At 36.8% G+C, this 72089-nt stretch overlaps 2 protein-coding genes and 1 pseudogene across 2 annotated transcripts; all 3 read left to right on the plus strand.

The window, feature by feature from the left end:
• The first annotated feature begins 12687 nt into the window (after positions 1-12687).
• Positions 12688-13772, plus strand: LOC118854790 (G-protein coupled receptor 1-like). The gene is given in 2 exon segments (XM_036765036.1): positions 12688-13054; positions 13057-13772. Coding segments are annotated over 2 exon segments (1083 nt in total).
• Positions 13773-31954: 18182 nt separating this feature from the next.
• Positions 31955-32694, plus strand: LOC118853916 (enhancer of rudimentary homolog). The gene has a single exon (XM_036764155.1). The coding sequence runs from the start codon at positions 32000-32002 to the stop codon at positions 32312-32314; it is 315 nt and encodes a 104-aa protein (XP_036620050.1). The 5' UTR covers positions 31955-31999; the 3' UTR covers positions 32315-32694.
• Positions 32695-34046: 1352 nt separating this feature from the next.
• On the plus strand, positions 34047-35268 carry LOC118852615 (annotated as a pseudogene).
• Positions 35269-72089: the final 36821 nt, after the last annotated feature.

Here is a 72089-nt window from a genome sequence, read left to right on the forward strand (position 1 = left end):
AATTCCCAAATTCTCCTTCAAACAAGGTTAAAATAACACCTTAAAATGAATTTATAGTGGCAGACCTCCAACAAAAGGATAGCATGAAACAAATTTCCATTCTAAGACAACTTAGAAAGTTTACAGGGAATGTCTGTCACACTGAGAGTAAAGCACAGTCCAGAGTAGGTGGCCAGGGCAAACCAGTAATAGGCTGTGCCCCAGCAAGATGGAAGTTAAGCCCCATATTCATGTAAGCCAACAGTGAGGCCCTGAGCTGCCCACTCCCTATTGTAAGACAGCAGCAGGTCCTGGCCCAGCAAGCCTGTATAGGCCTTGGGGGCAACTCAATCAACAACAGAGACTCCCAGAGCTTTCATCCCACCAACAATATGGGGGTTGTGACTAGTGGGTCAGAAGGAGATTATAAGGGACACATTGTTGGCACTGGGTGCAGGGTTGCATTGCTCAAACAAAGATCAAGGTCACAGACCTGGGTTCACAGTCCCAGGATGAGGAGAGTACAGAGGGGATTGGGGATTGGGGACCAGAGTTCCAGGACAGAAAAGAGTGCTTGTGGCCACTCACAAAGCAGAGCACAGGCCAGGAGAACAGTGACCACACATCTCCTTAGAGCATACCACTTCAGAAGAACCCCCCAAAACATACATGTCCCCAGAATTATCTCTGAAACTAGCAGAATGAAAAACTTGAAGCTTAGAACAGTGTCCCCTCCACCCAAGGAGCAGAGCTCAACTTTGACATAAAATGAAATGTTAAAAAAAATAGGCTAGAAAAATAAGCAAAAGCAAAAACAAAAACCGAAAAAAGAACATAACCATAGGAAGTGACTATGATGACAGAGAAGATCAAAACACAAACTTAAAAGAGGAAAACAAAGTCATAATGGCTACATGTAAAGCCTCAAAAAAAAAACGTGAATTGGTAACAGGCCCAAAAATAGCCCTGGAAGAGATCATAAAAAATTTAAAAATCAAAGAGGTAGAAGAAAATGGGAGAAGAAATGAAAGTGATGTGAGAGAATAATGAAAAAAGAATAAAAATCTTGGTAAAGAAAGCATAAAAATAGAAAAAAAACAGATATACAAATATCACTGAAGTAAACAACTCCTTAAAAAGTTGGATTGAATTAGACAAATGGGAAAGGAGGTACAGAAGTTCACAGAAGAAAATAATTCCTTAAAAATTAGAATTGGGCAAGAGAAAGCTAATGACTAGGTGAGCCCATGCTGGGCTCTGCTCTGCTCCACTCCCTGCACAGTGTGATAGACCTTACCCAGCAACCACCCAGGCTGTCCTGGGCTGGAACCCTGCTTCCCTCTGCATTTTTGTCAGTTTGGCAGTTCCAGAATTTGTTCAGAACCATTTCTTATAGGTTTTTGGAGGGTCCTGGGGGAGAGCTTTAGGCTATTCCCTGCTTTCCAGCTGCCATCTTGGCTCTGTCCACTTATTTTTTTAAATAAAATATTTTATTGATGCATTTTGTTTTTTTCACCATAAACCTTCACAGATTACTCCCACTCTATGAAAGGTCTCTTGAAACTAAGGAAAACGATTATGTGAAATATAAAACTATGACCTCACCTGAAAGTACATAAAACATACCACATCTGTTCTACCAACCAAACCTCTATTTTAAACTTTTTTTTTAAATGAAGAGATAGCTATTTTATCTTACTACTGCTCTTTACCACATTGGGAAAAAATAAAGAAAAGAAGTAAAACAAATTTCTCATAACAAATATACATAGTCAAGCAAAACAAATTTTCTCATTAGCTATATGCAAAAATGTAGCTCTTTCTTTCCCCTAATCATTCACCTCTCTGTCAGTAAGTGAATAGTAAGTTTCATTATCCATCCTTTGCAATGGATATTCTAGTTCTTACAGTTTCAAAGTTGTCTTTTTTGTGTTATTATTATTGTATAAATTGTTCTATTTTTGCTCATTTCTCTTCATGTGTTTATAAAATTATTTATTTTTATAATATTGATATTATGATATAAATTATCTTTACTGCATCAGTTCATATCATCTCTTTTTGATATCATGTATTTCCCAATGTATTATACCACAAGAGTGTTCTAGCATTCATTTACCACAATTTAATTAACCATGTCTCAATTGATGGACATTTCTTTAGTTTCCATATTTTGACACCACAAAAATAGATGTTCTAAATATTTTTGTAGATATGAGATATTTTACTATTTTTTGATAACTTTTGAGTATCAACTTATTCATGATATGTCTATGTCAAAGGGAGTACATTGCTGAGTAACTTTTTCTTTATGTCAGAAGCAATAAGCATTTATCAAGTACTTACTATGTGCCAGGCATGGTTCTAAGTCATGGAAGTGTAAATCAAAAGGAACATAGGCTCTGTCACATAAGAGGGAAGGAAGAAACAAAAGAGAGAAGAAGGAAAAAGAAGATGAAGGTAGCCTAAACCTAGGCACTGCAGAGAAAGTTTGGGAAAATCAATAGTATAACCTGGAGAGAAATAAAGATATGGCTGGCCTGAGCTTTTTCCTTAAAGAGGAGGTTCTGGCAAGAACCAGACTGCCAGAGGAAGAACCACAAGGTCATAAAGTACTTCTAATGTGTGAAATCCAGAGATTAATTGAGCATCCAGGGTGGAGAAGTATCTAGGGCATTGTAGAGAAAGCCCCCAAAGGTGAGGAATGCATCCTGGAGAGGAAAAATGGAGGTCCTGGGAGGAACTAGCTAGTCAGAAGAGGCCACTTTCCAGAATAGTTATACCCATTCAAAGTGCATCAGTTTGCCTGTTTTCCTCTCCAACATTTATCATTTTCCTTTTGTTCTGTTTACCATTGTCAATCTGATGGGTGTGAGGCAGAATCTCAGAAATGCTTTAATTTTCCTTTGTCTAGCTTGCAGTGATTTGGAATCTTTTTTCATAATGTATCCATAGCTATTTAGAAAAGTGCTCCAAAGCATATCCTTTAGACTCAGTAAAATATTTTTAACTTCAAACCTACAGGCTTCTTGGTGATTTTGACACTCAAAAATATTCTTTCCTTAAAGGTTCTGGTTCATGTCTATACAATAGGAGTATATACAATTGAAATCAAGTTAAATTAAATCTAGCCATGCTTGATGGAAAGTAGCATTTTTGAAAAGTAAATATTTTTATACTTAAAAATGTTCTTAAGGTTTTGGGATAGGGGCAAATGGAAAGTTCCAAGGATCCTTAGATCCCAACAGTATATGACAGTGCTGAGAGTCTATTGAGTATAGGAGAAAGTCATATGCCTAAGAAATGGAGAACCATAGGATGCAGTGGCAGGACACATGGTGGGAAAGAGATGAAGGAATCCTGCAATTGGGCATCGCAAAGAAAGTTTGGCAAATCGGTAGTAAAGCCTGGAAAGGAATGAAGGTGTGGCTAGCCTGACCATTTTTCTTAAAGCAGAGATTCTTAGAGGAACCAGGCAGTCTGAAGAAGGGGCCAAGGGGTCAGAGAGTACTTCCAGTGTAGAAATTCCAGAGGTGAATTGAGCTTCCAGGGTGAAGAAATTTCTGGGGATATTTTAGAGAAAGCCCATGAAAGTCAGGAGTGATCTTCCATCTCCTGGAAGGATTAGAGTTACTGACTACATCTCATTTATGCCACGTGAGCAAACAGCCCCCAAAAGTACTAAGTAGCCCAAATGGGAGAAGAACAAAGAAAGAAGAAAAGAAGAAAGGACACCCCTGGTGATAGAATGTTTTGTCATTGCTTAGCCATCACAGATGGGTAGTAGAAAAATGAGGGCACAGCAGAAACAGACAAACAAATAAACAAATGATGAACTTGAGGCCAGAAGAACTAGGTGTGAATCTTGGCTAAACCATTCACCTGCTGTTGGGTCTTGGGTAAATTACTTTGTTTTGCTGTGCCTCAGTTTTTTTTTCATTTGCAAAATGGGTATAATGATATCTGCATTACCTATCTAAGAAAATATTTTGTAAGTAGTAAAGCACTAAAGAAATGTAGAAAAATATCATGAGACAAAGCAAGGAGGGAGGAGAATTTTGGAAGTCTGTGTAATGGGAAATAGTCCAGTTTGACCTAGAGGTATTAGGAGATTGTGAAAGGATAAGACAAAGCCACATTTTGTTAGGTCTTAAATGAGATGGTAAGGGGGTTGGACTTGATTTTTTGGACAATAAGGAGCCATCTACGATTTTTAATCTTTGCAGTAATGATACGATTTGTTCATTAGGCAAGTGCTCTTGGCAGCAGTGGGTAAAGGAGTTTGGAGGGCAGAGGAGTCAAGTCAAACTCTCTTCCACATGACAGGATGCCCAATGATAACTGAGAGAAGAGCAATGGCCCAGTTAAGTTGTAATGGTGGTGTTAAATCATGATAAGGATAAATTACTTTTCATTTATTTATTTTTTTTAGGAGTGAGGGTTTGCCAGAGGAATTTGGTTTGAATGTTGCCACTGAGTTTTACTTGACACCGATTTTCAAAAACTCATGATACTTCACTAGGTAATTATAATGCCTTAATGTCTGATAACACAAAAAATGTAAGATTGTATTTTGTCTTTTAACTAAGTAAAATATGGCAAGAAGAACACCTGTAATACTCTTCACAAACACTTCAGCTTGGAAGTATTCTTAGTAGTAATTAAGAAATTTAACTTATTTCAATAGGATTATAAATAATAAGTGCCGCTAAACACACTCCAACCCAGTCAATTTTTTACAAACCTAATACAATAACTAGAGTTATTTTGGAAATATGTATTGTTTACACTTAAATATCCTTGTCACCTAAGTAGTACTCAATGTACTCAAAATTACAGCTATTGCTGTAGAAATTACAGTTAAATATAGGGGGATAGATAAACTATGTTTATCACTGGCATACTACTAAGCACTGTGCATCAGCATATCAAAGTCAGCAAATGTCTTGAAAAAAATGGTCCTGGTGACTCATCAGTTCCCATTAAGTTCTTTCCTCATCTAGAATAAAAGCTACAGATTCAATGCCTTAGTCATTCTTAGCCTGTTGCATTTCTCTAATAATATAGCAGTCATGTAGCTAGCATGTACACAGTGCTTTGCAAACTACTTTACAAATATCTCATTTTGTCCTCAAAATAATCCTAGGAGGTAAGTACTGTTATTACTCCCTTTTTACAGACAAAGAAACTGAGACAGTAGTCAGGTGACTTGCCATGAATCCCAGTGCTAGTATGTATCTGAGGCCAGATTTCAACTCAGGTATTTCCTGACACCAGGTCCGGTGCAGTAATCACTATTTTACCTTGCTGTCTAATAGTTATTTAGCTTCCCAAGCACTGCCTTGCTGTGCGTGACCATTGTACTTGAGCATGCTAATTACCCTTTACTGTTCAGTCATTTTGGTCATGTCTGACTCTTTTTGACCCTATTTGGTGTTTTCTTGGCAAAGATACTAAAGCGGTTTGCCATTTCCTTCTCTAGTTCATTTTACAGATGCGGAAACTGAGGAAAACAAGGCTATGTGGTTTCCCCAGAGTCACACAGCTAAGAGCCTGAGGCTGGATTTGAATTCAGGTGTTTTTGATTGCAGGCCTGTTGTTCTATCCACTGTGCCACCTAGCTGCTCATTAATTAGCCCGCCAATCTACTATACAAAAGAGTTGTGCTGGGAGATATGAAAACGCTTTGCAACCAAAGCTGCTGGTCTTGAGGGAAGATGATTAATGTATGCATATCTCTTCTCTGGGTGGTGGTAGGGAAACTCTAGGGGCCTGAATGGTGCATACAGTGCTAAATGTGGCTGGTTTTCTTTATTTTCTTTGTTACAAGGAATTGGTCTGTCAGGAAGGGGAATAAATATTAGGAAAAATTGTGGAGTAAAAACAAAAACCATTGGTATAACTTGTAAAAATATCATCCCACTCCTTAATAATATTTCTTTACTTACACTTGGTTTCAATGGATTCCTGATAATGTGTCAAAGGTCACATTTGACTTGATTCACAATATTCTGTCTTGATTATGTACAATGAGAGGAAAAGGGAAACATAGAAAACTGAAATCTATAAGTAATCACTAAATCTTTTAAAAATCATGATTCATAATTTTTTTTCCTGTCAAATCTCTCACCCGAACTATTGTCAAACAGCAAATTTGACACTGTGGAGCAGTGGAAAGAGTATGGTTTTGGGAATCAGAAAACCCAGGTTTGGGTTCCAGTTACATAATTCCATCAACCATGTGGCTTTACTGTGTGCAAGTTGGTAAATATTTTAAGTCTCAGTTTCTTTATTTATTAAAAAAACTCATGATAATAAACCAGCAGCATGTGTACATATATATGTACATATGTATATTATATGTTTGCATATAATATATTTATATTTATGTGTATATATACAAACTGTGTACAAATATGCACATATAAATGTATATATGGTAGTTGATTGCTGTCCTTCATTCTTGAAGAAGACCAAAATGACATCACTATGCTTGAATCAAAATTCAATGCATCCAACTGTGACTGGTCAGGCCAATATGAGCTTGGAATGCTCTACCGCAGTTTGGGCACAAATAGGCCACATGAACATTTGGAGTGGATGCTCCAAACTTGTGCACCGTGCATTTCTTTTGAGGTGTTTCAATTCTGCTTTGCTCATAGAGCACAATACCTTCTCTGATGTGGGAATGCCATGCTGAGCAGTCCTGTGCAAATATTTCCCATGTCATACAATCAATTCCAATGTTCTTGTGAGAGACCTTGAGAGTGTCCTTTTATCGGTTCTTCTAACTACCATGTGAGCACTTGCCCTGTGTGAGTTCTCCACAAAATAGTCTTTTTTGGCAAGTGCATGTTTTGCATTCAAAAAGCACGGCCAGCCCATTGGAGTTGTGCTCTCTGAAGCAGAGTTTGAGTGCTTGGCATTTTAGTTTGAGTAAGGATCTCAGCATCTGGTACCTCATCCTGCCAGGTGATCTTCAGAATCTTGCTAAGACAATTGAGATGGAAGTGATTCAGTTTCTTCGTATGGTGCTGGTAGACTGTCCAGGTTTCACAGGCATACAGCAATGAGGTCAGCACCACAGCTCTGTAGACCTTCAGTTTTGTAATCAGTCTAATACATTTTCTCTCCCATACTTTCCTTCGGAGCCTCTCAAACACTGAGCTAGCTCCGGCAATGTGTGCATCAACCTCATTATCAATGTGTACATCCCTAGAAAGTACACTATCAAGGTAAGTGAACTCATCCACAGCATTCAAAACTTCTCCATTTGCTGTAATTGATGGTTCCACATATGGATGGTGTGGTGGTGACACACACACATGTGTGTATGTCTATGTCTACATATATACACATATATACATTACTTCTTTATTTCAAGTTGCAATATCATGATGTGGAGTGATCCTGGGTTCTTAAAGGTTGAGTGTAACTCTGAAAGGCTTGTAATATAAATCTAATGACAAACTGTGTATCTGCTTTCAGAGAACCAAGCAACTACATTTAGAAAGGCTCACCACCAGACTGCTGACAACCAGACAATATTGTCTACTGAGTCATGAAGGGTTTATATCTACACTACGAGAGGCACTGACAAAGTCACAGATCTGTGTAAGCATGGAGGGATGACTATTAGTGTCAAATATGAAAGAACCATCAACTGATATCCTATACAAGGTTATTTAACCATTTTCAATGCATAATAGATCATATTTTTCCTTTTTGACAATCAAACTGCTCAAATAACAACTGGAAATTGTGAGCTTTCTATACATTGACTTTATTAAAGCTTTAATAAAATAATTTAAAAAATATTCATTTATTTATTATATTTTATTAATGTTTCTTCTTCTTTTAGTCATTAAATTGTTCATGAGTGAATTGGCAGCTAATTGGTACACTAGATAGAGCACTGGACCTGGAATCAAGAAGGTGGGATTTCACATCTGGCCTCAGACACTTAAGTTTGTGACCCAAGGCAAATCATTCAATCTCCATCTGCCACAGAGTTCTCATCTATAAAATGGGGGTAATGATAGCACCTATCTCCTGGATTGTTGTGAGGACAAAATGAAACAATATTTGTAATATGTTTTGCAAATTTGGAATAAATAATAAATACTAGCATTTATTATTGTTAGCTATGCAAGGTACATTTCTTCACATTCTTCTTAATTTGATTTATTTCTGCTTCTTTATGCAAAAGTTTCTTTTTTTTTTTTACCATTTTCAGCATCTTAGAAGCTCACATTTTAGTGAGCCAGTACTATATATTACTAATAATATGTGATGCTTCTGTTTCTCATGTCCAGGAATTTAAAATGAAGCCTTCAACTTATTGATGAATGCTTATTATTGAAACCATTGCTCCAATATATTACTAGATTTAAATCCTGTTTTAGATTTAAATCAAGGTGTACTGATCTTTATTTTCATAATTCTTAATATCTGCCTTTGGCAAAGCTTAAAATTTGAAGTAGTCAGATTGCTGCTGCCTACAGGAGTAAAAGTGTCCTTCATGTCAATTCAGCTTAGCCATACTAGTTATCTGGGTACAAATTTACATTAACATCAGAGGAAAGGGGAGAAACCTGTTGAACATGGCACAGGAAGAGTGGCAATATAAAAGGCATTTGTAGGACATGGGTTCATATAAAATTGAGCTAGTAGATTTTAGGAAAATATCTGAGCATGGTATTTGTGACAATTGTTATGATCTCCAAAGCTGAATTAAGGAGGTCACTTAATTGTTTCAGCATGGGAACTTCCGGCTTGCTATGACATAGTAGGTAGAGAGATCTGGCCTCTGAGTCAGGAAAACCTAGGTTTAAGGTGTGCCTTTGGCACATCCTGACTGTATTACTGGGCCTGAGTAAATCAAAACCTTTCAGCTCTTCTAAGCACTATAATTCTCATTGTCTTCTTATTCTGCATTAAAGTAGTTCTCTCAACAGTAGTTCCTTCTGCCAGTGATATCATGGATCAAAGTAAATAATGTTTAGAGGAGTCTGTAGGAAGCTATTTAACCTAAATGGTCTGAGGAGACATTTTCTAAGGGTATATTTAAAAAAGAATTCAATTCCATCTTCTATTTCTTCTGATGAGACGCATGAGCATGATATATTCACTAGGTGTACAAATATCGTGAAAGGTTTCTCAATGTCACCCAAGAAAATTATACTCTCAAGTTATATACCTTTAAGTCTTTAGTATGTTTGTTTCTCCTAGAACTAAACACTTTTCAAAAAATAGATCATTCAAATTCCATATAACCTGGAAAATAGATGTTCTTTTACTGCTTCTTTCTACATGATGTAAGGTTTTATAGATTGACAATGCTGAAATGAACATTTTTGAAATAACCAATAACTGAGAAAAGCTATTAATGAAGTTATATTGGCAGGTGATATGTAGAAGTATGAAGGAAAATTTAAAGCAGTATGGAGAATATGTAAGTATAGAAGGCAACAGACAACCCAATATAGAACTTTCAATTTGCCAACATTTAGTTAGTACTTTTACCAATGCACATTTGTATGTATGTTCATATATGGATATACAGGAGTACATACATGTATGCATATGTGTTACTGTATCTCTCACATTTCCATCATTCAAAATTGATTTTGCTTAAGAAACTAGCTCAGATGTCTTGAGTTAATAATCACAAAACAAAAATTCATTTACTTGAGGAAACAGTAAAGTTTTTGGCACTGATAATAATATTACTTTAAGAACGTTAATTTGAGATTTTCAATATGTTTTGTGTTGACATGTTCAATCCTAATCATGAATTAATATTTAGTTGGCAGTATTGAATTTGAATTGTAACCTTATGTGTATAAGAATGGGTACCAATATATCAGGATGATGTTTAGCTTTCAGCTAATAGAAAAAAAAACTTAAAATGTTACAAAATATAATAACTTCATGGATATTCGCCTTTGATGCTATTATTCACATCATAAGAATTGATCCTGAACCAAACTGGGAAAGATTGTTCTGGGACTCAGAAGATATGCCTTAGAGGATTATCTTTAATTATGACTTTAAAGGAAGATAATGACCATGGCCTCTGTGCTGTGGCATAGCTTTCATGGAACATGAAAAATCAGAGAATTGGCACCAAAACACCAGGGGAAAGTTTCTTTGTCTAAGAGTTAGAATTGGAACTTTCACTAGAAGTCCTATCTGCATCTGATGCTCTGTCAGAAAAGTTCATGTAATTTTATGTTTCATTCATAGAGAAAGAATGGGCTTAGGAAAGGTGAAAATAATTTTACTGTTTTTTTTTGCACTGATTAGAGCACACATAGAGCAGAGCAATGTGTTCAGTTTGATGGAATTTGGAGCTGGAAGACAACTTTGAGATCAACTAGTCCATTGCCTTCCTTTTACAATTGAGAAAACTGAAACCTAGGGCATGAATGGAATTGAATATATTCATGCAGGTAGCAAGCTTGACATTTGTTGCTCAACTCTTCATGAGCTCCAGGTGCTGTGGTTGTTGTTGCTAAGTCATTTTCACTTGTGTCTAACTCTTCATGACCCCATTTGTGGTTTTCTTGACAGTGATACTGGAGTGGTTTTCTGTTTCCTTCTCCAACTCCTTCCACAGATGCTGAACTGAGGCAATCAGGTTTAAGTGATCTGCCTAGGGTCACAGATTTAGTAAATGTCTAAGGCCAGATTTGAACTTGGGAAGAACGTGCCTTCCTGACTCTAGGAACCACCCTCTATCTGTTGTGACATCTAGATATCCCATGGTTGGTCCCTAATACTACCTGCTTATTGAAGTAACAAAAAGAAGAAGAGCGAGGCTAATTAAATGCAGGAAATTACAATAAAAAGCAGTTATAGAACTTGTAGCATACCTGAGAGACTTTTGAAAACAAGATGCAGCAGATAACTTACTCTTTGTTAGAATTGCTCAGTTAAAAATCTAAGTTAAAAATTGGTTCTATCGGAGCCAAGATGGCGGCTGAAGAACAGGGACTAGCATGAGCTCCCCACTGAGTCCCTCCAAAAACCTATAAAAAATGGCTGTGAAACAATTCTAGAACTGCAGAACCCATAAAAGAGCAGAGGGGAGTAGGGCTCCAGAGCAGGACAGCCTGGATGGTCTTTGGGTGAGGTCTATCCTGCACGGAGCTGGGAGTGGAGTGGAGCGGAGCAGAGCCCAGCGTGGGCAGCATGAACCAACCAGACCAGGAGCCGGGCGGAGCGTGTCCTAGTGCCCTATATTAGTGAGCTGCAGCAGTTACCAGACTTCTCAACCCACAAACACCAAAGACAACAGAGAAGGTTAGTGTGAAAAGTTGCGGGAGTGGAAGGAGTTTGTGCAGCTACAGAACTACAGCTGCAGTGGCTTCTGGCCACAGGCCCACCTGGTGGGAGGAATTAAGTGGTGGATCAGAGCAGGAGTGCACAGCCTGTGGAAGATCTAAGTCCAGTCTGGATTGGGGGTTCCTGGGGAAGGAGGAGTGCTAGTGTGGCAGAGCTGGTGCATCCCCCCAAGCTTGGAGCATAGAACTCTTTAGTCTACAACCAGTCATACCCCGACAAAAAACTCAAGGGTCAAGTTAGTTGGTTGGGAATATGGCCAGGCAGCGAAAACACACCCAGATTCAGTCTCAGACTTTGGAATCTTACTTTGGTGACAAAGAAGACCAAAACATACAACCAGAAGAAGTCAACAAAGTCAAAGAGCCTACAACAAAAGCCTCCAAGAAAAACATGAACTGGTCTCAGGCCATGGAAGAGCTCAAAAAGGATTTGGAAAAGCAAGTTAGAGAAGTAGAGGAAAAATTGGGAAGAGAAATGAAAAGGATGCAAGAAAACCATGGAAAACAAGTCAATGACTTGCTAAAGGAGACCTAACAGAATACTGAAAAATACACTGAAGAAAACAATACCTTAAAAACTAGACTAACTCAAATGGCAAAAGAGCTCCAAAAAGCCAATGAGGAGAAGAATGCCTTTAAAGGCAGAATTAGCCAAATGGAAAAGGAGGTCCAAAAGATCACTGAAGAAAATACTACCTTAAAAATGAGATTGGAGCAAGTGGAATGTAGTGACTTTATGAGAAATCAAGATATTATAAAACAGAACCAAAGGAATGAAAAAGTGGAAGACAATGTGAAATATCTCATTGGAAAAACCACTGACCTGGAAAATAGATCCAGGAGAGATAATTTAAAAATTATTGGACTACCTGAAAGCCATGATCAAAAAAAGAGCCTTGAAAGATATCATCTTTCAAGAAATCATCAAGGAGAATTGCTCTGATATTCTAGAGCCACAAGGCAAAATAGAAATTGAAAGAATCCACCGATCGCCTCCTCAAATATATCCCAAAAAGAAATCTCCTAGGAATATTGTTGCCAAATTCCAGAGCTCCCAGATCAAGGAAAAAATATTGTAAACAGCCAGAAAGAAACAATTTGAGTATTGTGGAAACCCAATCAGAATAACTCAAGATCTAGTGGCTTCTGCATTAAGAGATCGAAGGGCTTGGAATACGATATTCCAGAGGTCAATGGAGCTAGGATTAAAACCAAGAATCACCTACCCAGCAAAACTGACTATCATGCTCCAAGGCAAAATATGGATTTTCAATAAAATAGAGGACTTTCAAGCTTTCTCAGTGAAAAGACCAGAGCTGAATAGAAAATTTGACTTTCAAACACAAGAATCAAGAGAAGCATGAAAAGGCACCAAGATATCGTGGAAGAGTTTGACTATCTTTTTGATGAATTTGGTAATTACACTCATCCCTTTGAGTATTTTCAAGGAGAGTTGGAATTGGAAGAGAAGGCTCACCTGGGAGCTGTGCAGTGGATTTCCCTTGTGTTATATAGTCTAGCATTTGTCCTTGGGGTGCCAGGAAAAGCCATCATCATCTGGTTCACAGGGTTTAAGTGGGAAAAGACAGTGGCTACTCTTTGGTTCCTCAATCTGGCTGTCACGGATTTCATCTTTGTTGTCTTCCTACCTCTTTACATCTCCTATGTGGCCATGAATTTCCATTGGCCCTTTGGCACCTGGCTGTGTAAAGCCAACTCCTTCATTGCCTGTTGAACATGTTTGCTAGTGTGTTCTTCCTCACGGTGATCAGCCTGGACCATTATATTCATCTGATTCATGCTGTCTTCTCTCAATGTTACCGGACGCTAAAGAACACCCTTTTTGTCATTTGTGTAGTCTGGCTGGTGGCGTTTATGATCAGTGGCCCTACCCTGTGCTTCGGAGAAACTCTTGACCTCAACAACCACACCATCTGCTACAACAATTTCCACCAGAGTGATGCCGGCATTGTTTTAATGAGGCACCATGTTCTGACCTGGATAAAATTTGTTTTGGGTTACCTCCTTCCCCTGCTCACCATGATCATCTGTTACTCACTTCTTGCCCTCCAGGTGAAGAGGAGAGCAACCTTGACCACCAGCAAGCACTTCTGGACCATACTGGCCATGGTGCTGGCCTTTGTGATTTGTTGGATTCCCTTTCACCTCTTTAGCATTTGGGAGCTGTCAGTTCACCACAGCAGCCACTTCCACCACATGCTTCAGGTGGGACTCCCACTCTGTACTGGTCTGGCCTTCTTCAATAGCTGCCTGAACCCTCTTCTCTACATCTTGATTAGTAAGAAGTTCCAAGCTCGCTTCCGGACTTCAGTTGCTGAGCTCTTAAAGCATGCATTACGTGAGGTCAGCTGGTCTGGGACAACAAGCCAACAGTTTAAACACTCAGAGGCCAAGAATCTGTGCCTCCTAGAAATGGCTCCATGAGGAGGGTTCCCAGAATTGAAGCTAAAACAAAGGAAACCTAAACTGCCCATGATATGACATGCCAGTAAGAAGCAACTGGTTTTTCTGATAAAATAATCAAGCCAGGCAAATACTGGCTAGTTAACAGTGAACCATTCTCTTGTTATTTTTCCACCGAGCAATATAGCTTTGTGTGTAACTGTTGCCACATGTGGGTAACTCCTAACTGGGATATCTCTGAATCAAATCTAATTACAAGATACCCAGTGGTCCATTTTTCTAACTGTTGACTGAGGCAGCCCCATTTAGGGTTGTCATAAATGTGGGAAGGAGCTTGTTTAATTCAATTCTTGCTCATTATACTATTCTGAGATAGTCTCTGATGTTGAAGCATTTTATTATTTTCTTAGGATAACTTAAAAGATCCAGGAGCTTATTATTAAAAGTGAGATAGATTATTTTTAAAAAATTGGTTCTATCTACCTATCTACCTATCTTTCTCATCTATATATCTATCTACCATCTATCTGTATCTATTTATCATCCAACTATCATCTATCAGTCTATCTACCTGGGAAAAAATTCTGATAAAAACCTTCTACAAGACTATGTGGATGTTACTATATGAAAATCTATATGCTCATCTTTTGGATTATAGTTAATAGTCAGTCAGTCACTAGCTTATACAGACATGTACCATGATGTACAATTTCTCAACCATCCATGGCCTACGCTCCTTTCTCTCTGGTGTTGTCCAGTGGAAACAGTACTGAATTTGGAGTCAGAGGATCTAGTTTCAAATCACATATTTGTCATATTCTACTTCTGTAGTCTTGAACAGTTAGTTTCATCTCTTTTGATTTCATTTTCCTTATCTATAAAATGAAAGAATTTAGCTAGATATCTTCTAAGATTTTTTCAGACTCCACATTATGATCCTTTGATGTCCTCTCCTCCACTTGTTCAGCAATTTGATTCTGATTTTGTTACTAAAATGGTTGAATGAATTTTATGAATGTACTCAATTTCAAAAGGCAAACATAAATGCTACCTAAGTTTAGGACATGTAAGAAATCAAACTAAACTGGAATCTAATGATTTGGCTTGATTAAGGCATATGCTCATAATTTTTATTCAAACTTGTAATTTTGACTAAAAAATTCAACTTGATCTGACAAAACATTTATTAAGCATCTAATATGTTCAAATCACTGTGGGAAGTATTGAGGGAGATTAAGAGATACAAATCAAAGCCCCTCTTCCCAAAGATCTTATAGAGTTTTAGAGGGGTTAAGGCATGTACAGAAAGCTAGAATAAACAATAGACCATGACCAATAGACACAAAGAGATTCAAATGTATTATCTATGTCTCTTATAAACCTAGAGACTGCTTACTATATGCAGAGCACTGTACCAGACACTAAGGAAAACATAATGTTTAACTAGTCTGTCTGAATGGTGCTATATGAGAATATGACAAATACACTGAAAAAAAGGAGAAATAGAAAAAATAAAGTACATTAAAGAGCTCTACTTCTCTCCCTTCCCATCCCCAATATCTTAAAGGAAGTTATGGTTAAGAGAAGGTCCTTATTATTTGGGAAGAATCAATGATGCCTTCACACATTTCATTTGGGTTTTAAAGGGCAAGAATTTCTGAAGCATAGAACATTTCGTGGGCCAAAGCATGGAAATAGAGAAGTGGAAGGCATGTTTGAGAGAAAAATAATTGAACTTCCTCAAGCATATTTCATGGAAGAAAAAAGATGGTGATATAGCTTGTAAGGTAGAGTGATACCTTTGAAGAGGGCTTTGAATACTATGCAATAATGTAGAATGTAAGCTCATTGAGAGCAGTACTGTGTGTGTGTGTGTGTGTGTGTGTGTGTGTGTGTCTAACACCTACACTTTAACATAGCAGGTGCTTCATACATGTTAATATTTGTTGAATTGACTTATATTGAATGAGAAACTGGTGAAATAGCACAGGTTTTGGTTAAAAAAAAGATGAGTGATGTTGCCATTTTGTATTTTTAAAAGCAAATCTAACCCAACATTCAGAGGCCTATATTTGTTAACACTCAACTCCCTCCCCACCTCTCCTCATATTGAAAGGAAAACACATGAAAATTATACTATTAGTCATGGCACAGGTACAAATTGTGATCTAAACTATGCCCTTAGTTGCATGTACCTCATCTGAAGGAGGAAAATAAAAATTTCAGTTTAACTGCCATATTCTCCAGACCTAATCATAATCACCATAGATTTATGTCCTTACATGAGTAGTAAATCCCTTTTAATAGTGGTTCACTTTGGAATAGTGAGTGACTCTGGACAATTTCAGTCTTGTAAACTAGAACATTCTGCAGTGACATGTCAGAACAACCCATGTTCTATCAGAGAAAGTAGTAGATTTATTCCAGTGTTCACTCAGCTTATTCAGAATTGCTGGTCCCCTTTGTCCCATATGTGACAATCTAATGCAGCTGCAAATATCTAAATTCAGATCTTCATGAGAGAAAATTTGAAGTCAATTTCCAGATTGTTAGTGATCTTAATGAGGGTTTTTCTGCCTTCCTCTTAAGATCATCACATTGTCACAAAATGACGTAGGCACTTTCTAGTATCTGGCAACTCTAGGTGAAGAGTAATGAATCTCTTGCAAACTAGAAGGAAGAAAACTGATCCTTATGCCAGAGTCTAGTTATAACTTATGGACAGATGTACTGCAGAACTACATATACTGATATTTATCCAATTACTTACTGGTAAATTAACTCTGCAAAATTTAACCAGCTTGTTTGGCTTAATCATATTTGGTTGTTATTTGGCTTCTCCTCACCCTTCTGTCATTCCCCTCTATCCGTCCTTGAGTTCGCTGTAGATAAATTCATGTCTATAACACCAGGCCTTTCAAAGGTATGGCTAGAAAATTATGAGAATAGTAATTATTAACACAGAAAAATTGTATTGTACATTATTAAATGACCTCATATACAGAGATGTACATTTTATGGAATCTGGGAGGATCTGGAATCCTCTTTGTCCTTGTCCTCTTGTTTGCACCATTTTAAGCAATAAATATTCACATGAAATGTTGATTTGGGTATATTTACATGTAGTCCCTGAATTAAGTATGGCAAGGCTATTAACTCTGTTGACAAATGTGAATTCCTCATGTATGGTATTATGCTAAGGTATTATAGGGAATACATCAAAGAAGATATTATCCTTACCTTCAAAGAGTACACAATCTAAAGGAGCAATAAGAAACAAAAATCAAAATCAAACCAACAAACATGTAAATATAGACATTGTTCAAAGCATCATGTATCTTTTAAACTGGGAAAAATAAAAAGTTTATCTAGGATATTTTACCTTCCTTCAAGGAGCTTACAATTAAGAAGATATAAAAATATCTATAATACACAATGTAACATTACAATTATATTGAAGAGAACAAAGCCAAATCTATCCAAGGCATAAGAGCAACATTAGTCATCATTCATGGGAGAATGAGTAAGGCTTTCTAGAAGAGTGGCCATTTGAATGGGCTTTGAAACACGGGTAGGCACTCAACAGTTAAAGAATGGGAAGAAGTGTAAGCAGCTAAAGGGAGGTGAAGAAGGAATTGGTTGGAGTTTGAAGTTAAGGAACTGATATAGCAGGTCTATTTAATTATACAAGGATTATTTCAGGAGATGGCATGGAGAGGAAGATTGGATGAGATTCACTTGAATTTTTTTAATGGGGTTATTTACCTGAAATTTATTAGATAGTATCAAGAAGGAAATGAAAAAGTGGTAGGAAAAGATTTAATAAATCTTGAAAAAGAAAGAAGATTACTGAAGAATGTTGATTGGAGGATGGTTTGGAAATGGCCAGGGATTGATATTCTGGTCCTTGCTTACTTCCTTAAGATGCAAGTATTAGAGGAAAATGTATTCTCTTCATTGGCCTTTTCAGAGTGCAACAGGTCATGACACTACTTCGGTTTGGACTCTACCTGCATTCAAATTCAACCCTGTGGGAAGCAGGATATGAACACATGCAAGGGCTAGAGGATGCCTGAAGATTCCCACTGGTTGCTAAACGGAAAGAAAAAGAAAGTGGATGCAAAGGTGGAAAGCTGCCCTGCAGCACATCTAACTCCTGTAGGCCTTCCCCTCCTCTCTGTCAGGAAACTATGCCTACAGACATCCTCTTAGCTATGATGCTCAACCTGCCAAGCCACAGTTGCTGGGCTCCAGCACTTTGCAGATCCAGTAGTGAGATGCAACTGCTTTTTCAACCTTGAGGGCCTAAAATTTCACCTCTGGGCAAATTGCTATTAGTGAATTAACTACCTAGATTTCAGTAATGGTGTTCAGCAACATGGGAAGAGTGGCAAAAGCGAACCCAAAACTTATTTTTCTTATTATTAATTTACAGGGCTTGGCAAATAAGAACTAACAAGCTATATGCACCAGATGCTCAGAAGGATGTAATTGGGAAAGCATGTGGTGAAAATGTGATTTTTGTTTCTTGTTATATATTTTATATTCTTTTTAAAAAGGGACATACTCTTGTACATTGGGATGTTATGTGATTATTCAGGCTAGGCAGGAAGATTCAGAGGCAAAAATGGAGGATCATGAGTAGTCATTGAATACATGGTTAACATGCATGAGGACACACGAGCAGAAATATAGTTTTCTCCCATGTACACAAACAGTTACAATACGAGGTGAACTACAAAGAATAATAAGAATGATATAAATTTTTATACAAAATTTTATGATCCATTACTTTTTACCGAATAATTTTTTGATGTGTTTTGCGCCAGTGACAATATACTATTGGAGGGGACAGGCACTATACTGAATTTTCACAAAGGTAGATCAGGTCATCAGGGACACTGAAATTTCTATAGTAATGAAACCATCATGTTCCCTTTTAATGATACATACAAATAATATTCACACAGTCTTACATATTCTGAATGTAACTTATATGTAGAAGATATATATTCCAAAGTTTGGCATTTCTTGATTAGAGTGATAGTCTTTATCCTCTTTGTTGAATGAATTCTCATTTCCCCTTGGTGGCACATCTCTTGAAGTCCCTCTGTTGAACCTAAGTGCAAAATGTCTATGAAGAAAAAGAACTTATGTCTCCTTCTTGGTTGTTTTATACTTAATGAGGCCTTTTTCTTAATTTCCACCTCAAACTTTACAGCATCTTAATTGAAGAGACAAAATCGCTTTCCATCCCTTTAAGGACTTTTAAATGAGGTTCTCATATTCCTCAATTGGCTGAGGGTGAAAAAGAGGAATTGGACTAACTCATGGCCTGCCTTGAAAATAATCATAAACCATATACATATGGCAACCAGCATGCTATACTGACTTGTAGTTGGAAAATACACATATGTACACATATATGCATTATTGTGTTTGTCCTTCATTTTTGAAGAGGACCATGACATCAAGGAGAGATAACATGACTTGTAGCTGACTTTGATTTGAGTGAGAGAGGTCTGTGCAAGGACACCAGCCTCACTTCTCTTCTAGAGCCATCTGGGGACAGTGGCCAGATATTCAAAAGGATGGCTGGAGATGGCCCGGGATGTAAGGGGAGATCCCGGCCCTTTTAGGCTAAGGTCTTTTCATGTTCTCCCTTTGAGGGAGGTAATGCCCATTCAGTGAATAAGCCTCTTTAAAAAGTGAGTCAAGGGATGGTGCCATCAATTTAAAAAAAATCAAACTAAAAGGAGAAGACCCTCAGGGTTGCTGGCCAAAAGAGAAACAGTTATTATTTACATTCAATCTGAGCTGGGGGGGGTCCAAAATACAGCCATTAAGTGGTGCTTAGGCAGGGATATATAATACATACAAACACATATGTACATACACATATGTGTATTTAGCTATCAAAAGGTATGCAAACTTTGTACAGTAAAGCTAGTTTGCATAGTTTACAATACTCTGATAGTCTAATTATTTTTGATGTTTCCAAACAGATAGTTAGAAATATTGAGAAAATGATTGATTTTTATTCATTTTTCTTCTTAATATTTTACTGTAGTGAAAAATACCTCTTAAATTTATAATTACCCAAACTCTATAAGATTGAGATCTATTTTCTGACAGTTAAACGGTCAAAAAAAATGAGCAGAATGGAAAAAAGAGAGATATTCTACAAATAACCACTTAAAATATTCCAAATAACTAATTTCAATTTCCATTTCACTGATATGCAGTTAGACAAATAGAAATTAAAGTAACCCCAGGATGTCACCTCACACCAATAATGCTAGAAAAAAAGGATAAAAAATAGAGGAATTCATTTTTGGATGGTGCTCTCTGAAGAAAGTCACATTAATTCATAGACGTTGAAGGTATGAGTTAGTTCAACTACTCTGGGGAAAAATTGAAATTATGCAGGAAAAATTTCTAAATTGCTTATCCAGAAATTCCATTATTAGGATTGTAACTAAACAAAGCCACTAACATTAAGAAAAACTCTCTATGTGCAAAAAATGGGTTTTATAAGTATTATTCATGAAAATAAAAAAGCTAGAAACAATACATACCAAACAATAGAGAAAAGGGTAAACAAATTATAGTATGTAGATATAATAAAAGTTACTCTACCATAATGAATGATAAGTATGAAGATTTACAAAACCACATGAAGATATATGAAATGCAACAAAACAAAAAGTAGACTCAAAAGATCAACATGTACCATAATGAAAATATCATTTCAAAATGAATAGGCACCGCTATTCTGATCAAATATATGTTTAATATCAGTTTCACACTACTAAAGTGGACAATACATCTTTTTCCCCAGAAAAATTAACAAGCTATTTTTTTTAGTAAAATTGTACAGCATTGGTTGTAGGGTAGTGGTGGTGCTGTTTGGTTGTTTATTGGAGAATATCTTTTATGTCCAAACAAAATGTATTGACTTAAAAAAATTCTTCAATTTATCCCAGATATTATAACCAAAATATCCACATTTTGTTAAGAAGTATACTGTTCTGAAAGTCTTCACCAGACTACAAAATAAAAGTAAATATAAATTGCCTGAATTATTCTACAAATTCCCTACCCCTTTGAATTTCTACAGGAGGCTGGCCTTTCCTCAGAATAGGGTTCTCTTGTCAAAGATACAGCCTCTACTGACTCTTAGAAATAGGTTCTACATCAATCATTCTACTCAGGAAAAGAGCAGCCTTTTAGAAATTGGTTTCTAGAAATGTAGTTTGCTAGACTTTTCTTCAAAGAAAAAAATGTCTTCATTAATTTCATTGGCGGATATAGAATAACAATACTATCTTTCATACACAAGCCCAACATTGCTGAATGCCATCAGTAAAGCTGTTTTTTCCACTTATATTGAAAGGTCTGTGTTAATCAATCCAGAACTCCTACCTAGTTAGTTGCTTGTGGTCTTTTGTCCCACATTTTGGGGGTGAGGGCATATTTATTTCCCAGGGACAAGATAAAGCTTATAGTCTCTATAAATATTAAATCCATGATCTTGGCACCATTATTACTTTGTTCTAACAACTGAGAAACCCAATTACAATTCTTTAACTAAATCCACTTAACAACATCTAAGTTGAAAGGAAGTACGCCTTCCCAGTAAACCAGAACTTTCATTTCGGTATTGGCAGAGCTCCCTCATTACACTTTGTGATGAAATCAAGATGCTGGAAGAAGGAACATATTCTAAAGCAGAAAAAAAAAACTGTGTGAGGACATGAGTTACACTGTAAAATATCTCTAAATTTGAGCCTGTCCAGATTTCATCCAAGATTTGAAGAAGTTTATTTAAAGTATAGTGGATTATAAATCTGTTTAATATATGTGAATTCCATAGAAGTCTTACAAGCATTCATTGTGCCACCTCATTATGGTATGAGGTGACCCTAGGTTCTTGATCACTGCACTACTAGGGCAAAAACTGACAAGTACTGCTAAGTGTTTTTTTTTCACAGACCTGTGAATAAACCAGATCTACTATCTAAGGCATTCTTTTAATACAAAGGTTCATTGCTGGTATCTTTGCCACTAGTTGATGAATTTCATTAACACGGCCAAGCTGAAAGGAATTTTAGAAAGTAAAACCTTGTCCTTAGTCCTACACAGTTTCTTTTAAATTCTCCAGTAATGTTTTAATAACGATAGAAAAGGGCCAGAATATAGCAAGATTTGTATTGTTCTCCTACTGACAACTATATCCATATTGAGCCATCTCCATTTGAAGTATATAAAAAAGTTAGAAAGTGTGAAAGAAGACCAAAAGTTTGTAGGTTTTTTGACAAACCCTTGTTTGTGTGATATGAATATGTTCTTCGGGGATGGGGTTTTGAAAGTGCCAGATATGACAAACACTTCCTATTGCTCAGACTTTCATTCATGTTTGACTCTTTATGACACCATTTCAGAATTTCTTGCCACTGGAGTGTTATGCCATTTCTTTCTCCAGATCATTTTACAGATGAAGAAATTGATGCAAACGGTGTTAAGTGACTTGCCCGGGGTCACACAGCTAGTAAGTGTCTGAGGCCAGATTTGATCTCAGAAAGATGAGTCTTCCTCATTCCAGGCCTAGTGCTCTATTGACTGAGCCACTTAGCTGCTCCTATGGCAAGCAACGGACAATATCAAAATAAAACTGATAATGTCTTATCAGACTATAAACTGTTTTGGCAGTTATTTCCATTTATGCAATGAGATCATTGATTAACTAAAGGTCAAAATAAATACCAAATAAGAAGAAAGAGTAAAGATGAAAAGTTAGTGCATGCCAACTTTTTATACATGCTTCTGATTATGAAAAAAATTGGAAATGAAGCTAAAGATTTTGACTCTGATTTTAACAATCTCTAGGTGACTCTGAATCTCTGAAATTTATGTACAGCAGTGATATCAAGAAAGACAAAATAGTTCAGAAACCACTTCATCCAACAATTGTTTCATCTTCTTGCACAGCAGGAAGGTATGTCATCCAAGGACAACACAGATGGCTTTGAGTCAGGAATAGCAACTCATTTAATCTATCAGTGTCTCAGCAACTCTCTAAGACCATAATTTGGAGAGCAGGATTCACATGCATTGATACACTGAGCTCTCAATAAAGAGTTACTTATACCCAGAGGTTCTCAAACTTATTTAGCCTACTGCCTCCTTTAAAAAAACAAAAACAAAAACAAAAAATATTACTCAGTGCCCCCATGGAAATCTACATTCTTTTACCCTTCACCTTTTTTGAAATTTGCATTGTTTCAAAAAATATATCTTTCTTAAAATGATGCATGTTAAATTTAATAATTTATTAAAAATTTGTGGTTTTTTCTTGCATTAAATTTTTATGATGCAATATTTCATCACATAACTGTATAGTATCATATTGTAAACAAGTCATTACACACACACATTCCTGTCAATGCACACTTGCCTGCCAACACTTGCTTGTTAAGACCTGTTAATGGACTTGACAACTGACCAGTTATAGCTTGTATTTTGTGTGTTTATTTGGAAAATAATTTAATCAATACGATGTTAACTCTGCTGCACAGAGGTGAAACAGCTATGAATGGTTTATCGAAATTTTTTCTCTTCTCTCTTTGCCTTATGCTTCCACCTCCCTCATATTTTTATTCAACAGCCTCCCAATTACACCCAAAGCTACTACCCCCCACATTGAGTCCAGCTTCCCCCATGGGGTGGTATTTTCCACTTTAGGAACCTGTTCTTATACCAATGAAATCACAGATTCAGTTTAAAAAGAAAGAATATCTGGTTGTGTCCAAAAGAATAGAGTAAATGAAAGATTGTGGACATCCAAAGTCCAACAATGAACTACATGTTGTATTATATAAGGAAGCAGGAATGATACTCAAGAAAATGAAGTCACACAAAAGAACTCCTTGACATGTTTGGTGCTGATTATGTACAAAGTACACATAGAGAAAGCTCAAGTTGGAAGATTCAGAATGTATAAGCTACAAAGAGAGAAATTTTGAGGAGTTAAAAGACAGAAAATGTCATAGATGCCACTGTTTCCTCAGTTGATAAGTGATCTGATCAGTGTGGTTGGCTACTCTCTCCAATTGCCCAAATTATAACCAGTTGAAAGAGTGTTAGATTTGGAGTTAGAGAGTTTATACTTGAATCTGGGCTTTTGAATTGCGTGACCTTGGTGATATCACTTACCATCTCTGAGTGTATTCATAAGAAAACTGGAAAATATGAGGGACATAAGGTAACTGTACTAAATCAGAAGTTTAAACACCCAATTCACAGAATTCAGCCTGCAATATTCCTGGGGCTATCCTGAACCAGATTAAAGTATAATTTGGAGACATTTAAGAAAACATGTTAAAAATACAATAAAACATAGATAATGTTAACATGTGATTTTTAAAATTGATACGTGGCCTATAGGGATCCTTATGTACAGTTTAGGGACCCCTGCACTATTTCAGTTTGGCACCACTGAACCAATGAACTCTGAGTTCTGTTCTGGTCCATTTCTCTGACTTGTGATCTTTAGCTTCTATAACTCTCATCTATTTCTTTAAAATAAGTTTTCTATAGAAGATCTAACTAATGTGCTGCAGTCTTTCCAATAGGTATTTTAATATTATGTGGATACCAGTGCAACATTAGAACAATCCATTTGTTACACTTTGTTCTCACTACATGACCATCCATCTTCTTTTCTGATTATTTGATGGTCTTTGATGACAATTTTGTACCACAGCAGGGCAGTTCATCATTAATAATATGTGGTAGCTTTCTTACACCCACTTTGAATCTTTGAGTTGTCATTTGGTTTCCCTATAGTTTTGATACCTCTTTGATCATGAAGGACAAAACAACAACAACAGTCTGTGATTTACATAATGAATCACCAAAAGAATATTGTCATTTAAAAAATGATCCTTGAGGGCAATGAACAATGAGATTGTTTTAAGGACTGGGAAATGTACCCAGTAAAACCCTAGACTACTTTTCTCCTGTTCAATTTTTGGGCCAGCTCATTATCCATCTCCAGTATCTTTCCAAGGTACAAGAACTCAATAAACTGACTATACAATGGCATTACATAACCTGGGAAATATGCATTGCTTTTAAAAATAAATCTATTTTAATAGCAGCAGATACTTCCCACTTTACACACAAACTCTACAAAATAATTCAGCAAGAAAATAGTTTTATTATCTGTGGCAATATACAGTCATTGTTCACTTGATTTTCCCTATTTAGATTCACAGGGCTTTTTCTTTTGAGTGACCCTGTATCCTATTGAGAAAACATTTTACTGTCTGAGAGACTGAAGTGCTAAACATTATCCACAAATACACATATTTGGAAAATTTTACCATGTATAGGAAATTCCTCTTCCATTTGAGATTTCTGTAAGACATCTTGCATGATAATGTTGTTTCCCTTATTTATGTCTTGCTAATATTGTTTCTCAGAAGATATAATGAGAACTTGATTTTTGTGATGGCATCCATTAAATATATTTAATCTCTTATGGCAGACATCTTTGACGTCATGCTTTGCTATACCAGATAAACATTTTGGGGAAACTATAAACACAGGAGGTCATATATTTAGTTGTGTGAATATAAAGTTATTTATCAATAATTATCTCTAGGCTGCAATACATTTCAGATACTCCACAATCTCATTAATGATCCCAAAATATCCTATGCCATCAGTATTCTTTTCAAATCTAGTATTCTCATGTTGATAGAATATGACTATAAATCTTAAAACATCCTGATCTCAAAAGAATCAGAATTTCTAGTGACCAAAGAAAAATGGAAAGGTCCATGGCTTAAATATACTATCAATGATGCACTGCATACAGGAAGAAATGGAAGATATTTTGGACAATTTCTATCACACAAAAGATGGTCTTTGGCAAGATGGAAGGATAACCAATATTCTGAGTGATGTACTGATATACATTAATCATTGAAAGTCCTAGAGGAATGCCTCTATTATATTAGGTAAATCCTCTTAGGGGTATTTATGGAACGATTGTGATAAAAATCACACAAAGTGATGTGTGATTAGATTATGAGCTCCTCCATTAGATTATGAGTGCCTTGAGGGCAAGGAACAGTCTATAGTGCTTAGCAAAGCCTTGGCATATAGAGTGTTCAATAAATGTTCATTAATTGACTTATAGGATGAGAAAATATAGGTGGACTGGTGGAAAAGGTAACACTATTAAAGTGTTGAAGTAAATAGTGGAATTTCCTCTGAAATGTTGAAGTAACTTGTTTAAGGCAATCCTATTGAGGAAAATATGTGTGTTTGAGTAATTTTTCAAAAGATTTCCTTATTTTATTTCCCCAAACAAGAAATTTACCACTAGAGCTATCATCACTACAATAGTCTTTTTCTACTTAGATTCTGAATTTTCTCCCCACTTTGTTATTTTTAGGCCCTAATTAAGAGAGTCACATATTGTCAGGTCACAAGATACAACAAAAGAGTCTTGGTTCTGGATACAGGAAAAATGAGTTTGAGTATTGAGTCAGTCAATAGTTTTTTGAAGTTGCTCAACTTCAATTTCCTCTTCTATAAAATCAGAATAATAATATTTGTCCTGTTTACCTCACAGGGAAAGAAAAACACTTTTTAAACCTTAGAGGTCTGTAAAAATATGCTATTGCATTCATCTATTCATCTACAAGATCTGCTATTCATCATCTATTTCTAATAGATTTTTGTCTTTTCATCTTCACATTACTCGGATTTCTCCCTGTACCCTTCCCCATTCCCTTACCAGAAAACCATCCTTTATTAAAACAAAACAAAACAAAAATTTAAAAAGCAGAAAGAGAAATATAGCTGAACCTTAATTTTTTCATCTGTAAAATGCATTGTGTTTTTTGGGTAGAAAGCATCTCACAATGCTGTCTAAATATCAGCTATGGCAAAACATATCCTATGATTAATATAAGATGTCTATAATTCTTATTATCATCTGAGTTCGAACTTTTCTTACTCTTTCAATTGTTTTTTTTAAACATTCATTAATACTCAGTTGCATGATATTTAGGTAAGAAATATATGTTTCCCATAGGTTAACAAATTTATATCCATTGAAATATCCAGTGGAGGTCTGCGGAATTAGAATAATACCTTATATTTGTATGGTTGTGCTACCTTTTTCAAATGATTTTGTCAAGCACAGATACTGTCCTTTCTGTTTCTGTCCTTTTCTTCCTCTAAGAGGGTTAATTCAATTATTTTGCATAATGACCACCCTCCACTGGGGAAAAAGATGTACCTTCTTTAAAACTTAGAGTGGGAGGGAATTTTTGGTCTCTTCTAATAATTGGCAAATGTTTTCTCAGTCATTATTTTGCCTTTTAGGTCTGTAGACCTAATAGCTTTTGGAATGAATGTGTGGGGATTCTTGGTGCAGGTAGCAATTTTGGTTATTACTATACAGAGCCAGCTACACACTAACTGTTGTGATGGATCTGACTGGCCTATTCCTAGAAACAACTTGTTTGACTGATTTTCTTTTTTTCTTTTTTCTTTTTTTTTTCCCATTGGTTAACTGTTTGTCTACATTTCTTAAAACAACCAAGTGTTTTCATATCATATCGACAGCTCTGGTCTCATGTAAAGACAGTAGAGTAGAGATCCAGTCCCACTCCAGATCCCCACTCCTACTCCCAGGCCAAGAATGCCTAACCAGAAGCATGGGTTTCAGCATAACTTACCTAACTTTCCTCTATAAGAGATTCCAGTATTCTCTGCTTTGTGTTTTGCAGTTATATGAACAAAGTTTGAAGATCAATTATGATGAAATACGCCAGAAGATACTATTTGAATATGCTGTTACATTAATATTTAATGTTTTTCCCCACATTTTCAGAAACAAATATTTATTTCTTCCTTCAGAATCCAAAATGCCAAAAAATGGTATTCCACATGTCTGTGGGCTGTTTTATTTACATTTTCTTCAGCAAAGAAATATTTTAATCCTTGAAAAATATTATGAGATTCAAAGCTGAATAGTTAAATTGGATTTGTGCTTATCTGCAAAATCAGTTTCAATGGTACAGGAATGATGCAGGTTATTTCCCCCTAGATTAGAGAGGTTTTCTTCCTTTATAATCCCACTAATTTCTACACACACACACACACACACACACACACACACACACACACACACACACTTTTTTATTATATCCCAGGATATAATTTTTCCATAGCTATGAAAACTCTCTCTACAAGAACAGAACTCCTCTCTCTAACAGTTCTAAAAAGATGCCTGAGCACTAAGAGGTTCAGTGACTTCATGATTGTCACACAGACAGTAATTGTGAGAGTCAGGACTTATACCCAGTTTTTCTTGCCTCCAAGCATGACCCTCCATTAAATATCCTGCTTCTCTCAATATTGGTATTACTCCAGAAATTTATCTAGAAACGATAGGTAAAACAGCAATACATTAAAATCATATAAATATGTGATTTTCCAAAAGATTCTGGACTAATTGGACTAAGTCCTTCTATCCTAAAGAGATAGGCATTAACTTTATAAATACTAGTGATTTAAGATTGTGCCTGTTCTTTAAGGCAAGTAGGTGGTATTTAGGCATAACACTAGACGTCAGGTCAGAAAGACTTGAATTTGAAGCGTGCCTCACTTATTAACTAGCTGTGTGATCTTTGGCAAGTCATTTAACATGTCAGACAACTCCAGGAGAAATAACAGGAACAGAACAGAGGTCTGTACATAACATTTGTAGATCTGACCAAGGTCTTTGATACTGTCAATTGTGAAGGCTTATGGAAAATTGCGTCAAAGTTTGATTGCCTGGAGAAGTTCATCAGCATTATATGTCAATTTCATGATGGTATGCTTGCCTGGGTTCTAGATAATGGGAAATCTTCTCGTGCTTTCCCAATCACCAATGGAAACAAGTCTGTGTGCTTGTTCCCATGCTTTTTAGCATGATGTTTTCAGCTCTGTTGTCAAATGCTTTCAATGAGGATTAACCCTGATGGCATCAAGGTCAGCTACCACACTAATGGTAAATTCTTCAACTTGAAAAGGCTAAAAGCCAAGACCAAAGTAGAGGGAGTGTTGGTTCATGATTTTATGTTTGCAGATGATTATGCATTCAATGTAGATTCTGAAGCTGAGATGCAACAAAGCATGGATCGATTCATAGCTGCTTGCACTAATTTGGGCTAACAATTAACAACAAGAAAACACAGATGCTCAATCAGTCACCACCACAACATTCATATGTGAAACCATCAGTTACAGCAAATGGAGAAGTTTTCAGTGCTGTGGATAAGTTCATTTACCTTGGTAGTGTACTTTCCAGGGATGTACACATTCATAATGAGGTTGACACATGCATTTCCAGAGCTAGCACAGTGTTTGGGAGACTCCAAAGGAAAGTATGGGAGAGAAGAGGTATTAGACTGACTACCAGACTGAAGGTCCTACAGAGCTGTGGCGCTGACCTCATTGTTGTATGCCTGTGAAACCTGGACAGTATACCAGTGCCATGCCAGGAAACTGAATCACTTCCATTTGAATTATCTTAGGAAGATTCTGAAGATCATCTGGCAGGATAAGGTACCAGACACTGAGGTCCTTACTCAAAATAAACTGGCAAGCATTCAAACTCTGCTTCAGAGAGCGCAACTGTAATAGGCTGGCCATATTGTTTGAAAGCAAAACATACACCTGCCAAAAAGATTATTTCATGGAGAGCTCACAGAAGGCAAGTGTCCACATGGTGGTCAGAAGAAGTAATACAAGGACAATCTCAAGATCCATCTTAAGAAATTTGGAGTTGTTTTTGTGACATGGGAATCACTGGCACAGCAGGACCTCTCAGCATGATGTGCCCACATCAGAGAAGATGCTGTGCTCTATGAGCAAAGCAGAATTGAAGTAGCTCAAAGGAAATACAGGATGTGCAAATTTAGAGAATCTACTCTAAATGTTCACATGGACTATTTGTGCCTGATCTGTGGTAGAGCATTCTGAGCTCATATTGGTCTGATCAGCCACATTAGGATGCATTGAAACTTGACTCTAGCAAAGTGATGTCATTTTGGAACTCTTCAAAAATGAGGGACAACAATCAACCAATCGGTAATATTTCAGACATGCAGTTATTTTATCTGTAAAATGGGGACAATAATTGCAACCTATAAGGGTTGCCATGAGATCCAAAACGAAATAATATAAACAAAACACTTTGAAAACCTTAAAGCATTATATAAACATAAATTGTCGTTCAGTCATTTTTCAGTTGTGTCTAGCTCTTCCTGACCACATTTGGGATTTTCTTGGCAAACATGCTAAGGTGCTTTGCTATTTCCCTCTCTAATTCATTTTACAAATGAGAAAACTGAGACAAATGGGGTTAAGTGACTTGCACAAGGTTCTACAGTTAGTGAGTGTCTAAGGCCAGATTTGAACTCAAAAAGATGAGTCCAGGCCTAGTTCTCCATCTACTGTGCCACTAGCTAACAGATAAATGTTCCTGACTGGTATAGACAATAGGACATTTAATAAAAAATAAATAAATAAAAAATTAAAAGACCCAAAAGACAAAAAGCTACACATCACTAGAGTGTTATCTGCAAATTAGTGGCATGCATGATCAGGTAATCTAGGGAAGCACTGGGAATTCAGTTTCTGTAGAGATTCCCCTGGGCACTGTCTGTTTCAGTGTACAGCATGATTGTTGTTTTTATCAGTCCAGGGTGGGTTCAGGCTGCAATGAACCCAACCCATAGTGGACAGATAAAAAATGAGAAAACAATATTGAAGGTGATTTACACTGTACTTATTTATATTCTCTGCTCCTGCTCTGATTACCAGGGCCACTAATGTTACCAATTGTGTGGACTTTTTTCTAGGTCTGCAGATGTGAGATGGGCACTAGGAGCACCGGGGATTGCATTTTAATGAGCTAGGGAACTAATGGTTATTAAAATAGCAAAATATTTTCTTTTTCAGTGACACACTTAAAAAGGCAAATTTTTTAATCTGCTGGGGGTTAATAGCTATGCCTACTTATATATTCTTATTTGAAAAATAAAAACTTTTGTATTTATTTACAAAAATATGATCATTGCTTGTGTGTATTGGAGGAGAGGGAGACCTTGTGTTCGTTGTTCAGCGAAGTAAGTTCAGTAAGGGTGTTTCCATCTACCAAGCAGTACACTATCCATAACTTCTGTTTTATAAAACGGACAGGTCTTTTTTTACAATTACAGTCATAGGATCACAAAATCTGAGAGTTGAAAGGGACCTACACTATCATGTAGTTCAATCAAAATTGCAAAGGAATTCCCAGTGTTACATGTGAAAAAGTATTGTTTCAATCTCTGCTTTAAGACATTTAAGGAAAGGGAAACCATCACCTCTGGAAGAAGCCCATTCTACTTTTGGGCAACTCTAATTGTTAATTAGTTTTTCCCCCTAACATCAAGCCCAAATTTTCATCTTTGCAATTTCTACCCATTACTCTTAATTCTGTTGTCTAGGTCTAAACATTACAGATCTAAGGCTTCAACCACATGAAAGCTTTTCAAAAACTTAGAGCAATTATGTTCTCTTCCCCAAGCTAAATATTACCAGTTCATTCACCTGAAGCTCATATTATGGACTCAGTTCATTTTGCTACCACACTGACTGCCCTCCTCTGGACACTTTCCAGCTTATGGATATCCTCCTTAAACTGTGGTGCTTAAATCTGAACACAGTATACCAAATAAGATCTGATGAAGGCAGACTATAATGACACTATTTTTTTTTAAAGTTATGGAATAAAACAAGGATTTCCATAGCATAGTACAATAAACAAGGTGATTGTGTGTGCGTAAAACTGCAAATCTACTATGCCCAACTTGTTATTCCTTTCAAATATACAACAAAAGTATCATGGAAATTTATTTTTCTTCCCTTTCTCCACCCTAAAGATGGCTACCATTAGATATAAATAGGGGTGTGTGTGTATGTGTGAATGTATAAAATTATTTTATATATACTTGTATTTACCAGATCTTTCTCTGGAAGCAGATAATATCTTTCTTCATATGTCCTTTATAGTTAATTTGGATATTTATAATAGTGAAAATAACTTATCTACTCAAGGTCATTCTTAAAACTGGTTGCGGCTTAGCTCGTGTGCAGTGGCTGTGGCGGCGGCAGCGGCGGAGCTCAGCACGATGTCTCATACCATTTTGTTGGTACAACCTACCAAGAGGCCAGAAGGCCGAACTTACGCTGATTACGAATCAGTGAATGAATGCATGGAAGGAGTTTGTAAAATGTATGAAGAGCATCTGAAGAGAATGAATCCCAACAGGCCCTCCATCACATATGACATCAGTCAGTTGTTTGATTTCATTGATGATCTGGCAGATCTTAGCTGCCTTGTGTACCGAGCGGACACTCAGACATACCAGCCCTACAACAAAGATTGGATCAAAGAGAAGATCTATGTGCTTCTCCGTCGGCAGGCCCAACAAGCCGGCAAATAATTCAAGTGGCAGCCTTGGGGGGATGGGGGGAGGGCTTGGAAAACAGGCGTGTACAGCGTGCTGTAGTGGGAGCTTTGTATTATAGAAGTCCTGTTTCCATTTTGTTACAATCTAGCCAAGGTCGAATGTATTAGAAGATTTTTGTCTCATTCAATCTGAAGCCCCTGGCCCTCCCTACTTTCTTTTTCTTTTTTACGAAGAAGTAGCTGAAAATTTCTCTTTGGTCAGTTAGCACTTGGTTACAGTTCTTCCAGCTGTTCATATCTGCTTATAATGTTCACTGTACTCACCCTTCTGTGTGAGGATTTTCCAGAATTTAGTTAGGTCCTCAAAATTCAAAGGCTTAGTAGAAAATACAGTAAATGTTCTTTAGTTAATCTTAAAAAAAAAAACAATACTGAAGTTACTGTTCTCATGGTTCTGCTCATTTTACTCTTCATTATTTCGTGCAAATCTTTCCATCTTGTTAAAAATATCATTGAGCTCATCATTTCTTGTAGCACAGTAGTATTCCATCACAATCACACACCACAAATTGTTCAGTCATCACCCAATTGAAGGGCATCCCTGCAATTTATAGTTCTTTGCCACCACAAAGAGCTGTTATAAACATTTTAGAACATATAGGTTCTTTTCCTTTTTCCCCAATCATCTCCGGATATAGACCAAGTAGTGGTATTGCTGGGTCAAAGGGTCGAGGTAGTTTAGTAACTTTTGGAGCATAATTCCAGATTGCTCTCCAAAGTGATTGGATCATTTTACAATTCCACCAATAATGAATGTGTCCAAATTTTTCTGTATCCTCTCCAATATTTGTCACTTTTCCCTTCTATCATTTTAGACATTCTGGTAGGTGTAAAATGATATCTCAAGGTTGTTTTAATCTACATTTCTCAAATCTATAATGATTTAGAGCATTTTATTTATATGACTATAAATTGTTTTGATTTCTTCATTGAAAAAATGGCACTATTCCCTTTTTATGGAAGCTATGTCCCTGTTAATGTAGCCCAAGATCATATTTTGTAAGTTGTCATATCAGACGTTGTTGAAGGTAGAACTTGAACCACGTTTTATTGATTCCAAATTTATTGAGCATGTATATTTGAGATAGACAAATACAGTTGAGAGGAATACATTAAAATGACTTCATTGCTGAGAGGTATCCAAGAATAAATTTTGTATTTTGTGATTGATTCCTAGTACCTCCTTCTTATTCTTATTTGCCCAAATTACTTATTACCAACAAGGAGCTTTTGAGCCTTTAATGGACAAATTCTTTAAGAGTATAAACTGGAGGGAGGAGGCTCTGGAGGAAGAGGAGGAGGAGTGGAGGGGGGAGAACTGAGGGAGGTAGCAGCAGAGGGTGCAGGTTGTTTGGCTTGGCTTCGTAGTCTTGCTGTGGCACCCAGGTCCGATATGCTCTGCTCCTCGCCCCCCTCCCTTCCTGGCCCAGGCAATCCCCTTTGAGGACTGCCAGAGTGCTTGGTGCTTTTCTACCTGTCCTCAGGAGGTGGCCTGTTCCCTGGCTGCTGAAGTTTGTTTCTTGCAGAGGGGGAATAAAAGGATGGCAGTGGGTCTACCAAGCCTGCCCTCTGTTTCCTGTCCTCCCCACTAAGCCTGAGGTAAGCCTACTCCCCCCAACCTCATCTACATACCCTGCCTGTTCTGTCCCACTTCCTGAGTCCATTTGGAGGCCCCTCAGGAAGGATAAACAGGTAGAGACAGGACGATGTTCTTAGCATCAGTGCTGGGGAGCGGGCCCCCATTGGGGCTCCCTACTCTGGCCACTGGCATCCCCAGCACTCCGATTCTGGTCTACTTCAGCCCATTGCATGGAATTGGTCAGAGAGCGATCCAATATTGTCACCTCTTTCTACAACCAGTCAGCCATCGATGCCACAGCTGAGAAGACTTCTGTCTATCTCACTCCAACCATGATGTTGTACTCAGGCAGTTCCCAGGATGGCAGCCATCTGCTGAAAAGCACGGGTTACTGACATCATGAGCTCCCTGTTCTCATAGCTCAACAGATCAAGGGCTTCCAAAGTCTGCCTTTCATCACTGGCTGCAATCCTACCATCCTCCATGTTCATGAAGTCTATATCCGAGCTTTCCAGAAGCTGAGCGAATTTGCCTCCATAAAGGACAGGCATCTGAGGCCCAGTATTGTCAGTTGGTCTGTCAGCTCCTGGATGATCATAAAGACGTGGTAACTCTTCTGGCTGAGGGACTTAGAGAGTGCTGGAAGCATATCCAGGATGAGAAGCTGGCCCAGTATTTCTTGGATAAGACACTGACAACACGGCTGGGAATCCATATGTTGGCCACCCATCACCTGGCCCTGCATGAGGACAAGTCTGATTTTGTGGGGATCATCTGTACTTGACTCTCCCCAAAGAAGATCATTGAAAAGTGGGTGGACTTTGCCAGGAGGCTGTCCGAACACAAATATAAGAATGCCCCTTGAGTTTGAATCAATGGCTATGTGACTGCCCAGTTCCCCTTCATCCCAATGCCCCTGGACTACATTCTTCCCGAGCTGCTGAATGCCATGAGGGCCACCATGGAAAGCCATCTAGACACTCCATACAGTGTTCTGGATATTGTCATCACTCTTGCCAATAATGATATTGACCTCATAATCAGAATTTCAGATCGGGATTGGGGCATTGTTCACCACCACTTGGACAAAGCAATGGACTACCACTTCACCACGGCTGAGGCCAGGACTCAGGATCCCCCGAATCAGTCCACTTTTTGGTCACCTGGATACAAACAGAAATGGCCAGTCAGGACCTATGCATGGGTTTGGTTTTGGTCTGCCTACATCCCGGGCCTATGTGGAATACTTAGTTGACTCCCTTTGGCTCCATTCCTTGCAGGGGATTGGCACAGATGTCTACCTATGACTTTGGCACATTGATGTCAAGGAAGAGAGCTTCCAGATCTGATTGATTAGCCTGGCCTTGCCTAGGCCCACCCCCTGCATCTTTCCCTCTCTCACCATAATACTGTCCTTCCCTACCTTCCTTCCAGGTCTTGAAATTTGGTCTGAAGTATTGTGAGCCAGGAGCTCCCCTCAGGACCTTTGCTAATGGCTCTGCCTGGGATCTCTGAACCTTTTGTCTCTTGCACATTGGATTCTGGGCAATCAGGACTTAGACTCCCAGCTCCCCTGAGCCCCACACTAGAACAGGGTTGGTAATTCAATTTCCACCCACCAATTGCCAAGTCCTTCCTTTCATACCCTTCCTCCTTTCTCCTATCTTCTCTGCCTCTGGCTTTTTGGCTTAGAGCTGGGGATGGTGGGGTAGGGTGGGGGGCATTTGGGGCCCCCAAAAACCTCCTTCATCATACATGTTGCCAGGGAAGTGGGTTTGGGGGTCCATGAACCCCCTTTCCCTCCACATCTACTGCTGTGTTTGTAATATTAAAGTGCACATTTTGAAAGCCTCCTCCCCCCCAAAAAAGAGTATAAACTGGAGAATGTTCAGAGGAGTACACAAGGATAAGATGAAAGAGCATATCCAGAGACAGACATGGAGACACAAAGAGATAAGAGAGACACTCAATGTTAACAATTAGAATGTATGGAGAAGTTTCTGATCCACATTGATTAAGAGAGAACTGCCCCTTGAGGAAATCATAGGTCAGAAACTTTCTTCTTCTCTCAAAATAATAGCATGGACAATAAAAGGACATGCAATTATCTTCTAGACAAATGAAGAAACATTTGAGTTTTCAGTTCATTTGGAGGGAGGTGAGAAGGGGAAAGACAAGTGAGGAAATAATATAATAGTTGGAAAGAACACCAATGGCTTATAAACTTAGAGGTAAAAGAGCCTCAGAAGTCCTTTGGTCCAACCTGTTTATTTTACACATAAGGGAACTGAAACTTAGAGAGGGTTAAATGATCTGTCCAGGGTCATATCACTAACTACTGAGTGGCAGAGGCTAGGTGATAGTTCCATTCCTCCAGTACTTTCTACTATAATAAAGCTGAAATGTTAAACAATAAATTAAGAGAGAATTATCCTGTAGTTTCTAAGATAATGTTTCCTTCACAGCCACCTGATAGACACATACATGGTAAAATATTCCCCGAATTAATTGTAAATCAAATTAATTTCTTGATGTAGCTGTACACCTTATTTCAGAGGCCTATTTAACCAACTATTCCTTGATGTTAAAACTCCATAGCACCCTTTCTTTCTTGAATCAAAGTAAACCCCTTTTATGTAGGTACTTAGGGAAGCTCAGAAAGTGGAGGACAGAATGGCAACTAGATCAATAAGTCAATGAATGAGTCATGCCAGCAATACACCTCAAAGAGTAAATGCACTTTCTAAGAATCCATTTTTCACAAAGAGCAACTTTGGGTCTGTTTACATGAAGTATTTCCCTGGGGATACCCTAGCAATTAATTTCAAACTTTAAAAAAATACTTTTACATTACTTTTCTAGAGGAGACAGAGGGGTACTTGGTATTTGCTGAGACAAAGAAAGGTGAAGGGCTTTCTGTAGTCTTCTTTATTCAGATTCCACGGGCAGTGCTGTGTTTAGCTCTGATCCCCATGCTTTAGGAAGAGCACTGGCAAACTTCAGGTAGCTCAAAAGACAAAAAAACAAAACAAAACAAAATCAAATCCCCCAAACCCCAAACCAAAACCAAACCAAAAAACAAACAAAAGAAAAACAAAGAGGGTGGGGATATAATGGGAGTTTCCCAGCTGGGGTTCAATGAGAGCCAAAAGAGAAAGAATCTCATAAATCATGAAGTCTGCAAGTCTGAGGGTCAAGAAGTGAGTAGCCAGGCTAAAAGAAGTAAATGTATTATTACATTAAAGAAGGTCTCTTAAGCTAGGCGTGGCTACAGATTCTTAGGGCATAATTGAGGTTTTACAGTTTTTAGACCCACTAGGAATATACAGCTGAATGATAAATCATTATGGAAGATCTTCCACATTATAGTGTAAGTCCAGCTTTTCTTCCTTCCCCCATTCCCCATCCCTGCAAGACTCTGATTTGGAATATTGGACATTCCTTTCCCCCTTTCTTTCTTGCAAAGACCTTTAGACTTTCCGGCTTGGAATGGGGAATCAGACATTAACCTCTCAGACATCTGCCCTGTGGTTGATGGGCCCAGACAATGGAATCCACTAGGAGATGGGCCTGAGCAAGGAACTGGTAACTCTTGGGACAAAGGACAGGAAATTCCAAAGCAGCTTCTGGAGGACCTAGCCAGTTCTCAAAAACAAAATGATTGACAAGATTCCCCTCCTGAGAGGAGTGGCTGCCCCTTCTGGAGGGTAACATCCAGGACAGTTAGCAGTAGGCCCTCCTTGTTGAGGAAACTATAAAAGTCCCCACGTGGAACAAGCTAGTGGGGATCTCACTATGGAGAGGAAGCTTCCTGGGATCAGTTTCCCTTTAGGGCCTTGATCGAGCTGGGCTGTGTAGACTGGGACCCCCCTCAGCTTTGAGAGCATCAAGTGCTGGAGTTCCCCCGAGAAGTGATGAATTTATGTTGTTTGTGTCTTTGTCTTTGTTGTGTTAACTGTGTTTGTTAGAGTGTTTCCCCTGTCTTTCAATAAAACCATGTTCTCTCAGGAGTGTGCTTTATTGCCAGTGTGAATCTGAATATGAACCTAACTTAGCTTAACTGAACAACAGCCAATTGGAAGAATTCCACAGCAGAATGGAAATAGGGAGTGTATGCAAACTTTGGGATCACAGGAGATGCTAATGGTCAGTTTTATTCCTTTGGCAAATGCATTTCCCTGTGCTTACTCTTATCAGAATTCCCAGTACTGGGTGATAATCTCTAAAGAGGCCCTTTTAAAAAATAAGATCATTCTTGTTCATCTTGTTATTGCCAATGGAGAAGGAAGTCAAATACCAACTCCACATTTCACTTTCCTTGGTCTCCAAGGTTAGTTTCTCCAGGAAGCACATATATCTCCACACTTATAGGACATGGTTTTTTTGGCCTCCTCCATAGTCCAGAGACTTAACAGGTTGTGCCACATGGGGATCTGTTGGAGAAAGTAGAGATCATTTATCTGAAGAAAAGACTTAATGTGTATGCAACAGCTGCCTGAAGATGCGTTATGTAGAAGAAAGGTTATAATGTTCTGCTTGGACCCAGACAGCAGAGATAGGCACAGTGAGTGGAAGGTTCAAAAGCACATTTTTTGGCTTTGTGAAAGGTTCAAGATTGCAAATACTAGAGCAATGGGCTGCTTCAAAAGATAGTGTTGTATTGTGCTGTGTCATGTTTGTTTTGTTTTGTTTTGGTCCTCACCAGAGCTCCACAAACAAGAGGCTGACTTATTGAGGATGTCCTTGAGGGAATTCCTGTTCAGGTAAGAGTCAGACTAGAAGATTTCTGTAGTTCCTTCTAATAATATATTCCTCTGATTCTGGTATTCTGTAATCTTCTCTTCAATACAACAATACTCACAAACTAGAAGTAAATATTTAAATTTGCCCACTATATCCAGACCCAGTTCCAGAGACCCTTCATTCTACTCCCTAGTTACCCTTTTGACAGTAGTCCTGCTTCCTGGACCAAAAACCATATCCCAGAGGAATTAACCTTTTCACACATTCTGCTACCCAGAGTCACACTATCCTGTTTGGTTGTTGCCTCAGACTCCCACTACATTTAGTTTGGGCTCTGGTCATACTTCATTTGATACCCCAATTATCTCCTCACAAGAACCTTGTCACTGTCCATATACTGTCTACCCTCCTCTATCCATTTGTGCAATCCTAGTGAACTCAACCTTTTCACTATTCCTGGAAAAGGTGTGCCAATCTATGACTCAATTCCTCATACCCATAATTTTCTAAACTAAAATAATAGTAGTTTAATATTTATATAACATTTGCTATGTGCCAGATATTTTGCTAAGCACTTTGTAATCATTATTTTATTTAAAGGTCACAATAATCTTGAGAGGTAGATGCTATTATTATGTCTATTTTACAGACAAGGAAACTTAGGCAGACAGCTGGTAAGTGACTTACCCATATGAAACAACTAATGTCTGAGGCTAGATTTGAACTCAGGTCTTTCTGACTCCAGGCCCAGCATTCTATCCACTGAATCACTTAGCTTCCCTCCCCAGTCAGAACTTTTCTTTTTATCTATCTATCTATCTATCTATCTATCTATCTATCTATCTATCTATCTATCTATCTATATTATGGTATACTTGACAGTAATAGGAACTTTCTTTTCTTTTACATTTTTAATTTTTTTTTTTATTTTTAGTTTACAACACTTAGTTCCACAAGTTTTTGATTTCCAAATTATCTCCCCTCACACCTTTTTGCTAAGCAGTCTCTGAGCCCTCAGGGCCCTGAATAGAGTATGAGATCTTTGACTTTGGCATTTTGCCTTTGGGGGATCACTACTGCAGCTGTCAATTCAGCCCCAGCCCTGCTCCCATGCCTTGCTCCTATCTATATTTTCTACCTCTGCCATTAGAATGTAAGCTCCTTGAAAGCAGGGACTGTCTTCAATTTTGTAGTTGCACTTGTTGAAAGAGTGTTGGTGACAAGACTGGGTAAGCCGTTGAAGCAGCCTCCCTCCCACCCTCCTGCTTTGAAAAATCCACATGTTGTTGCTTCTGTGGTAACTACGTACTTTGATTTGGTTGGACAGAAATGTTGATCTGTTTATATCGTCTCTGTTTGTAATTTCTGTTTGTACTTGCTCTGAAGTTCAGGATGCTGGCTTTTCCCCCTGAACTAAGTGAATGATACATGTATGTTTAATTAAAATAAGATTGTTAACCCCTTAAAGTTGCTGTCCTTAGAAAACAGATCAAAGAACTTGTGCTAGCAGCTCTCCTGTGTGCTGTTGTTGTTGGTCTTGTTGGTATTACACAGCCACAGCAGCTGCTAGCTTGTTGTTACACCCATAAATTTTGTTATGTTGTCTCATTATTGTCATTTGCTTGAATGAAGTTATTGATTGTTTCTATGATTTGTTCTTTGACCCACTCATTCTTCAGTATTAGATTATTTAGTTTCCAATTAATTTTTAGTCTCTCTTTCCATGGTCCTTTATTACAAATAATTTTTCTTGCATCATGATCTGAAATGGATGTGTTGACTATTTCTGCCTTTCTGAACTCGATTGTGAGGTTTTTCTGCACTAGTACCTGCTCAATTTTTGTGTATGTCCCATGTACCACTTAGAAAAAAAAGTATATTCTTTTTTATCCCCATTCAGTCTTCTCCAGAGGTCTATTATATCTACCTTTTCTAAAATTCTATTCACCTCCTTAACATCTTTCTTGCTTATTTTGCGGTTAGATTTAAGTTCAGAGAGGGAGAGGTTAAGGTCCCCCACTAGTATATCACTTTTAATTGTCATAATAACTATGCCATTCTCAAGATTAACATATATATATATGTATATATATATATATATATATATATATATATATATATATATATATATATATATATATATAACATATATGTCACCATATAATCCTGCATAATGATGTAAACAATTTGCTCTTATTGAATAACAGGGCTTTTCCACCCCGTTTATCTACTTATGTCTCTCTTGAGTTTTGTTTATGAAGATCAAATTTTCCATTGAGCTCTGGCCTTTCCTCAGGAAGGTCAGGACAGTGTTCTCTGGGTCAAGGTGAGGAAGGGAGAGAAGGGAACACCTACCTTTCATGTGGTGATCATGGCTTCTGGAAGTTCAAGAAGGTGAATTTCAAAAGTTTAGACTGTATGCTGAAAGCCTCAGGAGTAGCTGCTGCCATGGCTGCAAGATCTGCACTTCTGTCTCACATAGCTCCAACAGGCTCCTGTCCTGGGCTGAGAGGCCTGGGGATCACCACTGCAGCTGGCAATTCAGCCCCAGGCCTGCTCCCACTCCTGCTCAAGTATGGTCTATCTATATTTTCTATCTCCTCCAGTAGAATGTAAGCTCCTTGACAGGAGGGACTGTCTTCAATACTGTATTTGCATCTAAAGCATTTAGCACAGTTATTAGAACATAAGTCCTTAATAAGTTTTATTTTCATTTATTCATTCAAACAAAATATTTTGTAGAAAAGGACTAAGAAATCATTGTCCATGCCCATATGCTATACTGAGTCCTTTACTTTATTACTATATACTCCTCTACCCCTTCCCCTCCCCCGCCCAGGCTTCAATAGCACTTAGTTTGTATTTTTGGCTTCATTTTGAATTGCAGTTATTTGCGTATGTGTTTTAGCTCTCTAGTAGATTGTGCTCTCCATTGCTCCGTAAAGGCAGTATCTGTGTCTTAATCAATTGCCTAGTCTTTCCCAAGGCCTGCTATATAACTTATTATGTATTAAATGATTTTTATATATGATGTATCTAATGATTGTGTTGAAATCACCACTAAATATTTCTAATTTTCCTCTCTGTGTTTAAGTTGTGTTACAGTTCATAGGATCAGAGGTCAGTCAGTAAACAAATATTTATTAAGCCCCTAACTTATGTGGCAAAGACTAAGCTAGGCACTGGACATAGGAAGATAAAAGTGATATAACTCCTGATCTAGTAATACATAAATTGGCACTTTCTCCTCTTAGAATTTTTTGCTTCTTTCAAAGTTCATCTCAGGTGCTATCTCCTACATGAAGACCTTCCTGATCCTCCCAATGTCTGTCTCCTGCTATTCCAAAATTATATTGTATTTGCTTTGTATCTGCTACTTTCCCATGCAATGGAATATAAACTTCTTGAGGGCAGGGCCTGTGCAGCTTCTGTTTTTTTATCCCCACTGCCTGGCATGTGTCTGGTATAGAGTAGATACTTCATAAATACTTGTTATTGATATATTGATTGGTATCATGATGAGGCATAGTAGACATAGTAAACACAACACTAAGAGCATACTACAGTAGACAAACCACTAATATGGTTTTATCACTTACTACCTGAATCAGTTAACTTCTCTGTTCTTCATTCTCTTCTAAAAAATTAGGAGACCATACTTGATGATCTCTTAATATCTTTCTGCTCTAGATCCTGTGATCTTCAACTTAAACTAAAATTGATAATATATGTGCTGCTTAATTCACAGAATTTTTTCCAAATATCAAATGAAACAACATATGTAATGTGTTTTGAAATCAAAATATAAGCTGAAAATCCAACCTATTGTTATTTATATCTCGTTCTTTTCTTTATTGATGCAGTTGAGTTCCTGGAATGGTCCTAGAACAAGTCATGTCCTTTTTTTTTCTTCTGCATTTTTTCTCTTGTGTTTATGATGATATGGCCCATTGTACAGGTAGATAAAACACTGTTTATCATTAAATAAAATGTTAGAATGTAAGATCATCTTCCGTACCTCTAAAGTATCTTTAGTACAATTCCATCAGCAGATAGGTTATTAAGACTGGTGCATACATACTTTTGTTCCCTTGTAATTTTGATCCTCTCTGCTAGGGTTTTCTTTTCTGGGGAGAAAAGAGTTTTCATTATAGGTAGCTTGGAAATTATTTGGTATTATGATATCTACTAAAATGTCCTCAAGTATTTATGGATCAGTGTTAAATCTAGATAATTGTGGTAAACAGTTTTATTTATGATAATGATTAGATTCCAGTATAGTTCATTGGTTGAATTCTGCAATTTTTTTTAAAATTATGTCTATATAGGATGGGGACAAATTATCTGTTGAATCACAAACAGTTGTGGATTTCTGCTGCATAATTCTAGGCATCAGGTCATGTTTTGATAGGTATTCAGTAGGTGTTCAATTTTTCTTGTCTGCAATGATGTGTTACATGGTTTCTGTTGCATTGATCATTAAATCTAAGCTCCTTAATGATAACCCTTCTGGAATTTCTGGAGGCAATATACTCAACCTGAATCAATATCATAATTTTCTGAAACAAATATGCATAATTTAGCCAATTGTTTCATATTATCTTTATCTATGTATTGTTCCCTGAGTTCATGCAAATATCACTTATCGTGGGATTTTTTGCTCCGTTATTGGATGATAAGAGCTCATAGATTCCATAATATTTGCAAGTATCCCAAGCAACAATGAAGATACGAAGACCTTGAGCTTAAATCAGGATCGCAAATTGAACCTGTATTCTCATTTAATTGTAATAAAGACGAGATTCATTCTGTTAAGAAAAATGGGGTCAGGCTTACATTTGAGAGGAAATTAAAAAGATGACTTTATAGTAATTTGTGTACCTTTGTTCAACATTTGAACTAACAATTATGTATTTTTTCCTGGCTCACCATGTTGTAGTTTTTCAGAGACGCTAGATTTTCTGTCACTTTATTTGGTTTAATTTCTGTTGCTTATTGTATTAGTAGTGCAGAAAAAAATTGTTTTCAATTAATTCAAATTGAATTTTAATTTTGTTGGACTTATTGTGATCAAAAGATGAACAAAAACTTTCCACATGCTCCATTCTCCTCATTTGGGGGTTCGCTCACCTCTTAATCTTTTATTTCTCACATGAGTTGTTCATTTAGTTCTTTGTTCTACTTTAATTCCTTATGTTATGTGAACATTCTGGTTCTTACTGTGGCAAATGTCACTATTTATATTGCTGAGTGCTGGTCCTGAAATGCTTTTATGTTTTGAGTGAAATATTGTGGGAAAATGTGTTCCCTATATTTCTAACTTGCTACTATACTAAACTGTTTCACCAGTCAATTAATTTTCTTTATAAAGTTTAAGATATTGAAACTCTTCTTTAGCTAACTAGTTCTTTCTGGAAGCAAGGTGGATATCCTTTTAGGTACATTAAATTAGTTATTAGTGTGGTCTCCAAGAATTTCACCAGTACTGCTAACACCATAATATGGACATAGTGATGAAAAGTGTGAGTAATAGAGAATGTTGCTTTTGGTGATATCATTTGATAATGATCCACAGGACTCTTGATTTCCTCACTCCCAAGTATTATTTTTGTTCTATTATAAAAATCTGAATAATGTCATAGGGGACCACAGGAGTTAATGCAGCCCTGATCTTTCACTGGGTGTCTCACATAGTTACATAATGATTTTAAACTACTTGTGGGCTCAAATCATTTAGTTAGCTCTTTCATTGAGTACAATGAAGATCTCCTAATAAGGTTCAAATAATTAGATAGTGGAGAAAAATGTCTACTTTAGCTATTTGTAAAAGTTGATTTAAATAGTATAATAGAATGCTGTTCTTAGGTTCAGAAGATTTAGGCTCATATTGTGCCTCTCCCTCTGCCCTTAGATTCCTGTAAGACTAAAACTTACAGAAACAATGTGTCTGAAGTGGTGGAAGGAATTTCCATATTGGGGGTCTCTACACATAAGAAATCAAAGATCTATATGAACCAATCAAAACCAAATTAACAAACCTAAAAATTAGTTTAATACTTCATGAAACAAATTCTTATAGTTGATCCATGGATTACAGAAAGTGATATTTTATTTTCGGTGTCCTATTAAATATATGAAATATATTTCTTTCGATGAAAGAAAATGGACCCTTTTAAATAAATATTCTCAGTCTTATATAAAATTTTGTGAATTGCTGATAAGGAAATTGGTATGCCTAACATTTATGCCTCTTATATAGATGACTTAGTTATAGATGCCAGACTTTGTTTATCACAACTTAGCTTATGTTTTGTTACTAAAAGGTATCAAAGATATTATTTTGATGCCATGCTAAACCCCAATATTAAATGACTTGAAAATACTAAAAACTGATATAATCTGTTTCCAGACATTAAGTAAGGCAGTGAGCTATGAACTTAGAAAATATATTTAGTAATTTTCTTTTTTCCCCCCTTTAAAAAAAGAAAGAAATTGTGTGAGGCAGAGAATGCTAATGGGCCATTTACTGTGGCTGCTGCGGACAGTTTGGAATATTTATAATGTAGAGAATATGAAATGGAAGCAAAAGCATTTCAAAATAATAAAATCTTTCTAGAAAGCCTAAATGGTAGTGCTTTAGTTGGAGATGAACAGCAACAAATTTACTTCAACAAATGGCAAATGAAACAGCACTACACGTATAAGAAGAAATTTCCTCAGCATGCAAAAAGAGAAAGCTAAAAAGGCTGGTTGAAAGGATGTGCCATGAAATCCAGTCATAAATCATGCATGAAAGCAGAAGCCCTTTTTTTTAACCAAAAGAATCATTAAAAGACTTAGCTACATTGGAGTCATGTTGCTGGGGATTAATAATGACATTTGCTATGCTTCCATTTTTTTCATCTACTGTGGGGAGAGCTGACCTTTTTGTAGAGGTATGAGAATGGCTTTCATGGTCTACCTGCTGTTTAGGCCTCAGCCATCCTGCCCCATCATCCATCTGGTTGAAACAAAGAAGGTGTTTTGTGAGGTTTTTTTTTTTTCTTTGTAAACTTGACCAGATTGATTAACTCTTTTCAGTGTGGCCTTGGTTAATTTGCTATGAATAACTACACTCACTATCATTTCTACCAACCTCATTTGTCTTCCTAACTGAACACTGTGCATAGACAATAACACTAGGTTTCCATTAGTTCAGATGGCAAGTAGGCTTTAGAACTGGAGCTAAGCCATTAAAAAAGTATAATTTTAGGAGATCATCAGGAGTGAGAGGAGAGGGTAAGGAAAGATAGGGAAATGCATTTACCCTCCCTAAAATGGGAGCTTTGTGATAAAAGGAGAAAGGAAGAAGACTTAGAAGACTTCCTTACATGTCATCTCTTGTACATAGGGAAGACATACAACCAAGATTCTTCTTTGTAAGTTGGAGAAGTCTGGCCTAAAAGAGAGATCCCTGCATCTTAGTGGCTAAACAAAGTTCTTTTGCAGCAATCTCACCAGAAACTGGGGGAGGGGGGGAATTAGTGTGGTGATACCACTGTTCTCAATAGGATTTGGTTTTTTCAAAGGATAAATGAGGACTTTTCATTTTATCTCTGCTTAACGAGCAAACCAGCACCAAAGAGATGCAAAATTATCTAGGCACTGTGCCTGCAACTTATGTCACAGTGCCGGGTAACAAGGTGTCAGTCCTGGCTTCACCCTGAATTTGTGCTTCCATGGCTCATTCATTTATGTCATGCTTCCCCCTCACCCAGGGTTACACAGCCACATGGGACAATGAGCCCCTTGGCCTATTCATAGTTTATGAATTGTAAATCCGAGGAGAGGGAGAGACAGCTTGACTGAACTCAAATTACGTTACAATAGATGGTAATGAATGTCCTGCTTTATCAGGATAATAGAACCCCTGCTTGCTGGCAGTCATTCAGGCTGTGTCTCTCATCCATTTTCTCTGTTGGCCTTGACCTTAATCCAGCAATTGCACATCCCCAGCTGCTCTTTAAGCTGCCTCATTAGTGGCGCACCATTGGGCAGCTCCCATGACAGCCATCCAATGGGATGAAAGTGACATGGGGCCAAAGACTGTAACTGATTGGCAAGCATTACAATGAAATATGAGACAGAGTTAGATGAGAGAAGGGTATTGAGAATGAAGGTCTGGAGGTAGTGAATACTGTTAAGGAATTTTATATCACATGTTATATCAATGTCTCAAGTTTTTATGCTGCTTTATTTTAGGGGATGTTTCCCCTGCAACTCTTCTCCCAGACAAATCCCAACAGATAAGATGTTTCAGATCAAACATGCTTCAGTGAATTAGAGCAATTTTCTTGTCAGTGGACTTGGAAATTTATCTCATTTTTGTATAAGAACAAACTGTGATTAACAGTCATTGACATTTATATATAATCTCCTTATTTGAGACCATGGCCAACATAGTTATTTTTATAACCACTTACTACATACTTATGGATGTGCAAAATTCCATGTCCAAAGGTTATGAATGAGTCTATTTGCTCTTTTCTTTTGGTAAGAACAGTTCAAACAATTCACAAATCATAATTGATGGGTAATTTGAAGTGGCGCATTAGTAGATCCTGGGTCTCTTCTTAGGGGGAGAGAATAAGCATTTATATAGCACCTACTATATGCCAGGCAGTGTGCTTAGTACTTTTACAACTATTGTATCATTTGATCCTCACAACCCAGTGAAGTAGATGCTATTATTATTATTATTTTACAGTTGAAGAAACAGAAGCAGAGTTTAAGTGACTTGCCCAGGGTCACAGAACTAATAAATGTCTGAAGCTGGATTTGAACTCAGGTTTTCCTGACTACTGGCCGAGCACTTTATCTACTGTACTACCAAAATTTCTTAGCTCCAAAATATAAATGACTCACCTTATACAACATTATTATGCCACCTTATTTCATTAAATCCACGTAATGAAACAACTCATATAACATATTTCTTTAATGATCTTCATTCACTTGGTACATGATTATAAGTATACTAAAATGTGTTTCTATATTTGTACTTTTTACTCTTTTGTATTTTTGTTTCTGTTAGTTCCATTTGCCTTTTTACATGATAAGCTTCTTCAGAATTGAGACTGTGTTCATAATATCAGTTCACTGATGCAGTCTGACCAAACTGGATCTCTTCCTCAAGAGAGGGAGGAAAGGAAGAATGAAAGCTGAAGCAGACAGCTAGAGACCAGGGGAAGGGAAGAAAACAAGTATTTATTAAATGCTTACTACATGACAGCAACATGCTAAGCACTTTACAAATATTTCATTAATCTTCACAATAATCTCATGTGATAAGTACTATTACTATCCTCTTTTGTACAATTGTGGAAATTGATGCAGCTACTAGAAAAAGAAAATAATGCTAAAACTAAGCAGAATCCGGATTGATTATAATGAAGAAAATTGATTTCAGTAGACAGAGAATGAAGCATATTTTCCTTTTCTTATTAGAAAGGTGATAGACTACACATACCAATCCTACATATCACAATATCTATCACTTACACAGAGTTTTAAGGTTTGCCAACAATTATAATTATTATCCCATTTGATTTTCACAACAACCCTGGTATGCCCCCATTTTACACATGAGGAAGACAAAGTTTCAATGACTTGACTAGGCTCACAGTGCTGTGTTTCAGGAAGAATTGAAACTCAGGTGCTCTTGACTCCAAATCCCATGTTCTATCCACTGTGTCACAAGACATGATTAATTTTCAGCATATTATTATTTTTATCAACAATTTATCTTATTTTAAAAGGCAGTTTGGGGGACACTGTCATTGGGAAATTATAGTTATTGTAAAATATCAAATAGGTCTTTTTTTTAAGTGTCCAGTTCTCTTTGACCTCTCAACTATGCAACAGTAATGCTTCTAATAACAATTGCTTGTATACAAGCATAGCCTGTAGTTTCAAGGGAAGGTTTATTCTCCAGGTAGTACCTACTACACTGACCACTTTGCTTTTGGGGACCAAAGTAAATAGCTAAGAATTTAATGAATTAACATAGTGTCCTTGTATCCTTTCTGTATCTACCACTGGTATTTGTATACCATCAATAAACTCTGTGGTTAGACAATAAGTACCTCTATTCCTTGAGATCCAGCATTGTTTAATTCACATTTTATTATATAATGCTTTCTTCCTTTCCAAATTTTTTGTTTGTTTGTTTTCCCCTCACAGACCTGAAGATAATATTCTTCAAACTATGGGACATACAGTACTGCATAAAGAAAAAGGCTTTAAAAATGAAGATGAAGTTCAAATAAAAGTCAAGAAAAGCAAGATTAATGTGGCAAGTTTACTAGTGATTATTTAATATAGTATGCACCAATGAGGTCAGATTTGTTGGCTCAATCTGCTGCCATCAGTGGACATAAGCTCATAATGCAAATGAACTTGCTGCATTTGAATGTGAAATATGTACACTTGAAGTTAAACCATCTTTGTGTAGAGGTTAAAAGCACTGCAACATATTTTATATTTCTCATCTTTCATTTTGTTAAGCATAATATAATCAGTCCCCCTCCAAAAAAAATAAGGAAAAAACATTCCAGTTCTCTTAATGGAATTGATTCAAGAATGAGAATAGATTATTATTTAAAATTAAAGAAATAAAACTAATTGACAATGATTTTAAAGTGAAATCATGTCACTTTATGGTAAATAACTACATTATTAGTTTGAAGGGGAAATCTATCAGAAGAATTCAAGATTTACACATAGCAAATGAAGTTAAGTTTCCCAAATCATGTTTTTTGGTTCCCAACTTTAAAAACAAAACAAAATAAAACAACCTTCCCAGAAAATGAAACAAAAGAAAGTAGAGACCTTTACATTTGTCACTTGGCTGGAGTACATAAGATTCTCATTTTATTTTAAAGGCCTATATCAAGTGAAATTTTATACACATATATGTTTGTAAGTGTATACATGCATATATACATACATATATGTGTATATATGTGTGTATATGTGTACATACATACATATACATATGTACATACATATATACATATATGTGTGTATATGTACACACACATACATATATACATATATGTATGTGTGTATATATATGTATACATATGTGTGTGTGTGTATATATATATATATATATATATATATATATATATATATATATATCACATATCCCTTAGCCCAATGCCTAACACATAGTAGGTAATACATAGATACTTATTCCCTTCCTCTCTTTGCATATTTCCAAATATGATTGAACAAGAAGCCCAGTTGTTATTGATAAATATGATAAATTTGATCTTATTCCATTTGGTCAAAAATATTTAATATATTTGTCCTATGGCAGTATATTAAAACAAATCCTTGAACTTTCATATATTATTAGATTTCAAACATTGGCATACAGAAAACACTCAAGTTTATATAATGAAGTCATAAAAATTTTACTATCATTTGTACCATTTGGAGTAGCAATAACATCAGTAGTAAAGATGGTGTTATGTAGGGGATAGAGAATTGACTTTGAGGTCAGTAACAGCTGGGTCCAAGTCTTGCCTTTAACAAAACCTGGTTGTGTGGCCTTTGGTAAATCTCATAACCTCTAAGTATTCTATGCCATTGTATTAGACTATAAGTTGTAGAGGGCATGCCAACCTTCATTCTTTAGTCCCTATTCCTGTCATCAATGACACCACAGTTTGAGAAAATTTGTAATTAAATAATAAGCCATTTCTGACATTAATAATAGTTATAGTTATCAATATATAAATTATAAATATGAATCATGTAAATGAGTATGAACCAAATAGGTATTTTATTTTATTTTATTTCTTATATTATGTTTAAGATTTGTTTGTGATGCAAAACACACAAAAAAGGATCTGAAACTTACTGATTCAGGAGTTATCTCAAGCACTGTACATAACAAATTTATATTTATCTACATTTTTGCTATAACATTGTAATAAATCCAAAATATATTTGAATAAAATATGAGCAGAGAAAATTATGCACATAGAATGTTTTATGAAAAGTGAAATGGCTTTTGTAAAAAGGTGGCATCATGATATAAAATTTGGAAACCAGTGCCTTAAGAGATGCTAAGTTTTGGAGTACTTCACACTGCAGTAAAATCTGCACATAATGAAGGGTGAATATTGGTTGTATTCTGTATCATTACCTAATTTTCTCACCTCTCAGATAACTAATTTTTGGTAAGCAGGCATTAATATTCTTGAAGGTGTTGTGTCTAGTTTGATACGGAGAACCTAGAAGAAACAGAGGGGAGAGGGATAATTTATTCCATTTTTGTGAGTTTTTAAATGCACTTTTAAAAAGTTTACTACTCAGTAAAAGTAATTTAAACAGAAGTGGGTGCTTTAAAAAGTATTTTTTTCCCTGAGATCTATGTTAAAAATTCCATTTTCTAAACATGTACAAGGAGTCTGGTGAAAAGGAAAGATATTTATTCAGGTGATCTGGGAGCTATTACAAAAAGAAAAACAACCCTTTTTTCATAGTAGAGGACCTATGATGATATGCCAGTTATCCCTCTCCTTTCAAACTATTGATCTCTCTTTGAAGGCTCAAATAATTTTTCACCTGGTCACAAACCTCCACGCTGATCTTCCCTTTCTCTGAATTTCCATAGCTTTTATTGTTTGTATAGTTCCCTTTTCACTTAGTCACTTATTGTCTTTTTTCATTTCCTTGTTTATAAGGACAGATACTTGGGCATGGCTGTGGAAATGCCAAGTTGTCAATTCTACTCTGCCCTTACAGAGTTCTTTAAGTGAAGCTCTGGGCTAATTTACCTGGACCTTGTGAAGGACATGATGGATATTGAAGGGGATTATGTTCCTGAGCCTAAATATCAAGTAGACTAAGGGATATTCCCCTTTCAAATGTGAGGTCAATAATCCAGTAAACCTCTATATCTTTTTTTTTTTTTTTACTTGGTTGAATCTTTATTTTTTTTTATTATGCTACTTTGATCAAACTGGTATAATTTTTGGCTGAAAGTAATACTATATATGTATAAGGATGGGAAGACACCAAAAACGAGTGCCCCTTTGTGAATTTCATAATAAATGTGTTAAGTTTAATTGAAAGAGCTAAACGAAGCCATCATTAAACTCTTAAAAATTATAACCCTTTATAATTTGGCCCCTTCCTATCTTTCCAGTTAGAGTTGGTGTTCTCCTTGCTGTTTTTAACATAAGATACTCTCCATCTTTCTGACTCTGAGCCTTTTCACTGCCCGCCTCTCTGTGCCTCGAATGTTCTCCCCATTGGTCTCTGCTTCCTGGATTTCCTGGCTTCCTTTAAGTCTCAGCTAAAATCCCACCTTCTGGAAGAAATGTTAGTCCCTTTCCTTCAATATTGCTTCCATTTTGTCTTGCATATTTCTTTTTTTTTTTTAATGCAATTTATTTATTTAACATATTTGGTTTTCAGCATTGATTTTCACAACAGTTTGGATTACAAATTTTCTCCCCATTTCTGCCCTCCCCCCCCCACTCCAAGATGGCGTATATTCTGGTTGCCCTGTTCCCCAGTCAGCCCTCCCCTCTATCACCCCCCTCCCCTCTCATCCCCTTTTCCCTTCCTTTCTTGTAGGGCAAGATAAATTTCTACGCCCCATTGCCTGTGTATCTTATTTTTTAGTTGCATACAAAAAGTTTTTTTTGTTTTTGAACATCTGATTTTAAAACTTTGAGTTCCAAATTCCCTTCCCTCTTCCCTTCCCACCCACCCTCCCTAAGAAGTTGAGCAATTCAACCTAGGCCACACATGTATTATTATGTATAACCCTTCCACAATATTCATGTTGTGAAAGGCTAACTACATTTTGCTCCTTCCCAACCCATCCCGCTTTATTGAATTTTCTTCCTTGACCCTGTCCCCTTTCCAAAGTGTTTGTTTTGATTACCTCCACCCCCATCTGCCCTCCACTCCATCATCCCCCTGCCTTTTATTTTTTTTTTTATCTTCCTTCCTCTTCTTTCCTGTGGGGTAAGATACCCAACTGAGTATGTATGGTATTCCCCCTCAGGCCAAATCTGATGAGAGCAAGGTTCACTCATTCCCCCCTCACCTGCCCACTCCCCTCCTCTCCTAGAACTGCTTCCTCTTGCCACCTTTATGGGAGATAATCCACCCCATTCTATCTCTCCCTATCTCCCTCTCTCAGTAAGTTACTCTCTCATCCCTTAATTTCATTTTATTTCTTTTAGCTATCTTCCCTTCATCCTCAACTCACCCTGTGTCTGCTCTCTCTCTTTTACATATATATATATATATATACACATACATACACATACATACATATACACATAGATACATGCATACATACACATTCACTTATATATATACATAAACATATATATATGCATATATATATATGCATATTCCCTTCAACTACCCTAATACTGAGGTCTCATGAATCATACTCATCATCTTTCCATGTAGGAATGTAAACAAAACAGTTCAACTTTAGTAAGTCCCTTGCAATTTCCGTTTCTTGATTACCTTTTCATGCTTCTCTTGATTCTTGTGTTTGAAAGTCAAATTTTCTATTCAGTTCTGGTCTTTTCACTGAGAAAGCTTGAAAGTCCTCCATTTTATTGAAAGTCCATATTTTGCCTTGGAACATGATACTTAGTTTTGCTGGGTAGGTGATTCTAGGTTTTAATCCTAGCTCCATTGACCTCCGGAATATCGCATTCCAAGCCCTTCGATCTCTTAATGTAGAAGCTGCCAGATCTTGGGTTATTCTGATTGGGTTTCCACAATATTCAAATTGTTTCTTTCTGGCTGCTTGCAGTATTTTCTCCTTGATCTGGGAGCTCTGGAATTTGGCAACAATATTCCTAGGAGATTTCTTTTTGGGATCTATTTGTGGAGGCGATCGATGGATTCTTTCAATTTCTATTTTGCCCTGTGGCTCTAGAATATCAGGGCAGTTCTCCTTGATAATTTCCTGAAAGATGGTATCTAGGCTTTTTTTTTGATCATGGCTTTCAGGTAGTCCAATAATTTTTAAATTATCTCTCCTGGATCTATTTTCCAGGTCAGTGGTTTTTCCAAGGAGATATTTCACATTGTCTTCCATTTTTTCATTCCTCTGGTTCTGTTTTATAATATCCTGATTTCTCATAAAGTCACTAGCTTCCACTTGCTCCAATCAAATTTTTAAAGTAGTATTTTCTTCAGTGGTCTTTTGGACCTCCTTTTCCATTTGGCTAATTCTGCCTTTCAAGGAATTCTTCTCCTCATTGGCTTTTTGGAGCTCTTTTGCCATTTGAGTTAGTCTATTTTGTAAGGTGTTGTTTTCTTCAGTGTATTTTTCAGTATTTTTTTGGGTCTCCTTTAGCAAGTCATTGACTTGTTTTTCATGGTTTTCTCGCATCCTTCTTATTTCTCTTCCCAATTTTTCCCCTACTTCTCTAACTTGCTTTTCCAAATCCTTTTTGAGTTCTTCTATGGTCTGGGGCCAGTTCATGTTTTTCTTGGAGGCTTTGGTTGTAGGCTCTATGACTTTGCTGTCTTCTTTAGGCTGTATGTTTTGGTCTTCTTTGTCACCAAAGAAAGAATCCAAAGTCTGAGACTGAATCTGGGCACGTTTTCGCGTCCTGGCCATATTCCCAACCAACTAACTTGACCCTTGAGTTTTTCAGTGGGGTATGACTGCTTGTAGATTACAGAGTTCTATGTTCTACGTTTGGGGGGGAGGTGCCAGCTCTGTCAGAGCCGCACTCCTCCTTCCCCAAGGACCCCCAGTCCAGACTGGGCTCAGATCTTCGGCAGGCTGTGCACCCCTGCTGTGATCCGCCACTTAATTCCCCCCACCAGGTGGGCCTGGAGCCGGAAGTAACAACAGCTGTAGCTGCCCCACCTCCGCTGCCCCCGGGGCTGGAAGCCGAACCGCGAACTCCTTCCACTCCCGCAGCTTTTCCCACTATCCTTCTCCGCAGTCTTTGGTGTTTGTGGGTCGAGGGGTCTGGTAACTGCTCACGTATTCAGGGCGCTAGGGCCCCCTCCGCCCGGCTTCTGGACTGGATCGTCCACGCCGCTCAGGCTGGGCTCTGCTCCACTCCGTTCCCAGCTCCCAGCTCCCAGCTCCCAGCTCCGTGTGGAATAGAGCTCACCCAGAGACTATCCGGGCTGTCCTGGGCTGGAGCCCTGCTTCCCTCTGCTGTTCTGTGGGTTCTGCCGTTCTATAATTGGTTCAGAGCCATTTTTATAGGTTTTTGGAGGGACTCGGGTAGGGAGCTCACTCTAGTCCGTGCTTACCAGCCGCCATCTTGGCTCCTCCTAAACCTCTATATCTTAATGCTATTCTACTCTAATTCTGAAGCTTTTCATTGCTGCTTTTTGTATCAGTAAGGCAATAAACAAAACATCAAAGATAATCGTGGATATGCCTATGTAGTTCTATATTGAAAAGTATGAGAGATTCTCCACAGAGAAGGTAGAAGATGTATAACATTTATTCAGACACCAAAGGACCACATCCTGTAACCAAATATTCAGCTCCCACAGCCAGTTAGCCCACTTCATCATAACAGCAAGGAACCCAAAACATGATATCACAGCATGGAGCCTCACCATCCCAAAACATCTGTGACCCCCTGCTGAGGTTGTCCCCAAAACAAACCCACAGCTAAGTCACAGCCTGTTCAGTTCTAACTATCATGAGGGCAGCTATTAGCAACCATTAGGAGCCATAACTGCTCTCCCTCCCTCCCTCCCTCCCTCTCTCTCTCTGTCTCTCTCTCTCTCTGTCTGTCTCTCTCTCTCTCTGTCCCTCTGTCTGTCTCTGTCTGTCTGTCTGTCCCTCTCTCTCTCTCCCCATTTCCTGTGTCATAACTTCCTTTTCCTGTCAGGAAGCTCCTCCCACCACATGTGACTTAGGCTTCCTGTGAAGCCTAAGGTCACATGGCCTATTAATGGGTGGGAAAGATCATCAAGTTTAAATTGCTGCTACACTTTTCCATAGAGTTATTTAGGCAACAGCCACCTAGGCCAATCATTTATCTGACTAGATTAAAATGCCAAATGCGCTGAGGCTTATGACAATATGCTAAGAAAAAAAAATAAAAGGACTTCTAAAAGGCATTTTCGACAAATACCTACTTCACCACTTCATCATGGCACAGATATGACTCTACTCCCCAAAATTATATCATTGGAATAAAAAGCCTAAATGTCTCAAAAGATTTGTAAACAGTTCTAGCAAAATATTGATTCTAATTTTCAATGCCAAAGCTAGCTAAGATCAGAGATGCTCATCATAATTAGCATAGAAACTTTGTGATGAATTCTTTCGCCCTGGCAGTCCACAAAACAAAGACAAAAAAGGCCCTTCTTCATATATGTCTTTTTTGTTTCTTTGTTTTTTTGAGAGATGATGTCTGACAGATAAGAAAGAAGAATAGAGATTGTTAAGAATAAAAAAAAAGTTTTAAGAACATTGATAATGAGTTATTCATATCTTGTCAGATAAAGGAGTTGGTGGAGTTCTTTTGATTTTATACCCAAAGACAAAATCACTTTGTGAGATAACTGGTTATCTCATATTGCAGGATTTGTAATAGATGTTTGCAAAAAGACCACCATGAATATAATTTTATCTGAAGCTCCAACATCTGTGGCAGTTAATAAAGAAATATAGAAACTCTATGAAGAAATCGTTAAGTCTCTCCAAATTAAATCATCAAATACTTTGATATGTGGTGACACTTCCAAAAGTAGGAACAGCTGAGAAAGATGAGTAATAGATTAGTACAATGTTAGAAGAAAGAATAATGATTAGAATTATGGAATACAATTGAAACAGCTGCACCTGAGTGATTCAGCAAGTTATTGATGATGAAAAATGGTTTATGGATGTAATAAAGGACATAAATACAGACTATAATAATTTAATACAGAAGTTTAACCAGTGTAAATCTATTTTTGTAAGGATAACAAATGAGCCTACAAACACCTTAGTAAGTGTTGATTTGTTGACAAATAGAGAGAAATGGTAGTCAACGGCAATAGTAATTTAGAAAATAAACATTTTTATACAATTTCATGAAAAAGGATAATGAGAAACTATAACTTTGTGTCACCTCATAAAACAGAAACAATGGAGGAGAAATAAAGTTTAAAAAAAGTTTGGCGAGAGACCCAACTAAGGAAAGTTATCCTCAGAACATTCAAGGATGGAAATGGGAAGAAAACAATAAATAGGAGAAAGATGGACAAGATATGAAAATATTTTAAAACAAACTTTTTTCACTCTCAAGAAGAGCACAGGTAAAGTGTGGGCTTCATTTAAACCCTCAGAATCTGGGCAATAAATGCTCATATATGTTATAGTAAAATTTCCTTTTGAATTATGGATTCTAACTGATACCTTCCAAATCTACAATTGCATGATTATGTTATTCCTTAAAAGATAAGTTAGAAATAGAAAATTTATTACTTGATCCAAGATGTCAGAGTAAGAAGTACATTACTCTCCTTCTCCCTTACTGACCTCTAAAAATTCAGAAAATATCACCCCAGGGAAAACCCTAGAACAGCTAAGCTAGCAGAAAGATGGGGTGCAACAGTCTTGTAGCTTGGGGGATTAATGGGAAAGGTCCTTATCACTCTGGTGGAAGGAGAGGAGCACAGGACTGGAGGTATCCTAGAAAGGTAGTGACACACCCCACCACAGCAAAACAGGGGGGAGATCCTGAGCCCTAGGGTGGTGGAGCAGGCAAGCACCAACACCAGGACCCAACTGAGTGCCTTGGCACAGGTAGACACCAGCTTGGAAAATCACTAGTAGACTCCAGCTTGGAAAATCACCACATGTGCTGGTGGGCAGGCATCCTCCAGCAGCCAAACCTCACTATGCTTCAGCACAGCTTCAGGAGGCACAGCACCAGGCAGGCAAGCATCCTTCAGCAGCTAAACCTTTCAATGCTTCAAAGCAGCTCAGGTGAGCAGGTGTCCTCAAGGGGCCAGACCTCCATCCTCACACCAAGAACTTCAGTGTTACTGACCCCAGTTCATCACCAGGTAAGCTGCCAGACTCCTACAGCTTCCAGCTTCCAGTACTTGAGACCCCAGCACACAAAACCCGGGGACCAGGTCCCTGGACTCCAGCACAAGAAGCTTGGGTCAGTGGCTCTTGTGCCCCAGCAGGAGAGCTCAAATTTAAAAGTCAGGAAATAGGCAAACACCATGAGCAAAAAGCAGAAATGGACGATGAACACAGATTCTTACTATGGAGACAGGGAAGATCAAAACATAAATTCAGAAGAGGATAACATTGTCAAAATATGCACATCCAAAACCTCAAAGGGGAAAGTGAACTGGTGTCAAGCCCAAAAAGCCTCCTTGGAAGATCTCAAGAAGGATTTTAAAAATCAAATAAGAGAGGTGAAAGGAAAAATGGGAGCTATGCAAGAGAGTCAATAGCTTGGGAAAAGAAGGATAAAAACTGATTGTAGAAAACAAGTCTTTAAAAATACAATTGGCCAAATGGGGAAAAAAGTACACTGAAGAAAACAACTCCTTAAAAATTAGAATTGGCCAAATGGAAAAGGGGTCACAAAAACTCACTGAAGAGAAGCACCCCTTAAAAAGTAAAATGGGCCAAATGGAAAAGAAGGTACAAAATTTAATTGAAGAAAACGATTCCTTAAAAATTAGAATTCAGCACATTGTATTAGGAGGGCAGAGTTTATAATCTCAAAGAGGATCATAAACATGTCTGAAACGTTCGGAACCGCCGGATATAAGAAACTCTCAAAGTAGAAGGCAGAAGAATCAAAACATTTATTTAGGCTCCACAGTAACCAACCCATGAACCAGCAACCCCATTTTGATATATTGATCAAAAGCTTCCAGGCCCAATAAGTACGCCTTGAAAGAGTAACCAGGAGGCTACAGAGAAGCATGATTGCGTAAAGCAAAATCATGTTTCCCCCTCTATGGTAATAAGATTACCCACTGGCCTGAAGTCTTTGTTCAGCTTTCTCCCGTAGGTCAGCTCTGCTACTGGCAGCTCCTGCTTCAGCTGTGGCTGTGGCTGTAACTGTAGCTGTAACTGTCGCTGTAACTGTCGCTGGCTCCAACCGGAAAAGGAAAAGAGGATCTTCAAGCTGTCCTCTCCCCTCTTATAGAGTTTTTGACATCATCAAGCACCGCCTGAACGACCAGGGCCGATTGGTTCTTGACTTGGCCCCTCCCCCTAGCATAGCCGTTAACACCTCCCCTCAGCCAGCCCCATGACTCATCACACAGGAAGTTGTCTGCTTCCTGGAATGCTCTTTGGGCTTCCTGCCCCGGAAGAGCAAGCCACAGTGTCCAGAGGCTCAATGAGGTAAGCTGAGTCATTCAAAGAAAACAAAGGCCATTCTGGCTACACACATGGAAACTAATGAATCCATGCGACATCAAGAATCTGTCAAAAAATGGAAAGAATAAAAAAAAAGAAGAAAATGTAAAACACCTCATTGGTAAAAACAACAGACCTGGAAAATAGACCCAGATGACTTAAAAATTATTGGTCTACCTGAAAGCCATGATGAAAAAAAAAAAATATCCCAGGCAGCATCTTCCAAGAAATCATCAAGGAAAATTTCTCTGAAGTCTTACAACCAGAGGGTAAAATAGTCATTGAAAGATTCCACTCATCACCTCTTGAAAGAGATCTCCAATTGAAAATGCCAAGGAATATTGTAGCCAAATTCCAGAGTTATCAGATTAAAGAGAAAATGTATTACCCTATAATAATAAATATCATGTGAGGCAACTGTCACAATTGAGATTTATTGCACAGTTGAAGTTAAAGGTTTCTTCTCTTTGAATGGTTAGGTCTTCTAGGTACTCCTGTCTTTAGTGAAATTGTGTTGGTTGCATCTTTCTCAGCCTTTCTTAATTCTAGACTCTTGCCTCCATCAATTATTTCCTATTTATCCTGTATATAACTTGCTTTGTATATATTTGTTTTCATGTTGTCTAATCCCACTAAACTGTATAATAGTCTCTGCTTTTGGGCCAAGGACTATGTTTTTTTTTCTTTTTGTGTCCCCAGCAGTTAGCATGGTCCCTAGCCCTTGTAGGTGCTGAATAAATACTGATTGATTGTAGCTGTAGAACCTCAGAGATCTTCCTGAATGACACCAGTGGCCAACGAGTAGCCTATTCATCTATATAGTCAAAACCATGTGGATGAAAAATGTTTATGGTCCAGCTCATATTCTGCAATTAGATGGACAAGCTGTGCTACTCAGAAATAAGTCAATGCTTTATAAAGACAATGCATATAGACAACAGAATGTGCCCAGAATTAAACAGGTAGAAGAAATCACGTGAATTGTCCTTGGAAAATAACAAAGTTCCCTTGATGATTTTGAGCTCCTCAGAAGTGAAGGCCCAACTATTTAATTCTAAGTGTCTGTTGTTATAGTTGTGTGGCCACCATCTCTTAACTAAAATGAGTATATGTATGGAACATAGATATTAGCATATTGCAACATGTAAGAAACAATAACTTCCAAGAAGAAACAGAGTAAAATATTTTATCAGGGAAATGTATGGTTAAAGGAAAATAAAAAAGATGGGCTAGTCTTGTGATAAGAGCAATGAATTGCATGTGTCCTCCATTAGAAGGTTTGCAAGAAAATGTAAGATGTCTCCTCCACATTTGTTTACCCAGTGTGGTGAACATGAGTCCAAAAGGATGAGAAAACATGGTGAGATATTTATATCACTGGAGGCAGTATCACCATCAATATAACAGTGAATATTTGAAAGATTATTCTTACATGTCCATGTCATTATCTTCTATTCTTATTTTGTTTTCCAAAGTAATTTTCTATTGAATTAGCAGAATTTCCTTTCTGAGAGCCTGCCTTGTATCTAGAACAATTTTTTAGATTTTTCTAGACATAGGGTCATGCCTTTTTCCTCTGGAACTTTTTGAAAGTGGCTTTCCTGAATTCTATGTATGCCCAAGATCTCCTTTGTTATTATCAATTCATAATTTTCAACCTGCTTTATTCTTTCAACAAGGACCTGTTGTTCTTCTAGTACATTCAGAAGGTAATACAATGATGTATCCAGTTTTTAGATCAATCCGACTAATTGAATCACATTAAGAGACCAGTAAGCAGTTTCTTATGAACTGTATAGTCCCATCACAAGTTTTCAGGAGCATATTTTACATATGGGTAAAATAGTCTTCAAAAGAATCTGTATTCTTATTCTGTATTCATATTCTGTAGCTCATATTCTGTATTCATATTCTATGAGTCTTTCATCGATTTTCAAGTGGGGAAAAAGTAAGTATTTATATATATATATATATATATATATATATACATACATATATACATATATATATATGTTTTTCAGAAGTTGGGTTCCATACAGGGTTCTAAGAAAATATTTATTGAATGAATGCCTCAAATTTAGGGGACAGACATAAATCTCCTCCAATACAAATCAGTACCTATTCTGTAATTTATGTTTTTGGAGAGCTCCCTGAGGCAAATTGAGGCTAAATTACTTGTCCAGGATCAGACAGTATTGAGATAATGTACTTGAACTCAGATCTCCCTGATTTTGCGACCAGCTCTATTTTCTGCACCATCCTGCTGCTCAAACTATCATTATAACAAAATAGACTTTCTGAAGTGTAAAGAACCTCAGATTTCTTCTAATCCAACAGCTACACATGGGCCAGAATCCCCTCCATAATATTCCTTGTAAAAGGTTACAGCCTTTGTTTGAACACCTACATTAATGATATATTTTCATGGATGATGATAATATACTGATAGGACAGAGTAGAAATGTGTATCGTCCCTGTTCTCTGGGTATCCACATTAGTTGTAGGATAGCTTCAGCATCAACATTCTGTTTGCCATCATTTTTACTTCATTCAAACAGAGTTTCCATTGAACTCAAAGGCATCCTTCTGCACAGAATGGTACAAGTCACAGAGATCAGGACTGCACCTTCCCATCTCTTAAGATTAACATTGCATAGTAATTGTAAGCTTGATGGCTAGAATGCAGTGTTAATGAAATTTCACAGCCATTCTGGTAAGAGGATGATGGTTATTAAATCTGACCCCCTTCAGCAAAGTAAAGGGCCTTAGGTTTTAATTTTATTTTGACAGGGTCTTTTATTACTTTTGCTGAAATCAATATTGATGCTTGCAGCATACTGTAGAAAAATCTAAACAATGCAGTCCTTTGGGGATAAAAAGCCAACACACATACAACAGGTGATAGGTATTTTTAGCTACTACACATATATCTTCCATAGAATAATGATGAATGAATGACATATAGGAGATCATACTCTTCAAGTACTAATGTCATTAAATAAGTTTAATGTCAACAATGTTGTCTACTATAACATCAAAGGCAGTATAATCTTTCATCACTTTTACATTTCTGCCTTAAAATGAAAGACTTAAAAAAAGTTTTATCTTTTGATTGACAAGCTGTCTTCTTGATCCAGACAACTTAGAATGACAAATGTACATTTCTTTTGTTTTTTGGGTTTTTTTCCCCCTGCATACCTTTGGTTGTTTTATTTCGAACCCATTAAACAGAAAGTGCCTGCTCATTTAGTCTAAGTTTTTGTTTTTATTTGACTTTTGCTGTTGTTTTAGACTTATTATTTCCTTGCCATACATACATTTGCTTTCACAAGGAAAACAAAACAAAACAAAACAAAAAACACTTTCCAGTATGTGTTTGAATTTTAAATCTGGAAACAGCCTTAAACTCCATCTTATCTAATCACCTCATTTTGAAGATGAGGAAACTGAGACCCAGAAAAAAAATGAAATAACTAGCTCCCATAGTTTACTAATAGAAGGACCTGAAATGCACTCCAATCAAATGTTCTTTCCCCAGACTGCCTTCTTTGTGCCAAAGGATACCTCTTTATACCATTTTATACCATGCTTTCAATTCTTTTTATAACTAGATTTCAGTAATCATTTCACTTAGCAGACATATAAAAAAAGATCTGAGAATACTCCCTATGCTTTGGTATTTTCATTTATGCATTCCATCATTTCAAATATGCTTTGATATCTTACTTCAGAAGGATTGTTTTAAATATTATGCAATTCAGTCTCTATGTAATATTATTAGTATCCTTATGATGTATTTGTGAATGATGGAAGAAATCTCTTGTAGAAAAAAAAATAATTGTCTAAGGCATTCTGGAAGGCAAATCCATGTCACAACTATCGTTGAAAACCTTTCCTCCTGTCCTTAAACTATATAATTATCATTTCTTTTTCTTTATATGTCTGAACTTCAGTAATGCATTTAATGTATGTTTATACTATTGAATTGATTTACTTATTCATTCATTCAACAAAGTTATTAATCAACTGCTATTCCCTTCTCCACTTTTCTATATCATGCAGTGCCATTTACTGAAACCACCCAAACAAAGCTCAACAGTGACCTCACTTCCAGTTCAGCTCTGATGACCTATCTCAACAGCACACACTATTTCAGGCCAATTGTGAAATTTTCGGTGTGATTAATTACACCTTGGATATCAGCAAAAGATACAAATCAGGGCTTTATTTTGTTTATTAATGGTTAGTGATACCGATGGAAAGTGATACAGAAAATGTTAATGATATAAACTAAATATAAAAGTGTTTTGTGTGATTTCACTCTCTGGAAAGCTGGTTGTTAAATATTTACTAGCACAACATCACCAATATTTCATTCCCATACTCTTAGAACTTTGCCTACTTTTTCATCCTTTTATGTTTCAGCCTGGTTTATTAGACACTGTTAAGATCATATGGATTTTAATGCTTCTTTAATTACGGAATTTCCCTCATCTTCTTCTTCTTTTTTGTTGCCTGTATAAAGACTTTCCTCCTATCATTAGTCCTGTCTCCTCAGCATCTGTTTCTTTAGATCTTTTCTGGCTTGCTTATGTCAACATGAGTCTCAAATATTTTCAACCCTTAACTTTCTAAAGGTAGGGATATAATGTGTGTTGTCTTAAGATATATTCAATTTAGAATCGAATAAAATCTTTATCAACAGACTCTTAAAATAACCAGAGGGGTTATATGGAATACACACAGACACACAGACATACACACACCAACCTGGTGAAATCAGCTTGTGTTACCATTTTAGAATGTCACAGTAGCTAGCTGGTCCCCAGGCCACTTGTGATTGACTGAGTGCTTTCCAATTAATAATAACTCATGAATAGAAGTACTTCCTGGGATAAACTTTCAGTATGTGGAAAATTGATGCCCTTCTCAAAACCTAAATTGATTGGATTGATTTGTTTTAAAGTTAGCAAATGTATATTTAAAAGTCATTTATAATTCTTATTTTAAATTTTCCTTTAATTGTATGAAATTACATAAAATCTCCATATAAAATTATCCTTTATTTTATGCTAAGGCAAGATAAAAAAAATCTTTATAACCTCAAGCATTGCCAAGTTGTTTATGCTCACTAAGCAGTGTACAATAATTATTTAACTATTGTTTCAATGTTTTCATGTATGTGCATTGCTGAGCTATTAGAAATTAGTGTATTATTGTGTTCTTTTTCAATTACCTGCACATCCCCTGGGTCTGAGAGGATGAATAAGATTTCAAAGACTGCTGACTTGCTTACTCCATTAGAAAAGAGATTGTTTCTGCTGTCTTTACTACATGAACCTAATTTTATTGGTGTTTATTTAGCAATTTAGGGGACTTTTGGTAAAGTCAACAATTTAAAATCTTTGAAAATTTAAAATTTATTGGGCAGGGAACTGGTAGTGCTTCTATTAATATTACTATGTTCTTTTTTTTACACAATGGAGGCCTATAAAGCATGGATAATGCCTAAATTTACTTGTATGTTTTTTTTACTTATATGGTAACATCAAGATTAGCTGTTCTCCATCACCACTAAGAACCAGAGGATAACTATTTCAATTGTAATATGAGGGATATAGATTTACTGGATGAAAGAAGTCCCTAGTAATGGAAAATATTAAATATTGGAATTTTTGTCATTTTATTTTCTGGAGGTTTATTTCAAAATCCAAATACTATAATATCCTGGTGCAATGGAAGAAGAAGTGAATACAAATTCAAAGGACCTGGTTTTCATTCCCAGCTCTTTCATTTTTTAATCTTTAGGTGAGACAAAGCTTGCCTGAGCCTCATTCCCCTCACCTGTCAAACAAAAGGAGTTGGATAAGAAGGCTTCTGAGTTACATTTTGAAAGTAATTTATAATTCACCTCCCATTTTCTTCTAAACTCTCCACAGGTTGGCCTCAGCCCTTAGTCCTCTTGACCTCTCGATAGTATTTAACACAACTGATCACCTCCTGCTACATATTCTCTTACCTCCGGTTTTCATAACCCTGCCCTCTCTTAGTTCTCCTACTGCTTCTTCTCATTATCCTTTAATAGATCTTCATTCATGTTACATGAAAAGAGTCCTGGATGCCCTGTAGGCCATTCAAAGTCAACTTGTCCAAAATGGTAGTCATCACTTTCTCTCCAAAATCTTCCACCTTCTTCTGAACTTCTCTCTTATTGTCAAAGGCACCACCATGCTCTCAGTCACCCAGGTTAAAACATTGATGTTCCCCTCAACTCTTTATCCTTGCTTGCTTGCCTGACAAAATCAACATCAGCCATATCTTGTTGTTTCCTCCTTCGCAGATCTCATATATGTCCAATTCTCCCCACTCACAAAGCCCGTATATTAATTTAAGCTCTTATTACCTTCAGCCTTAAATTAAATAAGTAAATCAATTTAGGCATTAATGCCATTTTTATGATATTGGCTCAAATTGCGGAGTATGCCAACCTGAATTGATAGAGAAAAAAATGCACTATGCCAATAAAACCACAGACCCAATCTCTCTCCCAGTACCCAATACTTAATTTATATTGGCCAAGAATAACATAAAAGATATCTTATAGGAAATATAGTTTTACCAGATCTGTACCCAAAAGGCTTATTGTTCCGAGATGGTGCTTCTACGGGCAAACCCGAATTTTAAAGTTCAGGGCACTCACAGCCTTATATATGTGGAATACCCTCCACATAAGGGCTCTCAAAGTGTTTATAGGCTTCCATAACATAGAAGAATTTGCACTGAGTTATTTTTATTTGTTTGTTTTTGGTAAAGGCAATTGTTAAATGCCACAAGTTGTTAAGGTCCCCTTCCCTGACACGGAATTTCTGAAATTGTTTTGCGTCTATAATATTTATTTATTTATTTTTTAGCATTGTTTCTAGTCTTTTCCCCAAGAGCATAAGATTTGTATCTCCAATGCTGAGCATATAAGAGGTGCTGAATGGATGCTTGTTGAATTGAAACCAAGCAATTCTGTGCTTATTTTTGCTTGTGGCCAGCAGCATGTTCATTTTGAGATGACTGACAAGAATTGGGGGCCCAGTAAAGACATAACTAAGAAAGGGAAACTAGAGCTTTGTCAAGGGTGCCAAAATTTAGAAGGCACAAAAATGTGACATTCCCAATAGCTGCATCAAAACAATTAAACTAAGTACCTAATTAGAAAGACTATAATTAGTTAAAGTAGGAAGGTTCCCATCTGTGAACTACTTTCTTACATAATTCCCACTTTGTTCAAGTGCACTTGTCTAATTTTTTTTAACATCATGAATTATAATATGAGGTTACATTTAGTGCTGCTTGACCCAGGCACTAGGACTGCTAGTCTCTCCTCTGAGTTTCAGTCATAAGAAAGGAGTCAATTTTGCCAAAATTCTTTCCCTCCCAGATTTTATGTTGTATAATGGCTAAAAATTATTTATGGTAATAAATGTTATTTGAATGTATGAAAGCACATGATCAGAGAATAAATGGGTATATGATTATTTGTGGGGTGAGGCCACCCACCAGCAATCAATTAAAAGAGTCTGAGGTCTCAAGGTAGAAAAAGAAAACTTCTTTATTACACTCCCGTGAGAAAGGGCAATTTCCAAACTGATCAACAATCGGGTAGGGACAGGTGGAACCCAGAGGGCAGAACTTAGCTTTTATACCCTAACACAAACCTCCCCCCCACTCCACACACACCACCACTGACCTTTTACTCTCATTGGTGGAGTTCAGGCTCACAATCTCACGAGAAATCTAACCCAGGAAGAAGGATGCAAAAAACATTTTTTTTTTTTACTTATTTGGTGAGGCTACAGTTCAGGTGATTTTAGTAACTGGAAACTTAGGCCTAGCTGTCAATCAGAAGCCTTAGGCCATGCCTAAAGGTCCCACCCCCATTCATCACACTTAACTCACAGAAAGACTGAGATCCAGATTCCATGAAAGGGCTTCACTATCCCACTCAATTGTAATAGAAATGCATATAAAAATACTGTATTAAACTACTAATTTCCCCTCATTTGCCCCTTTCTTCTAGAATATGTGATAACATGATCTCTAAAATCACAAAGAAGGCAAAAAGAAGTCCAATTTAAGGTGATCTCAGATTCTCTCATCAAAGCAGACCAGTTTGATTCATCTCACTATTTATATGATAATTGCCTCTCACATGTTTGTATGGCAATTTTGAAAAAAAAAATCTTGGAAAGTATATGGGGACATGTACAGCTGATCATATCCCTGCTGCTCATTGGAAAACACCCCAAAACAGGATTATAGAACTGTGGTGGAGGGGCCTTTAAACTGAAGATTTCTAGCTATATCTCTTCATTCATGGAATTCTATTCATAAACAAAAGGGGCATGCCTCTCCTTAGGCACACCCATTCCCAGATCTGCATATTTACAAAGAATTCTGTATTATGGATCCACATTATGGCAACTAGTTAATATATGTAGTTGACTACTATGGAAAACCAAGAACTAAGGCAATGAGAATGATTTGAAAGTTCTGCCAAATAGTAAAAAGTGGATTTAAAATATAATACAAAGACTAAATGACCAGTTTATCACAATGTCCTATAAAAATAAAGGTGATCTAAATGGATTTGCCCTAAACATAACCTGGTGGAGGAAGAGGCTTTTTTTCTTTCTGCCTCCATCCCTATGACATGTGCCATTTACCTCCTTTAAGATCTCTTGCTTTTCGTCTGTTGTCAAAGAAACAGCTGTCTCACAAAATTTGTCCACAGGTTCATTAAATCTAGGTGTTTCATAAATATAACTGCTGCTGTTTTCAGAACCACAGATGACTGACTACCAACAATTTCTCATTTACAGATATTCTCCAACTGGCACAATCTTTAGCAACACTCGTAATACCTTCTTGAAAGTTCATAAGCAAGGTGAAAAACTTTTTCCAATGTTATCAGGTACAGCAAAAGAAAGAATATGCTTCTGGACCCTCCTCAATAAACTTTATAGTGAAGAAACAACAACAACAACTTTCTTGTGAGTGAAGTCGAAGGTACTTTATTCAATTGTCAACTATTATTGCTTCTAAGATTAGTAAATTTTCACTAGGGTAGACTCCGTTAACATGTATTTCTTAAGTACTTTAGAGAAAGGCAAAAATAAAACATTTCTTGTCCTTATGTTTGGGAAGATGTGAATGTGGCATGTGTATATGTGCATGTGTGTGTAAATACTATATTGTGTGAAATACGAAGTCATTTTGGAAGGGAAGGCAATATTATCTTGGTGAGGTGATAACTAAGAAAAGATACACATAAAAGGCAGTACTTCCCTCATAACTAAACTCTACAGTACTAATAATTTTCATTTCAAAAATTGAGAAACCTCTGGTCTTACACACACACACACACACACACACACACACACACACACACACACTCCACAGCTCTTTTCCAACACAGTTTTACTCTCACAAAATGGGGTCATCTTACATATCATTTTCAAGTTTTTCCTTACTCTACTTTCCTTACTTTACCAAAACAGACATGGCTCTCTCCTTGGCTTTTCCCTCACTTGTAAGGAAAACATTTTACTCATTCAGAATATCATTGAATAGAGAACATTTATGTTTACAGTGGAAAGCCAGGGTTATAATAGTTAACCTAAAAAGTCAGTCCATGAAAGATTATCAGAGACAAAGTATAGCATATAAAAGTCAAAGATCATGAAACTTCCCTGCTGGACCCTCTGTCAAACACTGTTTACTGTCACTAAGAGGTTGGGCTCACAAAGAAAGCAATAGGGACCAGGGAACATTTTGTAGTATTGCTATTGAAGGTCTAGAAACGGCACACCTGCTGTGTATTTGCAATAAACAAACTGGCTCATTCTCTCCCACAGTTTAACTATGAAAGGAGGTTACCCTATGCCTTGAGTTTGAAAGTCTCTCTATTTTCACTAAAATATATTTCTTTTAAGTAGTTCAAAGTGCCTGCCACATATTAGCTCAGTCATCTAAACAGTATCTTTGTGAAAAAAAAGAGACTGCAAGACCTTTACTTTTCATGTTACCTAAAAAGAAGGTAGGGTGGAAACATGTAGGGCAGTTCCTTCAGAGCACCCCCCAGGAATAAAACTTGGTTCTCTAGGTATCTCTTCTAGACAATGTTGTCTTACAACTAACATTCAATGAGAGAAGAAGCAAAGATGACTTCCATTGCCTGGCTTTTCCTTAAGACATGCATTTGCCATTTTGAATGTGCCACTCTATATATATGATTACTCTTCTATGTCTTAAGAAAAGTCTCTCATTTAATAAAATATTGGTCTAATCTCTTTAGTTATTGCCTAAGACACACATGGGAGTCCAGGGAAAATTCTCCACTAACCACAGAATTTGAATTGTTTATGTTTTTCTATTTTCACTTCCTCATTACTAGATACAAACATTGGTTTGTCTTCCATTTAAAAATAAAAAAATAAAGTTAAAAATCTCTCATTCAAAAAACAGCTAATTTATTTCAATTGTGCCAGTTTCACGAGTGTTTCTCTCTAAATTATTTATCAAAAATTAGTTCCACCTGACATGAGCTCTATTTTAAAAAAAAAAAAAAACATACCTTCAGTGAGGAATAGAAACATTGGCTACATCTACACAAATAAATGCTTTAGTCATATAACTGTCAAGCTCAAATATCCATTACAAAAATACATATTTTGCGTATCTTTGATCTTCACTATCACAAAAATCCAACTGGTTCTACATGTAAATGTATGCATTGTTATCTAATTATACTCTCTATTGACCAGACCAAATATACTTCTTAAGTTTCAATGAATCAAAACAGAGTGTATAAATAGACTTTGTGAATTAGTTGACTATTTTATTGTAGCCAGAATGAGTTATTATTTCTAACAGTTTCTCAAAATGACCAATTTTACCTCATAGATTCTTTTACAATCAGAAACGAGTTATTTCCATTTCTAGTTAAGACTATCTCCCAGTAGAACTTTTCTACTTGAAGAGTAGATAGACTACAAATCAAGAGCTGTACACATTTAGTAATTCAAAGAATTATATATTTAGTCTGAATAATGGCAAAGTAGACAGCTAGTCTTAGAAGCCGCAAGGCCTGGGTTCAAACCCACCCTCTGCAACTTCTCTGGGATCTTGGACAAGTGCTTTACAAATGTTGTTCATTCAATCCTTAGGACAAGGCTCAGAGGGATGTGCTATTATTATGTCCATTTTATAGGTGGGGACAATCAAGAAGATGGGTATACTATTAGTGTCATACAACTGGTATCATAGGCTGGATTTGAACTCAGGTCCTTCTGACTCAAGGTCTTGTTTTCTATACATTGTGCCACCTACTTGCCTCACTAAATTTAAACTCTGTGTGCCTCTAGCAACTAAAAATGATTTATTTTAAAAGACCTACATGGTTTGCAACATTTATTGGTAAGAGTTAGTATTCTGGGGGTTGCTATCCCAACTAAATGATAGGTTCTTTTGTCTATAGAATGCTATAAAAGCAGCATGGGAAGTATGTCCATTACTGGGTGTTTCACACATTTCAGTTATGAGGATAATATTTCATGGTGTATTTCAGAAATCAAATTTAGAAGATTAAATGAAAATAAATTGCAATAACCACAAGCTGTAGCTAGGCAGGCCATAACACTAGTTGAGAAAAGAAAAATGCCATTAAAGTTTTTGTTTGTTGTTTTCATAGTGACAATCAGATTTTCCCCACTGACTAGCTATGTTGGCACCATGCAGATACAGACAAACAAAATTATCTCTAAACAAGGAAAGAAAAGGTACTCTAAGTTGGTAAGATACAGTGGGAATATCATTCAAGATTAGAAGTAAGGCACTAGAAAACCTGAGCAGCAAGAGAAGAATTCAGCAAATTAAGAAATAAATGCAACAGTAGAATTTTAAATTTAAATCAGAAAAAGACAGGCTCCTATTTATGAAGAAAATACATCAAGCATAAACAAAGAAATCAAGCATCATCATTATCTGTTGATACCTTAACTCCTAGAAATATAAATATTCAAGTAGATACATGAGATAAATTACTCAATGCAGAGTATTTTTTATTAATATCCTGAAATATGGATAATAGACATAACATTCACTTTCATATGGTTTATTTTAGGTAGCTAATTTCACTACCCTAGCTATGGCTCAATGGATCATGTGGCACAATAGAAAGAGCACTGGTTCTGGAATCAAAGGACCTAGGTTCAAATTCTATTTCTATTGCTTATTACCTGTCAGACCATGGATAAGTCAGTTAACCTCCACTTGGTCAGTTCCTACATCTACAAAATGAATGGGTTGAACTAGGTGTCTTCTGAGTTCCCTTCCATCTCTAAATCCATTATTTTGTCTTGATGTGATGTAAGGAATACAATGCCTCCTTTTGGATTTGTTTTTACATAGTAATTGTTTGAACTACCAGAAAAAATGTATAGGCATAAGTAAGAATACAAATAAAATGTACAAAATATAATATAATGCAAGATAATAAAAGGTAACTCCTCAGTTATGAATTCAAAACAGTTTCTTAGGCTTAAAATCCAGGGAGTTATCAGAAGGCATTCTTTATCTAGTGCTGATCTCTTAATAAATTATCCTACAATGGAGACAGAGTAATTTCACTTTTTAAGATGAAACAAAAATTTAGACTTTGCATTAAATAGCTTAATCATCTGTGGTTGTGTTTTCTCTGTTCATAACTAGCAGGTTGGCCACTAGATTACTATTTGTTACTTTTTTTAAAAAAATTGTGTCATTGTTCAGTCATGTACGACTCTTCATGATCCCATTTGAGTTTTTCTTGACAAAGATATTGGAGTTTTTTGATATTTCTTTTCCCATCACATTTTACTAATAAGGAAACTGAGGTGAACAGGGTTAAGTGACTTGCCCAGGCTCGCATAGCTAGTAATTGCTGAGACCAGATTTTAACTCAAGAAGATGAGTCTTCTGACTCTAGGCCCAGCAGTCTAT

The sequence above is a fragment of the Trichosurus vulpecula genome, chromosome 6 (genome assembly GCF_011100635.1).
Source record: "Trichosurus vulpecula isolate mTriVul1 chromosome 6, mTriVul1.pri, whole genome shotgun sequence".
Taxonomy (NCBI): domain Eukaryota; kingdom Metazoa; phylum Chordata; class Mammalia; order Diprotodontia; family Phalangeridae; genus Trichosurus; species Trichosurus vulpecula.

Coding starts and splice junctions, on each gene's coding strand:
- LOC118853916 (XM_036764155.1), top strand. CDS start 32,000: ATGTCTCATACCATTTTGTTGGTACAACCTACCAAGAGGCCAGAAGGC.